The following is a 60,758-nucleotide window of genomic DNA, read 5'->3' as shown; positions in this document are numbered from 1 at the left end:
CAAGCAGTAAATTTAACACCTTCCTTCCACAACCTCTCCCAGTCCTCCATCATAATGTTATGCCCAACATCTTTTGCCCAATCAATCATTACAGACTTAACCAATTCATCTTTCGTATGCCACTCTAGCAACAAATTGTACATCCTGGAAAGGTTTTTAGAGTTCGGTTCAATTAATTCTGTTTCCAGCTTTGACTTTTCTATTTGAAAACCAATCTTTTTATCGGCTCTAAAAGTTTCATAAATTTGACGATACTGCAGCCAGTCGGTGACTTTTTCAATTTTTTCAATTTGCTCGTAACTTTTCAACTTAAATATCTCACCTTCTTGCTGCAGTATATCTATATATCTTGGCCATTTTGCAGGCATATTTGGTCTTTTATACGCCTTGGCCTCTACCGGTGAAATCCATCTAGGAGTCTTCCTCTCTAACAAGTCCTTGTTTCTCGTCCAAACCTGATAAAGAGCTTTTCTTATTATATGATTTTTAAAAGCCTTGTGGGCCTTTACCTTATCGTACCAAAGATAAGCATGCCATCCAAATATGTTATCAAAGCCTTCCAAATCCAACACATCAGTATTCTCTAATTTGAACCAATCCTTCAACCAGCAGAAGGCCGCTGCTTCAAAATAAAGCTTTAAATCTGGCAGGCCGAAGCCTCCTCTCTTTTTAGAGTCTGTAACACATCTCACCCACATAGAAGTATACTTTGCCCCTTCTGTGCCCCCCTCCAATCTGGTCAAAAGATAAGGAAGGAACTTTCTTCTAAGCTACCTGGTGGGCACAGAATACTAAACACAAGTCTCTAGTGGTTTATGCAAAATTTCTAGCTAAACCTGCAAAATCTACATTGCTAAGTCACCATTGCATGTCCTGCCTATAAAGTATCACTGAGCAGCTCCCTACATGAAGGAGTCTCACATGTGTCTTCACTAATTATGTACTTAAGAGGTACATAACAGGCCCATCATGCCATTGGCTGGATTATGGAGCAAATCCTTTATTCCATGCTAATTCTAGTGCTCTGAGAACTCCCTGGCCCCAATAGTGGCCTCTCACCCTCTTGGCACATTGACACCAACCTAGATTCTGTCACCTGTTAGTACCTTCTAAGCAACACTCAAGCCAGCCTGCGCTTATGAAAGGCAGTGGGAAAACATTTGGCATTCACACACAAAATGGGTAACACAACTGCACACTCATTGCAATATAGATTAATTGTCCAGAAAGACCCTTTGCATGTACATAAGCCCAATGACCTTGGATGCTTGAGCTTAATGGACTAAAGTCAGAGAGAACACTAAATAAATTGTTGTTGTTGTTCAGTCGTTCAGTCGTGTCTGACTCTTTGTGACCCCATGGACCAGAACATGCCAGGCATGGCTATCTTTCACTGCCTCCCACAGTTTGGCCAAACTCATGCTAGTCGCTTCAAGAACACTGTCCAATAAAACACTAAATAAATAGACTTTACCAAAAAGGAAAGGAATGGAAAAAAAGTAATAGTAATACTATAAAAGCTGAAATGCAAGGGTGTCATAAACTAGCTGACTTAAGAATCTAAAGAAGTGACAAACAAATCAGGAGTGGTTTCAGACCCCTTTTTCCAAACTCCCTCCAAAATAATACCTTCCATCATCATTGAATTAGGGCATGCATCCAGAAAACCCAGGCACTAAGACTGACTCAATTTCTCACCAATTCAACCTTCTTCAGTTGCACATTATAATCACCTCCCTTTTCTTGCCTCTGAAGGACTGAAAGGATGAAAACAGAACATGGTCCTTGCTTCCTGTCCACCGCTTCTGCATTTTCTAAAGACATGCAGTCCTTGCTGTTTTTATCTGTTCAGTTCAACAATGCAATAAGAAACAACTGCGCTTTATGCAATGTTTATTTTTAGAAGACTGCTTGGTTTGGCTTAAGGCAGGTTTTGCACATGGAGTAGAGGATGGAAGGGTCTGTTTGCATCTTTATGTCTTTTGTTTGAGGGATGATGTTGTTGTTGTTGTTGTTGTTGTTGTTGTTGTTGTTGTTGTTTTATCATTGTTGATTCCTTGGCCCCAGGAACTAACACTCTTTGTAAGTCAGACTCAAAAGCAGTCAGATGCCATCACCTCTCTGGCAGGACCGGTGCTAGGGTTTCTTGCGCCCTAGGCGAGACCACCTTCTGGCGCCCCCCACCACCCGCCCCCGCCAAAGCCTACTTTAGCAAGAGGTGGGGGTGGTGGAGAGGCAAGCAGCAGTTTCTTCGCTGTAGTGGATAAGCTGCTGCTCGCCCGCCCCGCCCCCGCCCCCCGCCAAAGCCTGCTTTAGTGGGAGGTGGGGGGGTGGAGAGGCAAGCAGCAGTTTCTCCGCTGTAGCGGAGAAGCTGCTGCTCGCCCGTTCCGCCCCCCGCCAAAGCCTGCTTTAGTGGGAGGTGGGGGGTGGTGTAGGGGGCAAGCAGCACCTCTCTGCTACAGCGGAGAAGCTGCTGCTAGCCCCCCCCGCCCCGCCCCGCCCCGCCCAAGCCTGGCCAGCGCCCCCTCCATTTTGGCGCCCTAGGCAATTGCCTAGTTCGCCTTAATGGACGCGCCAGCCCTGCTCTCTGGCACCAAGGAGGAAGCAGTACAGTGGACTTCCTCTAAAGATAGATAGATAGAGAGAGTAGGGATGGCTTCACTCCATAATAGATTGCAAAGAGAGGAAGGAAATTTAAAGAGGGTCACTCCATTAGGAGACTCAGAATAGAACAGAACCAGGCCTCCAGTGTGGCCAATCAATAGAATCTGATAGTTTAAAAATATCCTTACTATTTATATTACACTAGCAGCCTCGTACGCAGTACTGCTCAGGAATTCTAAGGAAACTCAGAAATCAGTGCAGTTTTGAAAACAGCAGTTAAAATTAGTGCGGTTTTGAAAGGTTCAGTCTGGCATCTTGTTTCAAAAATGGCATCCAATTTTATACAAAAATAGATGAGAACCTACTCTTTGACCTCAGGAACTGTCATGCAAAATGTGGTTACAATATCTTAAGAAGGGTCCAAATGGGCACAAATAACTTTCCAAACTATATAGTCGAGTTTAAAAGTTATTTTCCATCTTTATTATGTTTCACATCAACTCTGTGAGGCAGACCACAGTTGCTAACATTTTATAGAAGGATAATGAAACAAAGTAAATATCGATGTCCAAGGCCACACAATAAGCCTTGTTGGAGATGGGACTATCACTGCCTATCGCCTTCTGTCTTTTTAAAAAACATTATGTCGTGTTTCGTTACTCCTAGTTTCTTCTGCCAGACTTCAGCTCCTACTGCCAGCAGCTTGAAAACACAACTCATCCACATAAAATTCCAAGAATCCATGAGTCCTTACGCAGCTCAGAATCACCACCCTAGAGTTCACAGAAGATAGACATATCCTGAGAATTTGAATATAAGAGCCCTGCTGGATCTAATGTCTCATGTAGTCCAGCATTGTGCTTTCTACAGAGGGCCCCAGGTTCAGTCCTTGGCATCTTCAGATAGGACTGAAAGAGACTTGCCTGAAACCCCAGAGAGCTGTTGTTGGTCAGTGTAGAGTTGACAATACTGAACTAAATGGGTCAAGAGTCTGACTTAATATATAAGGCCGCTTCCTCTGTTTCCTTATGAAATGAGAGCAATAGCCCTCTCCTGCTTGTAATCCCCAGCAAGTGATATTCAGAAGCATAACTTATTCCAATGCTGGGGGTAGCATACAGCCATAATGATTTGTAGCCATTGATAGCCCCAACCTCCACGAGTTTCTCTAATCCTCTGAAATCTGTCCAAGTTTGTTGCCATCCTCAAATCTTGTAGAAGTGAACTCCATAGTTAAGCTACATACTGTGCGAAGAGATACTCTCTTTTTTTTTGTCTGTCCTGAATCTACTGTAGTTCAGCTTCTTTTAGTGTAAAATGTGGCAACAAAATTGGACAGGCATTCTGGGCAAATTGTGTTTTGAAAGCAGGGATCACAAAACTTATGGGGCAAGTGTATGATCACGCATGGACAATCATATCGCTTTCAGGCCAAGGGAGCTGGTGTTTGTCCACAGACAGCTTTCCAGGTCATGTGACCAGCATGACTAAACCATTTCTGGCACAACGGAACACTGTGATGGAAACCAGAGCGCACGGAAACGGCGTTTACCTTCCTGCAACAGCAGTACCTATTTATCTACTTGCACTGGTATGCTTTCGAACTGCTAGGTTGGCAGAAGCTGGGACAGAGCAACAGGAACTCACCCCATCAGGCCGATTTGAACTGCCGATCTTCCGACCAGCAAGCCCAAGAGGCTCAGTGGTTTAGACCACAGTGCCACCCGCGTCCCTGCTGAGTAACCACAACTAGGAGACACACATTTGTGACTCAGAAAGGTAGCTTCCTAGCCTTAGGGCAGGGCAGGAAATCCTTATAGGCTTGAGCTGTGTATTGCTCCTTTTAGAAATCAATCACATAGTGAAGGCTTATTATTTTCAATAAATATACTGCTGACTGAGCAAGTGGGATTACTTTGACCCACTTTTATGCATTTCTCACTTTCCAATAACAACTGAATTTATGTCCCAAAGCTCAGAAAAACCCAATCTGAGAATCTCCACTGTGGAGAGGAGTGTTTTGTTGTAGCCTAACACAGCCATCTCTCTCTCTCTTTCTCTCCAGTAATCCAATGGAACTGAATGGCGGTAAATACAGATGAATGGGAACCTGAAATACTTCCACACTACATAATTAGCCCTCATGTGGAACACATCTCCAGGACATGTTCTGATGACCACCATGAATTAAAAAACAAAACAAAACAGGATTAGAGAAATTTATGGAACGCAGCTCTCAGTCTCTAAACTGAGCCTCTGTATTCAGGAATAGTATACCGCCCTTGAGCGGAAGCTGGGAGCAAATCACAAGGAGCTGTTATCTCTTCCCTGGTCTGTTTGTGAGTGTGTTGGTGAGAAGGCACGAACTGTGGGTCTTCTAAACATTCCACGGGGAAAGTCACCATCAGTTTGCCCTGCCCCGTGCCTAGCCGCTCAGTGTGGCTTTCTCCCGTCCGTCCAGCGTCCTGCACCTTGCTCTGATGCGCTGCAAATGAGACCTAAGCCTCTGCAGCAGTGGCCGGGAGAGCAGGCGAGCCCCTAGCCCGGCTGGTCCCGCTCTCCTCCCGCATCTCCCTCTGGGCGGTCCCGCTCTCCCCCCCCCCCCAGCAGACCCGACGGCTGGCTGGCGTCCTGCGCACCTTGGGGAGGGGTGGGGAAAGAGAGCGAGCGAGAGGACCCGTGTTATTTGCTGCAGCAGCGGCAAGAGGAAGCAGCGACTCCTCAGCTCCATTCCTCCGGAGCAGCGCGTGGTGGAGACACCGACTGCACCGCCAGCTCTCCCCAGAGTCCTCCCGATCATCCGGGATCGGGGCACGCTTGCCTGAAGCCGCCAGACTAACCGATCAGGACAGCCCTTGTCCTGCAACGCCTCTCCCGGCTGCAGCCTCGCAGGTAGGCGTCTTCCCCAAGCCCTGGCCATGCACAAGCAATGTTGCTGCTGCTGCAGCCTGTCTGCAGGAGGGGTGCTCGGAGGCGCGGGGTGAAAAGCGGGTCAGAGGCAGTGGCTCCGGCCACGCGTCTTCTTGCAGACAAAACAAGGCGATCGTGGGTGGGCGCATTGGGACACCCTCTCGGGGCAATAAAGAATCGCTTCTATCTCGGAGTAGCCTAAGGAACCTCCCGACGCGCTTCAGTCTTATACTGTACTCCCCTTGCAATCCGGGTGAATGGGTGGGTTAAATGGATTTCACTACCGCGCCTTTAATACTGTTTCTGATTGCAACAACGCGGGGCAGGGGAGAGGGTTAATTGGTGTTTGGGGGTTGTGAGGATGGAAACGGGTCCGTCGTCTTTCGCGGTCATTATTCCTGAGTAGAAGGACGGGATATTTCCTCTGTTAGCCTCAGGGAACAGAGAACGAGAAGCTCTTGTTTTTTGCTTTTCGTCGTTGCGTACCAGGCGTCTTGTTTTTAACTCTGCCGAGCTCCGGTTCAACTTGTTTGCATATTGGGTAGCGGGACTGGGGGAAAGAACGGCGTCGCAGAGTCCGCGATTTCCCTTTGTGGTAATTGTAGCCAAGGGTAGGAGGGATGCTCATAGTCCTTCAATAGGAAAACACACAGAAAGAGGTTCGCTAGTATTTGTAACGTGTGAATGCTGTTGTGCAGTAATTTCTATCATTTGGCATATAAAGTAGCCTACTACTAAAGTGGGATCCAACTATTAATTGTATCTGCAGCTTTTAGTGAATTGATTAGCTTAACTGAGTCGACAACACCTCTTGATCAACCAATTAATTGATTTTTTTATAAAAAAACAAAACAAATTTGCTATTGTAAATTGAGGTCTACACCTTTTTAAGCCTAGCTTTGTATTAGCTTCACCCCTCGAAACTCACCTCTATTGCTCTTGTGGAAATACACTGGGGTGGATAAGACAAGATGCTTCTGCAATGATGTGAACTGAGAAGATAGATTGGTGGGGGGGCTGGGGCATGCATGTAAAGTGGTAAAAATGAACTCTTTGGTGACCCGACCCCTCCTTCAACACACTGGGCAACTGCAGTCACTCTGATACCTAGCCACCAGAAGACAGACTCTTGGAATGTGCTCATTATTTGAACCTTTTCATAGAACAACATAATCACAAGATCCTACAGATGGACAGATGTCTTCCTGTTTTTAGTTGCAAAGAACAAGAGTAACAAGGAGAATTCTGCAATCCATATTTGGGCAGTACCTTTATTTGGCCAACCAAAATGCCAGAAAATAGTATGCAAACTTTCAAGTTCTGCAGAATTTCTCATCAGGCTAGATGGTAATCAAAGCAAGTGAAGGGAAGAGGGAGAAGAAATGGCTGATGGTTTAAGCTAGATGCAGATCCATGGCTTCTTCTCCATCAAAACACAAAAAACACAAAAAAACAAAAATTCCTTCCAGTAGCACCTTAGAGACCAACTACGTTTGTTCTTGGTATGCATGCACACTTCTCCATCAGTCATTTTTCTCTTCCCACTGTATTTGCCATCAAGCCTGATTAAGAGTTCTGGAGAACTCAAGAGTTTGCATAATATTCTGCCATACCTTGGTTGACCTAATAAAGGCATTGCCCTAATATAGATTGTGGACTTTTCTTTGTGGAACATCATGCTTTTTGTTAGAATCAGCACAATTTCATTTTATTGGATCAACTTCTGATCGTGTCAGTAGTGTGCAAGCTTTTTCAAGTAGCATTGAGCTCTTAATTCATTCTACATATTCACATATTCTTACAAACAGTTGGTTCACTCACAGGGCAAGCCATTATTTGTCTACACAGAATTGTGTCCCTTTGAGTTATTTTCTATGTACCACACACGAATATTTACCAGTACATATATAGGAACAGAGCTATGGTTTCCTGATGCATTGATACATACAATTTGAAAGGGTATGTACTGCAGTCACATTTTGTATAGTTTATACACATGCGAAGCTGCCTTGAGTGAGAATAAAACATCATACCCTTAAAAAAATACTGGGTTTTATGCTGGGATGAAGGCAGTCTGAAAGCCTGCTCCATAGTCCTAAATATTTATGGAATTATTCTGGTTACCCAATATGCAAGAAAGCCCTTTGTTCCAGGGCTGTATTCTGATACTAAAAATGGGTTCTTTCCAAAGCTGTGGATGGAACTCACTGAGGTCCAGTTTTGTTTTGTTTTGTTTTGTTTTGTTTTGTTTTGTAAAAGGCTAGTGGTAATTTGTTCCCAGGACACACCATAAAGAGAATAAATTTAGACTCATAGGACTGTAGAGTTGGAAGGGACCCTGAGGATCATTCTAGACCAACCTTCTGCAATGCAGGAATATGCAACTGTCCCATATGGGGATTGAATCTGCAACTTTGGCGTTATCAGCACCACCAACTAAGAGTCTCATGCTATTATTCTTGAGATGTGTGTACTGGGTGATTTTACACATAGCAGTTGCATTCTTCTGCTCTACTGACTAGAACTAATTATGGCAGGGAGGGAAAGACAGGAAGCCACCTTCATTGGGGCCTGTCCCTAATCTGCTGGGATTGAGGCCACCAGTATTTTCCAGGCACCTAGCCAGAGAATCACAAGGATAAAACAGAGTGAGGCCATCTGAAAGTCACCGTTCAATGTCAGTCAATTAACACCAGGTGAGACTTTTATGCTGAAGGATTCACTAAGTGTTCAGGAGTCTAATGCAAAATTGGGCTGGGGTTTCTAGAACGAGCTTGAGAAAGGCAGAGGCTTTGGGCCAATGGACACAATGTTGACATAGACCTGAAATAACTACCTTCAAATCGATGACCTGCTAAACAAAATAAACATTGCACATTATAGGTGTTGTTAATTTATATTTTACGGAGCGAGGCTCATCAGGCAGGCTCTGAGCAGGGAGATGAATGGGCACTATAAAATACAATCTGCAAGGAATGAATGACTTGAGCAAAGCTCTCTTTGAAGCTACCAAGTTCATCTGAGGTGGTTCCATACTAAAGCATTTTCTCTGAAATTGACATCACTTATTTTCATAGTTATTATACAGAATACAGATGAGGTTGCTGCCAGACTGTTGCATTCCAGGACTTCCCTGTTCTCCCATCTTCTTTGTGTTATTGCCCACCCCCCGTGCACCCCACTCCTAACAAATTCCAATGCAATTTCGGCTCCAGACTTTCAAATGTGAACCTGCAAGATATTATGGATGAACCTTGTGGAAGCAGCAGTCAACGATGAGACAGCTGGTGAAACCTTCCTATGTTACTTGCCTTGCATACCCAGCAGAACCACCACCATTACTAGTCTTGCCCCCACAGAGCACTTTTGCAAAAGTTAACATTCCACAGTTATCCGCTTGGGAAAGAGAACAGATAATGTGGTTTGCCCTCCTCCCACACACGTCTCCCATCCCTGCCAAACAGCTTATCAGTGGTGTTTTTTTGCTTAAACAGAGATATTAATCGTTTCATATTTTGCAATACAATTTCTTCCTCCCATTCCTTTTCCACAGCTTGCATTTACTTTTTCTTCACTTTTTTTAAAGCATCTTCTTTTGTGCTAAAGTGCAAGTGCACTAATAAAACTTACAACACATTATTGAGAAAATGTTCCCACTTTCTTGTTCAATTTTTCCCTGTTTCCCCCCCCCCCCCCCAATGTTTGGTGCAGTAACACACTGCCCACTTTTGCCTTTGTTGTGGGAATGGGCACTGCAGGATGAGGGGTGATGTGGCACTTGATAATGAGTGCTGTGTGGAACCCTGAGGTGGATCTGCTTCCAGCTGATCCGAAATGCTTTGTTAACGCTAAAGAGCCTTTGTAGTGTAGCACTAAGGAGTATACATAGCTTATTTTATTTTGCACCGCAAAATAACGTTAACTCTGTTCCAAGGAGTTCTGGCTGAACTCTGAGTGAAATATTTTATTATTAGAACTACAGATGAACCTTTCCAGATGAACCAGATTTAAAATTCTGCTTGATTGGCACTTTGTGGGGTTTCTTAGGGCAGGGACGGGGTATGTGTGACCCTCTAATGTTGGACTCTTAATTCCTATCAGTTCCAGCGAGCATGGCCAACAGTCAGGGATGATGGGAGTTGTAGCCCAGCAACATCTGGAGGGCAATGGGTGCCCCATCCCTGCCTTAGGGGCTTGAAGGAATATGTGCAGAGTTTAATACAACACTGTTTTGACTAGTTTTTTTCTGGGAGTATGACCTTTGCATGTCAGGAATTCTCCCCCTTAAAAAAGAAAATGGAAAAATTGCACACGTGCTCCCCACATTTGGACACAGGTGAGACTTCTTCCTACGCTGATGTAGCCACTCTGTTGGGGGAAATGTTGACTGTGTGAACTGGGGCAACGGTTTATCTGTTCTGCAAGCAAGGAGAAGAGAATACACCCTGCAGCCTCCAGCTATTTGGACAGGCCTGTTAGGATAAGAACATAAAATGGGAACATTGACTCACTTGACCGTTTTGTGCAGAAGAAGGTACAAAAAACAACACTTACCTGGGGAATGGGGTTCTGTGTTCATTTTGTTTATTTATTAATATTCCTTATTATTTGTTTTGCATTACTGTGAGTTTTTGAAACTAACTAGCTAAATAAATAAATAAATATAAACATTTTAAAAACAAAAAAGGTTAAGTAAAACTGCAAAGCAAAGCAAAATCAGATGAGTTTGAAGACTATTGGGTGATAACTAAGATTTGATACTGGATTCAGCTTACAAGCCTGAGAGAATAAAGTGAATTTAGTCCTAGAGACCATGTTACATAACGACTGGGCCATTTCTCTTTACCCTTCTATATAAATGTGATTTCCCCACCCCTCAGAAACCTGCAACATGCATGAGGGAAGACTTTACCTGGCCCAGACTAGAGGCATTAAGGAGCATAGCTCCATTGATTGGTCCCAAACTGATTTTGAGAGGAAGGTCTGCTGTTAAATTTCACTTGGCTACCTGCCTCCCTGGACCCAAGGTGACTCCCTTCTCTAGGGACCAGATGATTTAGTCCTGCATCTTGCTTCATATTGTTGCAAATGAGGCCACCTCACTGAAATTAGACACAGCAAAGGAAAAGGAAAGGTTTCACCTTGCCCTGAAAGTACTTTCTATGGTGAGATTTTGCCCTCTGGTACATTTTGCTCAAAGGCACAGCAGTGAAGGCAGCCGTGTGCCTGGATCGAATGTATTTCACTCTCCAGCATTTCCTTCTCTAATAGAAATCCAATATCTTCCCTTGCACTGCCAGGATTCTTTGCACCCACAATTTACAATAAAAAATATGGTCCTCCATTCTTATTGTTTAGAGGGAATTATCTCCCCTTTAGGGGCTGCAATGCTGGGGCTGCAGGAAGCACGAGAAAGATTTGAGGGAGGGGGTCTGGAAGGTTTGTTTCTGAAGCCAAATCTGAAGGACAACAACAACAACTTTTTATTTATACCCTGTCCATCTGGCTTGGTTGCCCCAGCTACTAAACACTTTCTTGCCAGATTACTAAACACACACACACACTATGCAGGGAGCTAAAGCCAGGAATGATGTGCTCATTGTACCAACCATTAAAGCATCTTCCTTTCTATCCCGTCACTTTTTCTTAGTCTGTAATACAGTGTTGCCCCAACCTGGTAACCTCCAGATGTTTGTTTTTTTTTTGGACTCCAACTCCCATAATCCCCAGCCAGCATGGCCAATGGACAGGGATGATGGGGATTGTCGTCCAACATCAACTGGAGGACACCAGATGGGGTAAGGCTGGACTAGTCTATAAAGCAATGTGACCTAGCTTCTATAAGCTTCCATACACTTATCTGCCCACCTACCCTTTGTGTAGATTACTATACTGATTCCAGGCAGCCAGCCAGGCTGGTTCCATAGTGGTGATGTAGGGTAGTCAGTCCTCACTGATGCCCACAATTAGTGCCAAGCTTATTGAGTTACCATAGTTCTTTCCAACCTCTTCTCTCTTTCTCTCTCTCTCTGCTGAGCTGCTAATCACCTTTTTGTTCTTGCTGGTGTAGGAGCATTCAAGCTTCTGAGCTGCTCAGAATCTTTCATGGGAATGGAAAGGTCCAGTGCATTCTGGCGGAGATGGAATAGCCAAAGTGCAAGAGATGTCATGTGAAGAGCTAGGGTTGCCCACTCTCATTCTGAAGAAAAAAGCAGGTGTGGAGCCCTGATCTGGAATGTGCTCTCTGATCCAGATTGGAGTCTCCTGGCGCTTTTCTGCTGAAATGAGTCAAGAGGGCTTGGTTTTCTGTACATGTGCGTGCGCGTACACACACACACACACACACACACATACACACAGAGGGACCTTATCCTGATTGGAATGATATCCTGGATCAGGGCCCCAAGGCTGCTTTTTCTCCAAACTAACAGTATGTTCACATTAGCAGCTTAAAATGCAGCAAGGTCACCCACCCCTGCTGCATTTCCCAGCTGCATTTGCACAGTTCTGCTCACCTCCAAAAGGGGATGGAGATGTCTTAACGGCTTAACCCAACACGCATGGCCTTGTTGGTTTCCCTGCCCCTGTAACTCCACAGGAAACTCCAATTTGTGAAATTCAACTGCACAATTGTGATGTATGTTAGGGTATATTCTCATTACTGCTTACCATTTTCTACTTGGATTAAAGTTCATTTGAGGAAAACGTATCAAACGGCAGTGTTTGTGAAGCAACTACAGCATCGATATGGATTGTGGCTATCGTCATGTAAAAACAGCTTCGGGAAACTAGGGGCAGGAGTCGGTAATGTGAACATACCCTCAATGTGGCCAGGTTAAGCTTGTTTAAGCAGATGACATTCCTGTGAGGCTTGGATCTTAAATGGTGGCTTGGTGTGCAGCAATTAAGTATGGAGATTTGTCATCTATTAATTGCTGCAGACTGAGTCACTGAAAAAGGCTGGCTGAGAACTTTTGACACCCTTATAATACAAATCTTACCTGTCTGCAGGTGCATTCTACCCCCACCTTCGTACTCTTCTTGGTTATAAAAAGGAAGATTGGTATACAGAGTTGCAAATTGTTACATACCGTAATTGACATGGATCAATCGATTCCTCTGTTTCATGGGGGCCGGGTTTCAGCCGGAACTCACTGAAACTCAGTTCCAGCACCTCTCAGGTGGGCACCATTGCATTATAAGAGAACAAAGGAGGCGTTCATGGTGAGTTCTGGCACTGGTTTCATGAATAAAGCCCTAAGTTTAATCAGGGAGTGTAGGAGCTGCTTGTGTTTCCCAGGCTAGAGCTGGCCCTAAACCGAGGTGTTGGAAGAGTTGCCTGCAGCTGGCTTGCCTTGAGTTACCTGTGGTGATGGGGAGATAACAACAGCTGCAGGACGCTTTCCTTTCATTCTGGAGTCAAACAATCAACAAAGGGAAGGGTCCAACTCTACAGTGGATTATCAAAGCAGACAGGGAGGAAAATAAGGACGTTGTTGGAGTGGGACAGAGATGAAAGCATGCTGTACATAGGAACACACTGGGGAAGGGGGAGCTAGGACTAGGTGGGAGTCCATTTTGTGTAACCTAATTGGCATGCTTCAAGGCAGCAGTGAAGCTATGCTATCCAAACTGATTTAGTAATCCTTCCCCTTCCTCTTTTTTCAGGTAGTCATAATGAGCAGTGTTGGTGGCACTGTCTGGATAATGGGTATAGCTTGGGCACTGGTCATGTCATGGGCCAGTGCTACAGGTATGGAGGACCGCTGCTTGCCTGGAGGGAAACACAAAGCCAGCCCAAGCCCAGAAGGACAGCTTGGCATTTGCCAGATCTATGCAGAAAGTGAGTATTGGTTAAGGGCACGGAGGCAGCAGGAGGGAGGCTTGAAGAGCTTTGGGCAAGCAGGAAGTGGAGCTCTGAAGCCAAGGTTCCTCTCAGCATTTCCCCACAGGTTTGAGGAGAGATGAGCAAACCTCCTTATGGTTGATGAAATAAATGAGATGATCAGATGCAAAGTAGACCTGCACCTTTAACAAGAGTTGGCATAGAAGAGTTGTCTAGAAGCTGGTGATACTTATCTCTACTCTATATTCTGGGCGCTAACCTGTATCCCTCCAGATGTTATTGGACTCCAGCTCTCATCAGCCTCTGCCAGCATGGCCAATGGTCAGGGAAGGTGGGAGATGAAATCCAGCAGCATCTAGAGGGCCTGGGCTTCCCCACACCTGACGCAGGGTCACCACTTCCTCTAACAGTAAATGAGTGCCCCCCCCCCCCGGACTAAAGCGAGGTCTAGTTAGCCTTGCCCCATGCCCTATACTAATAGCTGTATCTAAACATGTAATGGGAAAGTTTGACCCATTGATTCAGTGACATTTTATTTCACATGGGATTGTTTTATTTTTCTTTTAAAAAACTCACAATCTCAGACAAGGGAAATTGAGTTAACCTTTATATTGCCCTATAAAGGGTGGTCTTGCTTTAATTTAGTATAGGAATTTACCAGCTTGATATTTTGTCAGAGGAGAGCGCAAAATATGGTCTGAAGCTCAACATAAAAAAACACTAAGATCATGGCCACTGGTCCCATCACCTCCTGGCAAATAGAAGGGGAAGAAATGGAGGCAGTGAGAGATTTTAATTTCTTGGGTTCCATGATCACTGCAGATGGTGACAGCAGTCACGAAATTAAAATATGCCTGCTTCTTGGGAGAAAAGCAATGACAAACCTAGATAGCATCTTAAAAAGCAGAGACATCACCTTGCCGGCAAAGGTCCATATAGTTAAAGCTATGGTTTTCCCAATAGTGATGTATGGAAGTGAGAGTTGGATCATAAAGAAGGCTGATCGCCGAAGAATTGATGCTTTTGAATTATGGTGCTGGAGGAAACTCTTGAGAGTCCCATGGACTGCAAGAAGATCAAACCTATCCATTCTTAAGGAAATCAGCCCTGAGTGCTCACTGGCAGGAGAGATCCTGAAGCTGAGGCTCCAATACTTTGGCCACCTCATGAGAAGAGAAGACTCCCTGGAAAAGACCCTGATGGGAAAGATTGAGGGCACAAGGAGAAGGGGACGACAGAGGACAAGATGGCTGGACAGTGTTTTCGAAGCTACCAACATGAGTCTGACCAAACTGCGGGAGGCAATGGAAGACAGGAGTGCCTGGCATGCTCTGGTCCATGGGGTCACGAAGAGTCAGACATGACTAAACAACTAAACAACAACAAATAAGGTCATATTTTGCATAATATAGTGCTATCGATCAATCACAAAAATACATGCAGAAAGCTGAAATAGCAGCCCCCGGCTAACTATGTTCAAGGAAATCAATGTTGTATGATTATTTTACTATATAACAAAAATGTCCATGCAAACACATTTGATTTGGACCATCAATTTTTTACCTCAGAAATCCTGGGAATGCTGCTACCGGGCAGGACTTACACATAACTCTGCTGAACAAAAGAGCCATATGATGGCCCTTCAACTTCATGTTCCTCAAATCTTTCACTGCAGGGTCCAGGAGTTGGACTTTCTCTTGGTTCAGGACCTTATCTCAGGAGGGCAACGCTCCAAACAAACAGATCAAAAGATTCACTTTTTAAAAGTTAACAGATCTTCCTTGTACATTTTCAGCCTCAGTTGTTTTTCAAGAAGGCTAGTAAGAATAATATGTATTTCATTTTGAGGCTGCAATGATCTCATAGCCTTGGCTGATCAAAATTTAACTGCCTGAAGCGGCTTATTCCAAGGTGTGTGAGTAGCATGTACTGCTATGCACAGAGGAACTCAGCAGAGGTAACCCCTGGTGCCTGGGTGAAACTTCGGAGGGTTTGTACACAGAGGCCACAGAGACTTTAGGGAGCGGGTGGGGAATGGGACATGGGTATAGGAGTATAGGGTTCTTATCATGCCCGGAATACCTGCTAGGGAATTTATGTATGCATTGGCTTGTCATATGGTAACTGGTGGCAATTTGCATACATCCAGCTTGTTAGGCAATACCTGCAGCTGTTGCAATCAGACTGAAACATGCAGGGTTGCCGGAATAACAACTGGTTCATCTCAGCACAAAGGAAAGGGGCTGCTGACAGAAGGAATCTTTCCCCACAGATGCCTGTTGCTCACCGGAGGTCACCCAGGACCTTTCCAAAGCCAATGACATCTACTGGAACCGCTGTGGGAGCCTTAGCAGCAGGTCAGACAGAGAGGCAGCCATGCCTACTCGTCGTGTGTGTGTGTGTGTTTCCTTTCCTACAAGCTGGGCCTACCAATAGGTGGGAGTTCCTGCTAAAACTAGTCTTGGAAGTTACCACACAACTGGGATGGCATGACCTTTCTTCACATTTTTTTATTGACCCCCCCCCCCCGTGGGTAGCCCTTTGCTTGTCGTTTTAGGCCTGCTCTGCCATCTTTATGCCCTGGTGCTTATTTCTCATATGCAGATGTGAGGGCTATCTACAGCAGCTGGAATGTTTTTACCGTTGCTCCCCCATCGCTGCCCAGTGGCCTCATCCTCAGCGCCCCACAGCTGTGCTGGCTGTGCCCCTCTGCCAGAGTTTCTGTGACCAATGGTGAGTGAAGTCTCCTTGTCCCGACTGGGGAGGGAGGGGACCCTGTAGGAGATGAAGAAACAGGGAAAGAGCATCGTCTCCTGGAGATAGCAGAAGAGGAGAATGTCATCACATTGCTGGTGTCCTGTTTAAATGAAATGCCCTTCCATTTTAAGACAGACAAGCAGTGAAAGGCACACCGGGTTGTTGTTGTTGTTGTTGTTGTTTTACACTCAAAAGGCCCTTTATAAGTCATTTCCCCACAGAAATTCAACATGCTCGGGGGCACTATATCTATGACACCTGCATCTCGCTTTTGGCACCCCCAGTTCAATTTTGGAATAAATCAACTGGATGTAAGGAAGCTGAGTCAAGTGCAGGAGCTGACCTGGATATTGAGGGAAATCCACAAGCTTTTTAAAGGGCATCTTCACCTAACACAAGCATACTTCCATTTTTTGGGCCTCAGGCATTGGACTGGTGGAAATAACTGTATGCAATTCTATTGGCAAAAAGACTGAGAAAATGTTGATTTGGGTAAAGGGGGAAAGGAGGAAGTGCTTAGTGAGTATCGACCGTCCATTGTGACTGAAATAGATAAACTTGGGTTCATATCTCCATAAAACTTAGTCATAAAACTAACAGAGTGATTTTGAGCTGGGGATTGTTATTCAGCCTAATATACCTCACAGGGTTGTCGTAAGGATCAAAATGGTATATGGACCTTGTACACCAACCTGAGCTCCTTGGAGGTCTGATATAACAATAATAAAAGGTCTGGTCTGATGTAATAAAAATGGTCTGATATAATAGCAATTCAAGTTCAACTGCTTTCCTTGTTGCCACACCTTCTTGTCACCTCAGGTATGACGCTTGCAAGGAAGACCTGACGTGTGCTCGTAACTGGCTCACTGACTGGCATTGGGGGCCTGAGGGAAACAACTGCAGCCAGGACTGCCTGTCGTATGGCCAGGTGAGGACACTAAAAGCCCTGAGATGGATGCAGCCCTCAGCCCCAGAAATCACATGAGTCATGAAGAGATGTCTGTACTGAGTCATGTTTGGGAAAAGCAACTGTTGGAGGAGAAAGAGGAATTACATCATTCTTGGGAGGCCTCAGCTTTAGCACAAACCAAGCCAAGTGTTTCAGTATTCACATAAATTATGTGAAAGGGCTTTGTCAACAACTTAAGGTCTTTATCTCAACTTGTGATGCCTTTTTAGAATAAGGTTCCCACTCTTCAAAGGGGGAAAGCTAAAAAGCGAACATGCCTCCAACTTTAGGTGGAGGTTGTTGGGGTTTGTATTCTTCTTCTCTTAAAACAAATAGACCTAGTTTATGTGACTACTCACTCATGATTCATCTTTTCACGGAGCACTGTTCCACAGAGGAATGGTATCCTGAATTGATGTTAGGCTGGGACATTTTCAGAACTATTGTAGGAGCCATGAGTAAAAAATGCTGACATAATGATATGCTCTTTGGCATTTTTTAAAACTGTTGTGCCACCAGCATTCTGTGTCAGAAACTGCAAGTCAAAGACAAAGAAAATGCCTGAAGAGATCAGTGGTTCTAATATTTCTTTGTAGCTACCTCTGTATTGACAGTTACACAACAAGGAATTGTTTCCCACAAGCTTAGCGAATAGGCAAGGGGTGACAGACATCAAGAGAGCACACTGCTTCCCAAATACCCAACTTTATCTCTCATCATGAGGACTAAAAGCCTAATTGTTGGAGGAGGATATTGTTCATACTCTCAATGTTAGTGTCACGGTCTGGTCTACGGGTGAACGAAGTCCCAGCAGAGGATGTCAGGACCCGGGGCAAGATGGTGAGGTGGGAGCAGGACTGGGAGTCCAGAAGCCAGGAGTTAGGAAGCCAAGGGTCCGAGGGTCAGAGAGCCGGGAGTCAAGAAGCCAAGGGTCAGGGGTCAGGAACCAGGAGTCAAGGGTCTGAGGATCAGAAAGCAAGGAGTCAAGAAGCCAAATGCAGCAAGGCAGGGAGCGTGTTGCTGTGGCAAAAAGGGAAATGCTGACCTTATATCCCTTCCCAGCTCTTGCCACCAGGTGCAGTGAGTTACCAAGCAGCCTCACCTGTGTGGCCGTGCCTTGCCTCTCTAGAACAAACTTAGGAAGGTCCCAGTCCTGAGAAGCCCTGCTGGTCACAGGGCCTGGCTCCTGCACGCACTCCTGACATTTAGCAAGAGGCCAGAGACTTCAAAGGTCTTAAGGTCAATCCAATAGTAAATGCTCCAACATCTCCAAGGTTTAACAAAACAGAAACATCCCCAAGGTTTTCCTTGGATGTACAGGGCACCCAAGGGGAGATCTTGGTCAATGAAGCCTCTTCTGTGTCTTGCTTTAAAAAACCACACACACACACACACACACACAAAATCCTAGTTGTATGGGCCTATGGCCGTAAATAAAATTCTATTCTATTCTATTCTATTCAAAATCCTAGCTGCAGTTCAAAAGGCAGGTGCTACACTACCCCAAAGGTCAGCAGAAATGGAAACCCCTCATATTATCTAACTCTACATGACATGTTTCAGCCTTTCCACTGGAGGCGAAGCTAATTACTGCTGACTGTTGGTTGTCTTGCACTGAGACAGTCAGTTGAACCTTCGGGCAGCTAGCAGAGTTTGTGTCCAGTGACAGGCAGGCAGGCAGGCAGAGAGCAACAGCTTGGCAGGATGCCTGTCAGAAGAAATGGGCAGTATATGACTGACAGCGTGACAACGTCAGCACCATACAGCTTGCCCCTTCTTCCCCTGCAGTGTTTGCCCACCAAGGATGACAGACAGGATTGCTAGTAATGTGTGGTGGCTGCTGTCCTTTTGAATTGGTAGAGCTGTCATTTGCGACCCACACTCTCCCCAAACTGAGTTGTTTTTGTTTTTTTTTTAACTATTTTAGAAAGCAAAATAATGCATCTAATCATGCGCAGAATGCAATGGTACCCCCGCAGAAAAATATCAACCATTATCTCAAAGCATCAAAGGATAGGGGGAATGGTGTGCAACACCCTGAGCATGATATCCTGACGAAGTTCTTGTTTAGAAATCAAGCCACATCAAGTGGCATAAGCAAGCAGCAGGCCCACTTAGTCTGCCTTTCTGCCATGTGGTAGCTATTGTGCTGGTCTTTTGGGAGAGGCAGGAGCTAACAGGCAGCTGGAATTATATGAAGCAAGCCCCTCTCACCTCATGCGGGAAGGGCTGTGCTGGTGACACAGCTCAAGTCATCAAGGAACTCACTCTTCTGCAGGCCCCTCAAAATGTTGTCTCTGGGATGAAGGGCCCTTAAGCTTCATTGGTTTCCTAGTAGATCCGCCCCTGCCCTCACCCCAGATTGGTTTACTCTACCCTTCTGCTCATAAAGACACAGCCACTCCTGCTGAAAGTCTCTCAATATCTCTATCCCTCTGCCTCGGCCCAGTATACCTGAAGGAGCATCTCCATCCCCATCGTCCGGCCCAGACACTGAGGTCCAGCTCCAAGGGCCTTATGACAGTTCCCTCACTGCAAGAAGTGAGGTTACAGGGAACCAGGCAGAGGGCCTTCTCGGTAGTGGTGCCCGCCCTGTGAAATGCCCTCCCTTCAGATGTCAAGGAAATACAGTGGTATCTCGGGTTAAAAACGCTTCGGTTTACAAACACTTCAGGTTACAAACTCCGCTAAACTAGAAGTAGTTACCACGGGTTGTAAACTTTGCCCCAGGATGAGAACGGAAATCGTGCGCCCGCGGCAGCGGGAGACCCCATTAGCAAAAGCGCACCTCAGGTTAAGAATGGTTTCGGGTTAAGAATGGAACTCCGGAACGAATTAAGTTCATAACCCGAGGTACCACTGTACAGTAAAAAACTATCTGACTTTTAGAAGACATCTGAAGGCAGCCCTGTTTAGGGAAGTTTTTAATGTTTGATGATGTTGCTTTTTATTGTTGTTATTGGTGTTCTGTTGGGAGCTTCCCAGAGTGGCTGGAGAATCCCAGCCAGATGGGCAGGGTATAAATAATAAATTATTACTATGATGATGATGATGATGATGGAGTGTTGTTCAGACCTGAATTTCTGCACTGAGGCTGCGCAGAGCAAGAGCGCTTCACATTCACAGCTCCCCACCTCTCTCTTCCCCTCAGATGTACAAGGATGGCAAAGAGCTCTGCGAAACCATCTGGGATGATTCCTTCGTAGCCAGCACCGATCCTTGCGAGTGCCTGACGCTGACCGCCTCCGACTCAGCCCTCTCTGCCTCTGATTTGCATCTTGAAGACAGCGACAGCATCGAGGAGTCAGACACCACCAAGGAAGGCATTGAAAGAGGTCGTGCCAGCCCTGGAGGGCCCTGCCCAGGCAACCCCCTGCTCCGCCGCCTGCGGAAGAACATGCAGAAGCGCTCAGTCTTCATGGAAGATGTGGAGGGTAGTGGGAGCGGGTTCTGATTGGAGACAGCCAGCCTCCCAGGGGAAAATAACCCCCTCCCCTGTGATTTTCTGAGGCTTTGGGGGGATCGCTTGTGATCTATGCAAATCCTTCACGTCCCATGTTACCAGCTTCTTGCCATCTTGTATAGCTCTGTGCAACCTGGGTGTGGCCGTGGCAGAGGAAGCAGGTGTGGCAATTTAGCCGAGCACTCTGATTCCCCATGCCCTAGAAGCAGAGTTTACCCCACCGGAGCACCACCTTCTACCCCCAGTATGCCTGCCTGTGCCCGCTGCTTCCCCTACACACGTCTTGTACATCAAATCATAGAATTGTAGTGTTGGAAGGGACCACGAGGGCCATCTAGTCCAACCCCCTGCAATCATTTTGGGAATCATTTTGCCCAACGTGGGGCTTGAACCTACAACCATCTAGAACAGCAGGGTTGGAGAGCAGTCAATGGTGGTTTCTTCACTCTCAACACCCTGCCTTCCCTTCCAATGACTAAAACACCCATTCCCACCCCACCCCCCAGTGGTCCTCAGTCTGAGTCTCCTCTAGCACTATGGGGGAAGGAGCGATGTCTGTCTTTCAAAGGCCCTGGCCTGAGAGAGTGAGAGGTTGCATAGACTAAGAATAAATAAGTTAATGAGATCATTCTGCACTGACTATTAACCCCAGCTACTAATAATAAGGCTTTAGGTATGCTTGCCTGTAGAACTGAGCCAAAATGAAATAGCCTTCGCTGTTTGCGCTTGACACAGGCAGCAGAAAAAATCACTACCTAGGAAGTAGGATCTGAGAGTTAAAAGGCTGGTTACAGTTCTGAAGCAAGGAAACTGCAGAGCTTTGTAAACTAATAGCTGTTGCAGTATTAAAATGGCCAGTGCTTCATAGTTAGCTTTAATTTGTACACAACCAAACACAGAAGGGGGAGGAGAAAGAGATTGTGCCACTGATGTGGCTAGATTTAGATTGGTTATCATTTTAATAATTCAGTGTGTGTATCATGGAAAAGTTTAAAACATCTGTTTTAAAAAATATACAGAGCCTCCAGTGTGAACTGGTCAGTGCCATGTACCGATAGTTTGTCCTAGGCAGAAAAGTAGTTTGTGAACCAAAAAAAGAAAAAGGATGAGTGGACAGAATAGTAAGATCCCTGGAGTTAGAATCATAGAATTCAGTGCAGGAATCCAGCCCTCAGCCGTCTCTGGGTGGGCTCATACCACCAACCTTCTGGTTAACAGCTGGTTCTTACCCGTGTCCTCCACTATCTTAAGTAGCACTCCTTGAATTTCACATCAAGCCCTGTATTACCATGTGCAAACTTCCTTTATAATATTGTCTACCTTCTGTCCAAAACAGATCTCGTGTCACAAACATGCACTGCTTTATCAGCTGCCTTTTCACGCTCTTGCTTGTTCACCCGTGTCCATGTTTGTTGCAAATTGCACACTATGTATTGGTTCAAACCTATTACTTGTGGAGAAATTAAACAACAAAAACAACTTGCGTGGGTTGGTATTTGTGGAAAGAATCTGGGGGGGGGGCGGGAACCCCCAATAGTCATCTATGCAAAGAACAGTCCCTTTCTTAGCTTTTGACACGTCAGGCTGAATGGCAAAATGAACCTGGATGAAAAGGGAGAGAGCCCACTTAGACAGAAATTTTCTGTTAATGGCTCAAGCTGCCTGATTTACTTGTTTGGTTTGTGTTTAGAGTATTATGTATATGGTATTATGGGGGTTAGTTGCCAAATCGCAAGACAATACTTGTGATCAGTGAGGACCGCTAGCTTGCTTTCTCCAAAACAAGATCTCTCTTTAGGCACTGTTCCATTTGAACCCTTCCTTGGTTCAGGATTGTATTATAAAAGTACCCATTAGCCTTACTGAGTGCTGCTTACCAAAAAACCATCTAACACTGTTAAACAGTGCTGAAGCAAAAGTGAACTGGCCCAAACAACAGGCAGGGGGAAGCACAGGTGTGGTGGGGAGTCTGCTAGGTGAGGATGGGATAGTGGAAAAGCAGGTAAGGTAATACTGAGCTGGTTCAGGAGAGGGATTGGTTCAGGAGAGGCATTTCTTGAGGTAGCTCTTGAAGGAAAAGGAAACTGGCTTGATAGAGGCTCTTCTTAAGAGAGCAAGCTACATTAGGCAGGAAGATGGGAGAGAGAGATGGATGGAGTTGGAGCCGACTATAAAGAAGCATGAGGGGCATGAGAGCTAGAGGAGGGGCACAGCTGAGAGAAAGAGAGCGCTAACTTTGTAAAAGGATTTGCTAAAAGAAATACCCTCTCTCCTCCACAGAGGCGGCTTCATCCCTCTGTCAAGCAACAGCAACTGCAAAGTTTTACATTTATTATGATGCTTTTGATTATTCCAAATGTCTCACACATATTCTCTCAGTAATCTTTGCATCAATGCAGAAAGCAGGTAGATACAATTCCCGCACTATAGGTAAAGGACTGGCTGAGAGGCCAACTGAAAAGTTAATGACTGAAGAGAGATTTCAGTCAGGGATTTTCCAGGACCCTCACTCTCTCAGCCGCTACATTTGTGCACTAGATTGCTTTTTAACCATCTGGTCCTGCCCTAAAGGCGAGGAAATTCTCCCACCCCCACCCCCATTTCTTCCCGACACATGAGAAACACTTGCAGCTAAAAGTGGAACACTGGGCAGAATGGACTGAAGTGAATGGAAACAACAGAAAATCCTGATGTGAGGATGCATTACTGACAGCAGGTTTAATTGCACCTTAATGAAACCTCCAGTCCAGTCTGAATTGTGCAGACACACACGTGGACAGGACTACAGCCTATTCCATGGCAACAGCACAGAACTACTTCCTTGCCTGGCTTGATTTCTCCAGCTACTGAAATTCACTAGGATTGCCACACTGGAGTAGATAAGAAGTTCTCTGGCTCAGCCAGGAGCTCAGGTTGGTGTGGGGGAGATTTTGCCTGGCTCCGTGTGGTCCCATTCATTACTCAAGCTGCCAACTCACTAAAAAAATGTAACCCTTCACTTGCACACACTATCCCCTTTTGGTCTGCTTTTATGATGCCCCATCATTCACTTCACACACCACAGAATTGTTGGTTGTTGTTTTAAATTTATTAGAAAAAAAGGAATATACAAAGGCTTCCAGAAAGAGAGGCACTTGATCAGACCCTTTCTCTTGACAGATCCTGCACCTGCTTCTGCTCCAATGTTCCCATTGCAGCTGGGACTCAAAAGGATTTACGACCTCAGTCTAAAAAACAAGCTTGACAAAACTAGAAGAGTTTCTTGTGTAGATAAAGCAAGATAATCCCAACGAGAAGGGAATAATCTGCTGCCCCCTACAGGCTGGTCACGGTCTTAAGCTTTCGTTCATGAAAGAAACGGTGGGGAGGGCGCTTGCTGGAAGTTTCCTTCTTGGCAAAGTAGCTCAGCAAGGACTGGGCATTTTTCTGGGCTGCGTCGTCTTCAGTGTCATCCCTGTAGAGAGGAAGGTAAAAGATAGGGGGAAATGAGGGATCTGGGTACAGCATTGTTCCTCAGCTGGCAAGCTATGCTCGACTTCTACTCCTCCTTGAGAGTTGCGCCCACTTATCTTGGATTCAGACTTCTTCCACCAGCTACAACCACTGACCTTCGCTGCCTTCCAAGAGCTGAGATAGAAAACAGGTGCCCTGGCAGGCAGCCCTTCTTTCCTCAACAGAGACAGTACCGGATTCCTGCCCCATCTATCCAGGGGAAGGTTAACTGGCTGCCCCTCAAGCTCCTCCTGCGGCATTTGGCATGACTGCCAAGGTCAGCCTGAGATGGGAGGCAGCGGAGAAGCTGCCAACTCCCTGGACTCAAGCGGAGGAGCTGCTCCCTGGATTGAGCTGGGTTACAGAAAGCTGCGGATACCAGGGAAGGCAGTCAAAAGCATCTTTGGGCATCAGCAATTTAGCAACTCTGTGCAGTACTCTGCACGGCCCACATAAGCACAGAGCAAGGCACAGGAGTTAGCAAAGCAAGCCAGCCACAAAAGGGGGGACTCTCCTTGCTCACAGCTGATAAATGAATTTAAGGGAAAGGGTCCCACAAACATCCAGCAGGCCCATTCAGCTCCAACAGTTGCCCTTCCCGGGGCCACTATTTAAAAAGCATCCTGGACTGCCAATCCACTGTCTTCCTATATAATATTTGTGTAGGGAAGTCATCATGCTGCATCGTATGTGCAAAAGCATCAGAAGGAATATCTCACATGCCCTTATCTGCAGCAGCAGCAGCTGCTTCCTCCTATGCTCCACAGTTTCCTCAATCTCCCTTCTGAAGGTACATCTACCAGTCCAAGATCCATCCAACAGTTCTTCCGTCCCCACTTACCAGCAAACGGGCACAGCTTTGCTCTCCAAGATGACCTGAGCTGTACTCCAGCTGAACCGTACAAACTGTGGGTAGCCAAAGACAGGGTCCAGATTTTGGGTGAGCCACTCTTTAGTCTTGGGATCTGGGCCGGGGAAGGGGTAGAGAGATTAGAGGATGGATGGCCAAGCATCCTGACATATTAGTGCTCAGTGTTATCCTTACTTCAAAGACTGAGCTGTAGCTTGGAGAACAGTGGGTGGGAAACATGATGCAATAGGGGTTTGCAAACCTCCAAAGTACTGTCTTCACCCACTCTGCTGCTTTCTCAGTGCGTAATATCTTAGAGGTCATTTTACACATATACACACACACAGAGAAACCACCCTTTCATTTCAACATAATGCAAGGACATGGCATTCTGTCCTAGAGATCAACCCAAGGACAAGAGCCAAGAAGGTCCTACTCATCCAAAAGAGGGGAGATGGGAGGTATAGACTCTATACTATAGAGGATCTAGGACAGCTAATGGCATCTAGTGAGGGCCGGGAAAAGCCCACATTGTTGCCAAGTAAACTAAATGTGTAATTCAAATATGAGAGTGGGGAAGAACATTCACAAATAATAAATGTGGGTCTTAGTCACTGCCAAAGTAATGACTTGGCTTATTTATTCATGTGAATGAAGCACTGCACTCTTTGTGTGCCTCCAAAGAAATGCAAGAGCCAAAGGTCCATCTTGCCTACCCTTTTGTTTCCCACATTAAGGCAACAACCCTCTTCCAGTGTTATCCTCAGCAGCTGACATACTGCCTTACAACCTGGAGTCTGCCTATTTCCATTGTATGTGATAATAGTTAAGACAGCATCAAGGTGCGACACCTTATTCAGAAAAACAGCACCATCCATGTGCAAGAAATAATGGAAGGCGGCTTGGGGGCACCCCCAAGTACAAACAATATCGGGGGGGGGGAAGAAACCTAACTGGGGGTGAGGGGAACCAGAAACAGATCCGTGAGAACTGAAAATGATCAATGGACACAAAATGCTGACTGTTGTGGGAGGAGGGGGACAGAAAACCAGGGAGGAAAAAGGGCAAATGGGAGTATCCTGCCAAAGGGCCTGGCAGGCTGGTACCCTTGACATTTTGTTGCAGGTCCCTCTGATTTTGACTACCCTCTCATCCATGTGTTCATCTTCTTTTAAATCCACCTAAGCTAGAGGCCACCACATCTTGTGGTGGCAAATTCATGTGGCTGGTTCCGTGCCCAAGCTGAGGAGAAATACTGGGATTACCGTTAGGATAGCCAGAGCCATAATCCAAGTCCACATCTTCCAGATCCTCCAAGAACTTCCAGTTCTTTACCACCCGGTCCCTCGCCACCTACGGAAAATGTGAGATAACCAACATCGAAATTGCCTTCCTGCATCATTCCCATCTATGTCCTGATCCATCTAGCCTAGTAAGAAGAGGAGTTTGGATTTGATATCCCACTTTATCACTACCCGAAGGAGTCTCAAAGCGGCTAACATTCTCCTTTCCCTTCCTCCCCCACAACAAACACTCTGTGAGGTGAGTGGGGCTGAGAGACTTCAAAGAAGTGTGACTGGTCCAAGGTCACCCAGCAACTGCATGTGGAGGAGCGGAGACGCGAACCTGGTTCCCTAGATTAAGAGTCTACCACTCTTAACCACTACACCACACTGGTGTCTAATAGTAGCCAGCCCCTGTCCTAATGAATTATGGCAATAGTCACTCCCTATTGTTTGGCCCCAGCATCCAGTATTCTGTTCCAGCACATGAAAGCTTATTTAGCTGTCTCACGGTGGAAGCGGTTAGAGCTTCACAGTTTAATCGTACATCTCTCCAGATACCAGAGAGCATAGTGAGCCAGGAAACAAAGAGATCCTATGTATCGCATTCACCTTGGCACAGATGCTGGCTGCACTGACAACAGGGAAGAGGGAGTCTGCTTTTGGTTTCACTGTAACCTCCAGGTCTGGGAAGTGCTGCTTGAGTTTTTCCTGGTACTTCTCTGCTGGTCCCACAGTATCCACAAAGACCTGAAGGAGGGAGGAACCACAAAGCACTGAAGAGGTGGGATTTCTTGCCACTTCCTACAGGTGTGGGATGCTGAGCTGCTGGCTCACCTTTGCAACCTGCACTCCAGAGTCCAGCGCCCTCTGGATTAATCCAATGGCCGTATCATGCGAAAGCGCGTTCAGGTTGTACTTAGCTCTGCAAGGGAAAGGAAGCTATGTTGTTCACTCACAAACAAAACCTTGGCTCTGAGGCCCAAACGTCAGGAAAGGGCTGGTTGGAAAAGGTGTTGCGGAGACCGCACCCTGGACCAGCTTATGTCACTACCAGCCAGAACAGAAAGATATCTCCCCCAGTACATTACCAATAGAACAGCTGCCCTGTCCACACAGCAAATAGGAGCTCAAATCTCACATAGTGTTAAAAGTGCAGTGGGCTGTTTTGTGCCACAGCCAGTTAACACAGCAAACAAAGTCACAGCAGTAAGCTTGGTTCTCAAGGATGAGCTGGCATGAAGGATGAAAGCAGCTCGGGGGGGGGGGGGGAGACACGGCCTCCCTTCTCTGAAAGAGGTCTGTCCAACTTTTCTGATAAACTCCAAGGTGAGAGGCCCCCCTTCCCCTTGCTCTGTCCTCTTTAGCCTGCAGCCACTACACAACACACCCAGTGTCAGCAGCACTTTTTCATTTGTCAGGTTGAAGTGATTTTATTGAAAACTGTGATTTTTATGCCATGTCAGTCTCTGTTACGATTTTATTGCCGCAGTTGTGTTTGGCTATTGTGTCTTTAATGATAGTTGGCCACCTTTGGAAACACGTATGCATTAGAAAAGCAGGGTATTAATCTTTATAACAAGTACACAAATAAACAAAACACAACAATTCCAGGCAGAGAAGCGATCTTGGGAGAAAAACCGCCACCGGTTCAAAGCTGTGGTTCTAGTGCAGGGGTGGAGAACCTGCAGCTTTCCAGGCGTGGCTAAACTACAAATCCCACCACCCCTGCTGAGACTGATGGAAGCTGGAGCCCAGCAACATCTGGGGGGGGGGAGAGGTTCCCCAACCCTGTTGTTGCAGCGGCTTCTTCATCTAATATTGTCCCCAATCTGCTTACCGTCTCTGCATGCTGGTGGAGATGAAATTGGGTGAGAGGATGTGCAGGACCCACCCAACAAAATCCTTTGCTGCACCCAGTTTCTCAAAGAGCTGTTCCCGCTGGGCCTCTGTCAGAGTCTTGGAATCTGTGAAGGGAAAGCAAGCAGGGAGGGGAGGACACAAACTCAAAAAAAGACATGACTTAGGATGAATACAAACTGAGCAGTGCTTTGGCAGCTGTTAGGGGAAACGCTCCAAGAGGCACTGCATTGCCCCCTTTAGTCCAGATTCCTGCCACACCAGCATTACATCACAGTTCCAGTTAGGCACGCTTTTCTTTTCTTTTTTACCTGCTACCTTCAGGGACTCTAGGTCTCCCTGCCGATCCACAGGACAGTAACAGATTCCATAAACCATGGGACCTGGAAGGAAAGCAAAAGCCAATGCAAGCTACTCTTTCAAGATTCAGAGCTCCATCTACAGATGCAATACTGCAGGTGTTTTTATAACAACATTGTCATGTGAAAAATGCTCTGAACTAGCAACATTAAGTATAGTTGTAATTACAGCCCCAGGACAAAATTGGTCCTGCAATAAGGTATCCTCCACAAAAGACTCCCCTCCAGCCACCATCACAGGACATTATTCTATTTGAAGGGTGGGGAAGTTCTGCTCGACAGCAGGGGTGGGGGGGGGGAGTAAAAAGCAGTTGTGGGACTGAACAAACCTACTGCCACAGAACTGGAACAAGGTTATTTGCAAATCAGGACTGGATTAATTGTCAATTCTACAAGAGAGTCATTGTGGTGTAGTGTCTGACTAGGGCCTGGAATAGAGATGTGAAGGCCCAGAAAAAAACAGGGTTTTTTCCGGGTTTATTCCTGAAGCCTTTTTTGTTTTCTTCCAAAAAATTGAAAAAGTAAAAAATAGATTATGTAATTTTAAAATGATGAATAAAATATTTTAAGATAAGGGATTCAAATATTTTATAAATCATTTCTAAAAAATATGTTTGGTATCAGATTATTCTAATTTCTGTGAGGACAAGCAAGTCCTAGGTTACAAACTGAACTCTCCAATGCAAGAACAAGATACATTTCTTCCTTTAGGAGGTGCTGTTGTCACCAGAAAAGAAAAAGGTTTTAGTTTTGTTTTTGCATGCATGTGGTATGTATTGGTTCTGTTCCTCTTCACTAGGCCTCAAAGCACTGGAAGAAAATATAGAGCAACAAAAAGGGCCTGAAAGTATATACTTAATTACAGCTCAGAAAATGATTCTAATTAAATTTCATGCCCATTCATTGAAACTTAGTCCCACTTCCTTCTGCAGTTCTCTTTATGAGAATGTTTTTTTAAAAAAATACTGTGGATAAGAAATATGAATAATTGTCACATCTGGATTTTTAAAAATTGTTTTGTGGAGGTTTTTTTTGCTCCACATAAACTAGTAAACAGTTCAGGAGATTGTTGCTCCATTTGTTACAAATACAAATAAATATTATTTTAAAAGTAAATTCTGTTTGTAATTATTGTTTGGATACAGTATAATTTTAATATGCTAGTTGTGATAATTTTATGCCCATTAAAATTGTCCATAGTTATATTTTATGTTTCTAAAGTAACAGAATGACTTTCAATCTGGAAAAGAAAAAAGAAGTGCTAATGTAGCATTTTTTCAATTTTCCTGAAAATTTACGTCCCCCCCCCCCAAAAAAAAACCCGGTTGTTTTTTTCCCAAGCTTCAAAATTTCTGGAAATTTTACATCTCTAGCCTGGAAGACCAAAGTTGAAATGCCCACTCAGTCACTATCTCTTAGCCTATCCTACCTCACAGGGTTGTTGTGAGGATAAATTGGGAAGAGGATCATGTACACCACTTTGAGCTCCTTAGAGGAAAGGTGGCATACAAATGAAATACTACTACTGTACTACAAAAATGCTCTATATCCTCACAATTTTATCCTCATAATCACCCCTCCTGGCGTTATTAAGGTAGGTTTTAGCTACCAGTATTGAGCTTGGCAGATAGCAATAGGAATCCTCTGGAGTCTAGGCCACCTGGCAAGTCCACACATCACCCCAAGGCACGCGAATAAAACGATCAGCCCGTGATTCGGCCGTCCCCTTCTGATGCTTTTAGGCAGTGCTTTTTTCTGGGGGGATGCAGGGGTACGCATACCCCCCTAAACATTTTGTGAATCTAAGTTTGACCTCATTGAGGGACAGTATTTCAATATGAGTAAGAAAATGAGAGCACCCCTAAACATTTTTTAAGAAAAAAAAGCACTGCTTTTAGAACTCGATTCCGAGCTGGAGCAAAAAGCACCCCAAGGATTCCTCGCTCCCGCCGGTATCACCCTCAGGCACGTACCCAGCACCGGACCCCGGCCTGCTTCATCGATGCCCAGGCTGCAAGGTTTGCTCCGGCAAGAGGCTGGCACCGCGGAGTCCAGCAAACAATTCACGGAGTTGTCCCGCTCATAAGCGCTCAGGTCCATTTTCGCGCGTCCCCGGCAAGCGCCATAAATACTCGGCACAGGAAACGAAAGGGAAAGGAAGCCCAGAGTGCGCGGCTTGCTGGGTATTGTAGTTCGCAAAACAGATCAGACTTGCTCACCAACTTCTCTAACAGCATCGTGGGGGATCCTATCTGGTTGTAAATCAGGACAGTAAAAGTAGCAGGGAGGAATAGTCAAGACTCCTGGTTTCTGTCCTATGTTTCGAAAGGGCTTCACTGCACTTTAGGCACAACATCTGTCCCTGTAGGATCATGTCTGATAAATGCATGGGACTGCTAAACAGAGCCAGGTATTACTATGCTCTGGCTAGCTAGCACCCAGCAGATGCTACAGTGTTCCCTGAGATCCTTATAGAACTTGGGATCTTCTTCATACTCTATATACTGTATGTTACACACTAACAGCATAAAGCTATGGGTGGATTGCATGTAACGCTGCCCTCACCCCCCCCCCCGGCAAAGCTCCTGCGCATTTAACATATGTGCAAAAGGCAGGCGATTCACCAGCTGGATGCCTACCTGTGTCTTGCAGCTGATAAACGGGAGTGTGTTTTCTTTTCCACGAGCAGTGTGTGTACGCAGCAACTGTGAATGAAGACCGCGAGTGGGCTTGCCATCTTTTACCTCTGGCAGGAGTCGGGACGTGACGGACAAATATCCAGCAAGGGGTGCTAAAAAGATTGACCTGTTGAACGTTTGCCTGCCGTGCAGTTGTTTAAAAACACAGGAGCAGGGAAAGAAAGCCAGCAAGCGTTCTTTGGTGGAGTTTTTCGCCGCATTACAATCAGAATCGCATTTTGGAGCGAAATGTCTTTGGTTCCCAATTCAATTCCCTCCTTCTGACTCCAAAGGGAGAAAAATGGGGGAGGGGTAGCCGGGGGAGAGGGGGACCCGCGCGCGCGCGCACATGGTACCATTGTGAGTTTAATCTGGATTACGCCGCCCCCTCCTGCACTTTTGCCCCGCCCTCTCCCAGCACGCTGCACATAAAACCCGGCATCCGCTGCGGCTGGTTCTGCTGGTGTCACGCCTCCTCCTCGCTTCGAGAAGCGCTCGGTTTAGCTTTGGGACGACAGCGCGCGGACCAGGAGGTAGGGAGGGAGCGAGAGGAAGGCGCCCCGCGGATATTTCTGGAGCTTTTGCAGCGCTTTTGCGTGGAGGCAAATGCGGGCGCGTTGCTCGGGGTTTGCAATTGGAGTCTGGCGAGGCCTGCTATGGGGTGGGGGGCTGCAGGGCTTTCTCTCCCCTCCAGCCTAGCCAGATTCGAAGGGGGGTCATTTTCTGGGGTCTATATTTGGAGGCGAAGGGCTTCTGGAAGGTTTCGAGTTTTGCAATCCGTGCATCTCCTCGTGTCTTCCAAAGGCGTAATATTGGGGAGGGGGGCACCTGCATTGGAATAAAGTGGGCTGGAAGCTGCGCTGCTCCTCGGTTCTCTTCTAGTCCTCTTTCCCCCAAAGTGGAGAGGAGGCGGTGTGAATGCTGCCCATTGTGTCCTCGGCAATCGAGTCATAGGGATCTCCTTTGTGTTCTGAGCGGTACAGGGAGGGGGCTGGAAGCAGTGCGGGTTGCCTTGCATTGTCACTGGAATTCAACTCCAGGGGTCGATCTTGGCTTCCTCTTAACTCTCCTCCTCCTTCTTCCCCCGGAAAGCGGTGAGGCTTTCCAGTCTCTTCTCAGCTTGCATAGCGCTCCTAGCCTTGCCCGGGGTCTACTCGAGTGAAAATTCGTGAAATGGAGCCAGTGACTAAGTGCTCTTGCTTTAAAAATTGGGTCATGGAAACTGCTTTTTGAACAGTCCTTTTGTATGGATAGAGGTGACGACAGTGCAATAAATTTAAGCTCTAATTCTTACTGGAGGGGGGAACTAGACGAATGGAGTAAGATCTTTGCGCTTTTGTTTCGAGTAGTGTATATAGCAGCGGGAAGATGTATTGTTTGCAGAACTTGCACAGAAGTAAATCCACAACGTAGTGCTTCTAGGATGTTCTCACCTGTGCCGAGGTAACAATGCCTCTAAATTTCAGTTAGTTACCATTTTAAGCTTTCATTATGTAAACAAAAGAATGTCCAGGTTAATAAAGTCCCTCCTAAAATGTATTGGGCTTTTTATTTGGTTCCTCAAAACGATAAGCTGTCCACATCATCAAATATATATGAAAATTGCAGTTAAAACACTGGAAGATGAGCAACAGACAATTTTAAAAATGGTTTTGTAAAGGTTTGGATTTAAAAAAAAGTTTTAAGCATGATTATGTAATAATAGATTGTTGGAGCATGCCTTACCTAAAGTATAATGAATGCCACCATTTTTGCCATTGTGGGGGTTGTTCTATAATCAAATATATGGTAATATAAGTCCCACATAACTTTTAGCCGCTTTCTTCAGTTTTTGCTTGAACTGTAATCTTCTCCTGTCACATGTCTTTCAGACATTCCATCATCCCAAGCTACTTTGGAAGTCAGCCTGGCGTAGGAAACTATCCCAACTGCCTGCACCAGTAGCAACAGATCCTTATTAAGCAAACAATGGCTTGGCATTATCCTTGTACACAACTCCACTCATTCTAAGCCAGAGACACTAATCGCCAAATTCAAGGCTGGGTACCCATACTGTAACATCTCATGCTTGGCCCAGGAAACTCTGATAAAGCCTTTTAGCTTCTGCCAAAAACTCTTGTCTTGCCACCACATGCTGGACCTCTGGAGTTGGAGTAAGACGAGACTGTAGCAGAGGTCACATTTCTAGGGCTCAAACTTGCCTGGGTAGTGTAACTTTTTTCATATGTGGTGTGGACATGTAAAAAAGTTAATATTGGAAAATGATTTATAATAAGTTGAAAATATTGTTTCAAACATTCCCAAAAAGACCAGAGGCGTTTCTGTCAGGATTAGTTCAGACTGAAAGTTCCTGGCTGTCAGAAAAAATGATTTATGTATGCAACAACGGCGGCTTGAGTTTTGTTAGCTCAAAGATGGAAAGTGTGGGAGGTCCCAAGTAAGGAGAATGGGCAACTTAAGTTGATAGAATTTGCAGAACTAGCAGGTTTAACATACAGAATAAGAAAGCAAGAAGAGCATCTATTTAAAGAGTAGAAAATATTTTACAGTGGTACCTCAGTTTAAGAACAGCCCTGTTTATGAACTATTCAGTTTATGAACTCCGCAAAACCAGAAGTAGTGTCCCGGTTTGTGAACTTTACCTCGGTCTAAGAATGGAAGTGGAATGGTGGAAGGGCACCGGCAGCAGGAGGCCTCATTAAGGAAAGCACGCCTTGGTTTAAGAACGGTTTCGGTTTAAGAATGGACCTCTGGAACGTATTAAGTTCGTAAACCGAGGTACCACTGTATTTGGAAAATAACTGTACAGCTGAAGACACTGGCAGCATTAAGATAAATTCAGCAGTGTGATTAATATTTTAATGATGTAAATTGGAGAACTGACTAAAATGGTTACAGTCAAATATGCAGGAATGATAGACAAGTAAAATGAATTTGGGTGGTGGAAGGAGAAGGAGGGAAGTCATTGGATATATGGTACTATGTAAAATGCTTATTTTGAGACGTATAACTTGAAAACTTAATAAAAACTATTCAAAACAAACTTGCCTGGTAGTGAAGGCAGAGGGCCTTCTCAGTAGTGGCTCCCACCCTGTGGAATGCCCTTCCATCAGATGTCAAGGAAATAAATATCTGACTTTTACGAGACATCTCAAGGGAGCCCTGTGTAGGGAAGTTTTTAATGTTTAATGTCTTACTGTGTTTTAAAATATTTTGTTGGGAGCCACCCAGAGTGGTTGGGACAACCCAGTCAGATGGGTGGCATATAAATAATAAAATTATTATTATTAAGGGCTTGGTGGATCACTAAAGTTGGCGCTGTCAGTATTGGGGTTGATGGAGGAAGGTATTTAGTTATTGATTTGGCTTGCCCAAGCAGGCTTGCTTGTTCCCTTCTGGTTCATTATAAGCGGTGTGCATCTCAAAGCCTTCACTGCAGTAACAACCCATGAGAGACCTTTCCTTTCTCCTCTGTCACATACCACCAGAACAATGGCAAATGTATGTACTAGTTCAAAATGCACTGTATTCTGCTGGCTTCACTCCAGAAACTAGCAAGCAGTGTATGTGATGTCAGGGGCAGCAGACCATCATCACATAGTTAATTCACTGTCGTTAACCATAGCCTGCTCATGTTTGCCAAAGCATATTGTAATAGGGCTATCTTCCTGAACGTGGAGCTTACTGGTTAGTGTCCCACCCAACAGCTACCGGCTCCTTATCAGGAAGGTATTACGTTGCCCAGTTTGTGTTTGGGACACACTTCTGGAAGGGAAGTATTTGTCAGCTAGAGCTGCCATAGGGCCCATCGGCTACCAAGTGGAACATGGTGGATGAGAGTCATGGGCTAACGTAGCAGATGCATCTCTTCCCCACCCCATATCTCCAGCAGCAGATAGCGCCATCTTTTCTGTGCTCGGCCAGGGCTAGGGAACTTGTGACTCTCTCCAGTGTCTCCCCATCATCCCCTGAGTATTGTTTCTGTTGGGTGAAGTTTATCTTTCTGAAGTCAGAATACCAATTGTGGCCTTTTTGAAGATTCAGCAGTTGGCTTATTAAATTGTGCAGAAGGAGTCAGTAACCAGGCAGGCTCTGGCAGGAACAATATGAAGATGGAATAGTAAGATGCAAACACCCCATCTCCTCTGCCATGCATTCAGCATAATAAAAGGGCACTTGTCTTCTGATGAATTTGAATTGTAAACTACTTTGGGAGCCAGTCTTGGCTTGCAAGTGGCATATAAGTATGTTCAGCTGCAGCTTCTATTGGTGGCAGAGGCGGCACCAAGAATATATTGAGCTGACCCAAATTAGTGCTAGGAGAATGAGCTATTTATCTGCTCCTGAAGCCTTTGCCATTTCTTTTTCTGCTAGAGCTCGTTTTAGATAGTTTTCCACAGCGGTGGCAGCTTGCTTCTACCTGAGCCAGAGAAAACTACTTAATTAAGTACTACTTAATTAATAGATTATTGCCTGTCCTTATCTGTCACCATTGTAGTTATGAATGGTAGAGACTTAATCTCCTGGTTATGTTGTCAAATTATCTGTTGCATTTGCTTCCAGATTTGGCCTTTCATAACCTAGTATTAAACTTCATGTTCATACATGCAGCTTCTTGAAAGGAACTCCGGTTTGATTCTATACATGCTGCATCTAAATCCCAGGGTTGTTTTTTTATGCCGAAAAGCAGCTGGAGCTTTGAAGTAGTTATGAAATATTGAGGCTTTGCTTATGCAAAAAGGGGCCAAACCCAAACTGGCAAGGTTTAACATGAAGGGGTGTAATCGGGCAAATTCTTTATAAAGAGAGCCTCTTATAGGATGGGGGTGGAGACAGGGCTGGCCCCACACAGGAGGCAAGGTGAAGCAGCCATTTTGGGTGGTGGAAGCCCCTGAGGGGGTGGCTCGGTGGGTGCCCCACTGGCCGAGAATCAGCTGATTTTCAGCAGGATTTTTGCCAGAACCTGCTGCTGCTTCATGCTGCCACCATGCAGCCTAGGGATGCTTTGGCGGCAGCGGCAGGGTGGGGAAGCACTTCCCACTTAGCCTCAAGCAGCACAATGGGATGCGCTGCCCCTGGTTGGAGAGGAGGAGGCACATCAGACCTCAGTCTACACCAAATCACCTAAAATGAGGTATATATTTTCCTACAACTGCAAGAGCCAAGCAACAAGAAGCAGTGTTCAAAAGTACTGTACACAGCGTACCACCACCTCGTGTCTTTATGTAATGGATTAGTGAAACTGCTTGTCGAGCTCCAAGGTGATAGTGCACATGGTAACTGAAATGCATTGAAGGTGGTAAAATTTCAATTTGCCAGAAAGTTGTCTGGGAGCACTTGCTCATGCCTAGCTAAAATGGAATGAGGCTAATAAAATATCCTGCTGAACCAAGAGGCCACTGACTCAAACCCCCTGCAGTCTTCCTCAAAGGAATGAGGGTGCAAGCCTCCATGATCTTGCATTCCTCAGGGATTGCCTTGAGTCACTCTCCACAGTTGTAATCCTTTACAGCTCACGTGACTGGGGCTCTGTATAGCACTGTGCAGAACTGGAAGAATGGTATTGTTTCCTCTGAAGTGCATCTTAATTGTTTGGGCACTACAAAAGTTGGGTTTGACGTTGGGGAAGTGTTGTAAGCAACAACAGAGCTGCCTTGTTTAAAATCCTTCAGAAGGCAAGAAAATGCCTGTCCTGGGATATGTACTCAGTAGCAGACCTCTTGGTTCAAAGAGGCTCAATTTGGTTGCCTACCTAAGCCTTTACACTGTTTTATATTTCAGAAAGAAATGGCTTCCGGTAAAGCTCATATTGGTAAGCCAGTTCCAGACTTCCAGGCCACAGCAGTGGTGGATGGAGCTATTAAGGAAATAAAGTTGTCGGACTACAAAGGTAAGAGATAGTACCACTTTCAGTTGTTTTAAACAACATTTTCAGTGAGTCTTAATGTCGTAAGGTTCCTTGAGCTCATGAATATGCAGGACATAAATACCCCAATTAAAGTTTCCCAGACCCACCTTGATAGGAGAGGCTGGGTATGGATCACTTAATAACTGTTTTCCTGCTATGCAGCAGTGGAATACATAAGCGACAAGAAAGAGGATCTTGCATTCTCCGTCTGTTTATCAAGAGGTAATCACAGCCCCCAGGCACTGAATCAGATTGCTTTGGGGATCATGGTGTGTAGTGCAAATACTATATTTTGTTAGCAGGTGCAGATAATGGACCATGGGTTTGCCATATCCCAAAGGAAGGGTGAAGGTTATTGTGGTCAAGGCATGGCATATGTTTTGAGTACATTGTGCTGATGCCTACAGGTGTTGTCTCCTTCCCTAAACTTCAGATAGTGGCCAGGCAAGGTTTCTGGCTCAAAGTATTCTGCTGCTTATGGGCTTTCCCCCTCTCTACACAGGCAAATATGTGGTTCTTTTCTTCTACCCCCTGGATTTCACCTTCGTCTGTCCCACAGAGATCATAGCTTTCAGTGATCGAGTTGAGGAGTTCCGCAAGATCAACTGTGAGGTTATTGCTGCCTCTGTTGACTCTCAGTTCACCCATTTGGCCTGGTGAGTCTCCTGGTGTTCAAGATCTAGCACAAGGTCTCTGTCCATGCTAGTAAGCAAGTACTGTGAAGGCTTATGGTTGTGTTGTTGTTTCTTAAGGCCGGCTTAGCTGTAGGAAACTGAGTGACAGGAATAACAGCACATCCCTATTTTGTGTGTTGCTTGGGAAGAGGGTTAGAATTGACACATCATTAAGAATGTTCTAGGGATATGACACTGGGAGGGAGCCAAGTAGAAGTTAACTGACAGAAGGGTGTGGAGGTTCCCCACCAGCCTTATCTAGCCAGACCTGGCTGCTGTTAGTTTTATCAGCCACTTCAGTAGACTAACTGCAGTTGTGTTCAGAATTGATTTGAGCTCCTAAATGGGTGTAAAGAACATTTCACTCTTCTGTGGGTTAGAGAATCCGACTATATCTAATTGGAGAATATCTCCAGTTTGCCTTCAGAATTAGGTTTCTGGTGAGGAAGAAGATGCTTGCCCAGTTTTTAGACCCAGCTTTGGTCTGGGAGCCCCATGTCAAGTTTGGAACAAAAAGCTAGGGGCAAACTATGCCATGTGAAATACTTGGTTCAACTATTTCTAAATAGTAAATGGCTAGAGTAGTAGTTTGCAGATGTTCAAGATGGAAGGGTGAGAGATATGAGGCCCTCCAGTTGTTGGACTCCCAACTCCCATCAGCCGTTGCCCAACATAGCCAATGATTAGGGTTGAGGTGGGCATTGGTTCACAGGTTCTCTACCTCTGCTCTAAATGATATTGCAGATGTTAATGGCCATTTCCCTGCAGGATCAATACAGCAAGAAAGGAAGGGGGCTTGGGATCTGCAAATATTCCACTTGTGGCAGACATCAACCACAATATTTGCAAGGACTATGGAGTGCTCAAGGAGGAGGATGGCATTGCATACAGGTATGGAGATCATGAGGTCTAACCTTAATTCAAGATGACAGTTCAAAGGGCCTGTGGCTGGTGACATCTTGGCCAATGCCAGTCCTCTTGCGTTCACTAGCAATGCCTCAACATGGCTGACTCAAGTACCACTTAGCTCCTCTCTCCAGTGCTGGAACACAGGGGTAGCTAACCTGGGAGTCTCCAGCTGTTACTGAACAAGAGCTGCCATCAGCGTGGCCAATGGCCAAGAATGATGGAAGCTGCAAAATTCAGCATTTGGAGAACAACACTTTAGTCCCACCTGCTCTTAAGTCCTGTGACCTGTTGAAGAGGTTAGTCGTCCCTGATGCTGCTGGACTGGTCAATCCTTTGTTCATCAGCTTGGTCCTACCCATCAAGTCCATGTAATCCAAATGGTAATAACCTGGCTGGAATATTAAAAAAGCTATTAACACTAGCTAGGTCCTAGAACCCTGGTCCTTGGATGTATGGACTTGGACTTCAGAGAATTAGTAGCTGTAGCTGGAACTTAATTAAGTCTGTCTCTGCTTTTGCCCCAACCTTTTAGGTGATCTCTCAGTAAGGTTTCTGCATAGGCATAGATTCAGAATTCCCCCACTCTTAACTTTGAGCCTAGTACTGCTGATGAAGGCAGTAAAAGCGCCATGTAGATTCCAGAAGGTTCCAATACTGGGTAGAATTCCCCTTGTCTGCTCTTGTCCTGTCTCTCTACTAAGGCTGCATACACACCATACCTTTTAAAGCGCCTTCTCCAAAGAACCCTGGCAAATGTAGCTTGCCCCTCATCGAACTACAGTTCCTTGTACCATTAAACTATAGTTCCCAGAATTCTTTGGGGGGAAGGCATATGCTTTAAATGCATCTTAGGCTTCATATATATTGTAAATGGTTCCCATTCTCTTTTAAAGTCTTTGTTGTCCTTTTCATGTAGTTTATCTGTTAGTTTTGCCAGTTCTGCATATTCCATAAGTTTCCCTTGCCATTGTTCTTTCAGTGGTATTTCTTCCGTCTTCCAAGCTTGTGCTAATATAATTCTTGCCGCTGTTGTTGCGTACATAAAGAATTTAATAAAAACTTTTTTTTAAAAAAAAATGGGAGTATGAGGGAAGTCCACAGGAGGGGGTAGGAAAATATGGAAAACTGTAAGAGAAATATTGTTAGAGGATGTATATATGGAAAAACCAATAAAAATATTTTTAAAAATAAATGCATCTTAGGCTGTGTATACACCATACAAGCTTGAATCCTCTCATATATATGTGTGTGTTTGTGTGCATGTGCTCTTAATTGCCCTTCTTCCCCCCTCCTCACAACTACCCAGAGGCCTGTTCATAATTGATGACAAAGGCATCCTGCGTCAGATCACAGTGAATGACCTACCTGTGGGGCGTTCTGTGGATGAGACACTTCGCCTGGTACAGGCTTTCCAGTTCACAGACCAGCATGGTGAAGGTAAGGGGTGGGGATTGGGATAATACAGCTAACACAGAAGGGTGATTTCAGTATTGCTTTAGCCATTGTGGCTGTTACCTCTTCATGGGGCAGGTAAGGGCCTATCTCTGCCCATGGACAGTGCATAACAGCTTCCAAAACACCTTTGTAGCAAATGGTCTCATATATGAAGTTGGAATGATGTACTGCTAGCAACATTTCTTAGAGCCTTCCATAGCGCAGTTCATGCCATATCCTGTCTTGACCACAATCTTCAGCATCACAGAAGTGTGGCGTAGTACGAAGTAGACCCAAGACAACCTTATGCAACTCTTTAATAACGCAAGAGCCCTGCTGGTTCAGTCCATTCGCCCTTCTAATCCGGCATCCTGTTCCCACAGTGGCCAACCAGATGCGCATGGGAAGCCTGCAAGCATTCTCTTCACTTGTGAGTCCCAGAAAGTGGTACTTGGAGATATGCTGCCTCCACCATAGCCATTGTAGCTATTAGCCAGTGACAGCTGTCCTCCTGAACATATGCCAACACACTAGTCTCCTGTTATGGACCATGAAACCCCAAAAGGCGCATACTGGGATGGGAGAGGCATTTTGCCCCTCTCCGGTGCTTTTTCTTTTTTTAAAAAAAGAAAAAAGGTGTGGGTATTCACTATGTTGTTACAGTAAGTGCCACACTTAACATTTGGAAGAAAATGTGCTGGTACTGCATATCCTTGAGTATCCCCGGGGGGGGGGGGAAGCACTGCTCTAATCTAGATTGTGCTTGTTGATGGAGTAAGTTCTGACTTCTTAATATGCGATGTCTCCAAAGCTTCCTTCTACTGCTTCTGGGGGTATCTTGTTGCCCTAAGCTTGCTCCATGTGGACCTGTGTGCTTTGAGTGCTGTTAGACATATTCTAACCCCACACTTCTGTACATTTTGCTACAGTGTGCCCAGCTGGCTGGCAACCTGGCGGTGACACCATCAAGCCCACAGTGAAGGACAGCAAGGCCTTCTTCGCCAAGCAGCAGTAGAGGTGTCTTGCTGAACAAATCTGGTCTAATGTGAAGGGATTATTCATACTGAATCTTTCCCGTTGAGATCTCTAGAAGAAACTCTTTGGGGAGAGCTGGGCTACAAAAGCCTCTCCCATGAGTAGTAGTTCATAGAAGTAGCTTGAATGTAATTTTTTTGAGTAGGGCATCTTTATGTTCATGCTTCAATAAAAGTGGAGATTAAAAGAAGCTTGGTGGTGATTTCTGGTGCTGCTGAAGGCAATTCGGAACGAGCAAATGACAAGGAGGATCAAAAATGGAGAACGTGAGCCTGGACTTGCACCTTAGTTGCAAAGAGGAGAGTTCTTTCCTCCCTTTGGAAGGATACACTTTTACTAAATGGGTTTGCATTGGGGTTTGATTACTATGCCCACCCTTCAGTTTTATATGCAAAATAAGAACCCCCAAGTCCCTGTAGAGGTAACGTTCCACAGACACCTTGAAGTTAAGAGATGTAGACATGGTGTTATAAATGGCTTGTCCAAGAAATCAGGAAAGCAAGCATGCAGTTCTAGTATGTCCATGCTGTCATAAGAGCCTGAGATAAAGCACTTTTCAAACTTATTTTCTTGGCTGGGACCTTTTCCCCAAGACAAGGTGAGATTTGTTACAGCTGTCGCATGGGTGGTTTATAACAATGACTGCTGCCATCTGAAGTAGGAAGGGGTGGGTGCTCAGAATCCTGGCTGACAGTGGACTTTATTGCTTTCGAGGAAATTAACAAGTTCAGTCAACTGGATTCTAACAGTCCTGTAAATACAATAATAATAATAATTTATTATTTATACCCCGCTCATCTGGCTGGGTCTCCCCGGCCACTCTGGGCGGCTTCCAACAAATATTAAAATACAATACAAAGTCACAGATTAAAAACTTCCCTAAACAGGGCTGCCATCGGGTATTTTCTAAATGACAGGTAATTGTTTATCTCTCTGACCCCTGATGGGAGGGTGTTCCACAGGGCGGGTGCCATTACCGAGGCGGCCCTCTGTCTGGTTCCCTGTAGCTTTGCTTCTCGCAGTGAGGGAACAGCCAGAAGGCCCTCGGTGCTGGATCTCAGTGGCCAGGCTGAACGGTGGGGGTGGAGACGCTCCTTCAGGTATACAGGATCAAGGCCTTTTAGGGCTTTAAAGGTCAGCACCAACACTTTGAATTGTGCTCGGAAACATACTGTGAGCCAATGCAGATCTCTCAGGACCGGTGTTATGTGGTCCCGGCAGCCACTCCCAGTCACCAGTCTAGCTGCCGCATTCTGGATTAATTGCAGTTTCCAGGTCACCTTCAAGGGTAGCCCCATGTAGAGCACATTGCAATACTCCAAGCGGGTGATACAACAAAAGTTTACTTTTGTGCAATAGTGTTCCTGCCTCTCCTGCCCTCTGCAGTCCCATAAAAATCTGTTCCTTTGGTTGTAGGACTCTTTGAATAATCCTGTATGTTATTTTTTTGGTAGCAGAAATCAGCCTTGCCTATGAACAGAGGAACAAAGTAATTATCTTAAGGTTCTGAGGATGACATTCAAAGTGAGAAGCATTAGCTTGCTGTAGGCTTTCCGTAGCTGGAATGAAAAAAGCAGGGAGTATCAAAGGCGTGGTGTGAGCTGGAATTATGTAGGCTTTAGATAGCTAGAAACAGAATCTCCTAGGTATTAGCTGAGACCTTTTGCAAGGAACGCAGTGGCCTTCCTAAGAAGCTGAACAAACCTCTGGCATAACAAAATAGCTTCAAGTAGCTACCTGGATCGGCACTTGGTTCCTGAATCATTACCCAGATTCAAGATTATGGATTTACTCTGATGACACGTTAAATGGATAAAATCTTGCTGCAGAAGAAAAAGGACTGATTATAATCAGTATCATTATCTTCCTGTATTGTAGCAATATTGAGGCCTCCACACTGCTAATTTTGTGCCTAGTCCTAAAGCACAAAATGCAATGGTGCATGAGTGACACTAGTCTCAAGAAATACTATTCATTCACATATTTACAGCTGAATTTAGATTGAGGGCGTCCCAATCTTACAGCATAGTCATCTCAGGTGGGGCTTGTTCCCCACAGCAGTGCAGCACTGGAGTCCAAGGCATCTCCAGCAGTTGCCCGCCAGCTAGCCAAAATGGTTCTGCTTCTTTCTCATTCCAAGCCACCTCCAAAGGCCACAAACTTCCTGTGCCATCACACTCAGTTACCCTGGTAGCCTTCCTCACAATGGATGTCATTTAGGTGAATAGGTAGAGGAATTAAAACAGACCTGGCTGTTGGGTGCAATGGACACTGCTAGTTCTCAATCACTCTGAGATCTTAATTTCTCTTAAAGCCCATAATGGGAAGTTTTATCGCCAAACAATTTTGCAACAGAAGATGTTGCAAAGGTGTTTGTCGAAAATGTTTACACGCTGCTTTGGAATAGTGATGGTTGTTGGGTTAACTAAACCAGATGGTTGCTCCAGACTGCCTGTTCATAATTTTCCATCTATTGTCCTCCAAATGTTGCTACCCCCCCCCCATCCCACATCAAGCCTAACTACCAGTAATTCTGGCTGGGGTAATGGTATTGGGAGTCCAACAACATTTAAACAGCCCCAAGTTTCTTATCCCTCATATAAGATGCTGCCTGCACTTTAAGGGTTATATGGAAATTGTCGTTCTTGTATCAGAGGCATAGCTCTCTGTGTAGGCACTGGTAAGTGTTAGATTTCAGATGACGGTTTCCAGGCTTAATTCATAGGACAGCGTTTGTTTCTAATACTGAACTGCCATACATCTGCCAGTAGAGGATGCTGTAACTTCATGGAACGCTCTGATTCCAAACATGCGAGTGCCCAAGGCTTGAATACAACATTGGAAGGCATGGCATCTGACTGCTGAACCATATTCCACCATCGTTATCCAATTCTATGTTTTCTGCTAGACTTCATATGAAAAGGGGCCTCTAAACAGTGCTTTGTAATCTGTCTTCCCATGTCGTGAGTATTAAGCACAGAAAGCAATCTCATAATACCACAGAAAGGGCTCTTTTGCACGGCAAGGTATAATTTATACCTTATAAGTATACCTCCGACTTCTGTCCAACTTCCTGCTACTCTTAACTAGGTGGGTATGCTGTTTGCTGTTGAACTAGTGCTCTCCACTTTGTAATATTGAAACTGGCACCAAGAATAACTTAATCTTCATGCTGTTGAAGCTGTTTCACCCTTGGCAGAGCATAAACCACGGGAATATTCATGTTTTAAATGCCTGTTTTGAGATTAGGGTAGAAAAGATGCATCAGATACATGACGATACAACCATTTGATGTGCTAAAATGTATTTGTTACCCAGCCCTGATGTAATTTTGGGACCTTGGGTTAGGAAAAATGTCACTTAGAGCATGACTGTAGCATAATCTGGACAGGAGTGTGTGAAATGGAGGAGTGCACATCAGGAGAAATGATGAGCTACAATCCTCTGTGCAAACATGGTCTCTCTGTGGATTTTCTCCCCTCGAATGTGATGATGGTAGAACACAGAAATATGAATATCAGACCCACAATATGGGGGACTCTTGCTGGCTGCTATATTTCTTAACCCTGCAACTCTTCCTTACCGTGAGTACTTTCCAAAGTGTTGGGTGCCTTCCATCTAGTCTCAACTATACTTCCAACTTACCTGTGCTCCAGTTTATCACACAAGATGGCACCTCTTGGTGATATAATAGGTCAGAATGTTGAGGTCCATCTAGATCAGTATTATCTAAAATCAAAGAATCATAATATTGTAGAGTTGGAAGGAACTCCAAGTATAATCTAGTCCAGTGCACTAGTAATGGCTCTCTAAGGGGAGGGGAGGGGGGACCCCTTTTCACCCATCCCTCAAGGGTAATCTTCCAGAGCCTGCATACCAGTGGTGACGAGCATGGCTAGATACAAAAGTGGGCAATGGATGCTACTCTGTACAGTGGGTTATATTCCAGCCACACAAAAATGAGAGGTTTCTACACACACCTCTCTCCATTATTCTTCCAGTAAAGCAGGAGCAATTAATAATCATTTTATTATTTATACCCCGCCCATATGACTGGGTTTTCCCAGCCACTCTGGGTGGCTTACAGAATATATAAAATATAATAAAGGATCAAACATAAAGAAACTTGTTAATTATCAGTTGAAGGACACATTCAAGCCAGGGAAAAACACTTGGGAAGAGGGTCAGGGGCCAAACAGAATAGCCTGGAGGGCTGCATTGGGTCCCCCAACTTGAGTGGCTTCTTTGCTGCTCTAGGATTTCTGGAGTCCTTCTCAGCCTTAACTGAAGATGCCAGGGGTTAAGCTAGGGATTTTCAGAATGCAAAGCAGATGTGCTAAAACTGAGCCCATCCCTAAAATACTTGCATAGTCAGCATTGACAGTGGTACCTCGGGTTACATATGCTTCAGGTTACATACTCCGCTAACCCAGAAATAACTTTGCTTCAGGATAACAGAAATTGTGCCCTGGCGGCGCAGCAGCGGCGGGAGGTCCCATTAGCTAAAGTGGTGCTTCAGGTTAAGAACAGTTTCAGGTTAAGAACGGACCTCCAGAACGAATTAAGTCTTAAGATTTAGTGTCAGGAGTATAACGTATTCCTGGACACCGCAGAGTTAGACGCAGACTTTTCTGGAAGCTTCTGGCTGTTGTGTAATTAACTGGACAACACAACGCAGGAACTCAGCAACTCACTGGATAACTATATACAGCATTTATTGAAGCAACTAGTATCCATAAGTTACTATTTACAGACTTTACAAAATAAAAGAAACAAAACATAAAATCTTTCCTCTCTGTCTCTCTCTCTCTCTACACTGACCACTTTCTCCACACCAACACCTGCACCACACACTAACCACAACAAGCTCACACAGAGCTCAGTCTTTAGGAACTCATTGACCAATCACAGGTCGTTGCTAAGGGTCTGAGAGAGAGCAGATCTGGGCTTTCTACCAACTACTAATTGCTTGGAGATAGACAGATGAATTTCTGCATGTAGGCAACTCTGAAATCTCTAACATTAAGTACATAACCAGAGGTACCACTGTAAGAGGTATTGACTTGCTGTACTTGTGGGTTTTACTCTGTGCGGATATGGTTACCTGGTTTTGATCCACGAAGGAGAACAAACTGGTAGACTCTTGGGTGCGGAAGAATGAATATGACTGCAGTGGTGTGGTTATGGTGTTGGACCTACCTAGGAGTGAGGAGAGAGTTCAACTCCCAACTCAGTCATACTGTCGGAGGCAGTTGCTGGCAGTTGCAGATGGGGAGAGTACTATTGCACTCAGGTCCTGCTTTCAGGCATCTGGTTGGCCTATGTGAGAAAAAGATGCTGGATTAGGTGGGCCAATGGCTGGATCCAGCAGGTGGTTCTTATGTTTATGATGTTTGCTGGGTGGCCAGCCAGCCTCTCAGTCTAACCTAGCTCACATGGTGGCTATAAGATTTAAATGAAGACCTGGAGACTTGTGTATATCACCTTAAGCAACTTGCAGGAAAGGTGGGATATAAATAAATCTGACAGAGGCAGATCACTATGAAGGATGTTGCCATAGTGAAGGCAAAAGTAGGCTAATGGTTGCGCCAGCAGAGAGCGCCACTGGGCACCTCAGGAGCACCGAGGCTGTTTTAAACAGAAAGACGTAACAGCTCAGATATTTGCACTGCAGGATAAGGCTGAACAGCTCCCCTGGGTGAACCTGACACAGCTCTGCAAATTCTCAGACAGTCTTGGCACATACAGTACTAGGTTCACCCAGGAGAGGGTTTGGTTTGCATACATCACTTCATTTGTATTATTGTGGTGTAACTTTTCTTCGGATGATCGCTGAAGAATTGATGCTTTTGAATTATGGTGCTGGAGGAGACTCTTGAGAGTCTCATGGACTGCAAGAAGATCAAACCTATCAATTCTTAAGGAAATCAGGCCTGAGTGCTCACTGGAAGGACAGATCGTGAAGCTGAGGCTCCAATACTTTGGCCACCTCATGAGAAAAGAAGACTCCCTGGAAAAGACCCTGATGTTGGGAAAGATGGAGGGCACAAGGAGAAGGGGAAGACAGAGGACAAGATGGTTGGACAGTGTTCTCGAAGCTACCAACATAAGTCTGACCAAACTGCGGGAGGCAGTGGAAGACAGGAGTGCCTGGCGTGCTCTGGTCCATGGGGTCACGAAGAGTTGGACACAACCAAACGACTAAACCAGTGTTTTTCAACCTTTTTTGGGCAAAGGCACACTTGTTTCATGAAAAAAATCACGAGGCACACCACCATTAGAAAATGTTAAAAAAATTAACTCTGTGCCTATATTGACTATATATAAAGTAATTCTCTTGAATAGGAATCAAATAAACAAATTTTTCCCACGGCACACCAGGCAACATCTCGCGGCACACTAGTGTGCCGCGGAACAGTGGTTGAAAAACACTGGACTAAACAACAACAACAACTTTTCTTGGGGTCCGAAAAACAGCTCTCTCTCTCGTCCAAAACCTATGCATTGTACTCATCCTGGTTGGAACAGTTTTCTGCTTCACACATCCCACTGCTTAGGCTTTACAAGATAGCATGAATGTGCCCCTGCTGAAGCTAGAACTCTTTCCTTCTCACACCCACCTACACAACATGAAAGACTCTGAAACTTAGAGTGGGCCAGATAGATGGTTTAGTGAAATTGCTACCCTCTAAGCAGGCTACCCTACCCCTAAGAAAATGCCCAACAGTTATCTGTCTAAAATACTTATCGGAAGCCCTTAGAGGAGGAAAGTTCATCATCTTTCTATGCAACTTTTAAACTTTCATTATTGAATAGCTTTCACTTTTGAATACCTCCCCCCAACAAAACACAATGTTTATTATGCACGTACTTGTGGTTTAAACCCATTGGTCACCTTATCTAATCCTTGGAGCACAGAGTGAGTAATTGTCCACATGTATAACAGTTGAGATTTCTCCTTGCTGAATTTAATCTGCCTGCCTGATTTGTCAATTATTGGGTGGTTTGTTTTTAAAATGTTTTAGCTTATCCTTTGAATGCTATGTATTTCCTGCCAATTCTTTTATCATCTGCAAATTTGGCAAGCGTAACTGACCGCGCACTCATCCAAATAATTAATGAATATATTAAATGCTGGCTTCCAACCAAGCAACTGCTGATTTTACATTATTCAGTCCTTATTTCAAAAGCCTTCTTAGGGGTATATAATGTTAAATAGCAGATTTGGCGAAAAGCCTTAGAAGTCCCTATTACCAATTGAGTTTTCAATACTAAACTGGAGCTGTAGTTGTCTTCTACAAAGGCAAGCTGATTGTGAAGTTTTCTCTCTAATCTTGTAAATGAATGGTTTTGTTTGTTCCAATATTTCCCCATGTAAATAAGTCAAATTCTATGCATCCGTGGACCTTCCTCCAAAACGTGTAAGGCTATCATGTTGTGATAGCTGTGCTGGCTTTCAGTTGCTGTCTGGATACAGTTCAAGGAAGCTGTTGGCCCTATAAAGCCCTTAATGCAGAGGTGGGAAAACATTTTCAGCTCAAGGATCACAAATCTTTTGGGTGGAGCAAAATATGTGGCTCTTTTCTTTGTACAGTACAGTCCCACAGCCAGGTCTCTACACTTGCATCTCTCTAGCCCAAGCAGGCAAGAGACATTATCACAGTTGAACGACATTCCAACCAGCAAAAGAGATGATGGTGTGGAGTGTGACTGGGGGAGAATGTTAAGGGCCAGTTAGAGAGATCTAGAGGGCCACATTTGCCCCCCAAACATAAGACTTCCTACCCCTACCTTAATGCCTTAGCCCAAGGGTAGTCAATGTAATGTTCTCCAGATCATAGAATCAGAGTTGGCGGGGACCCAGGGGTGGAGGAATCTGCTTTGCCACCCGGGCCGGCAAACCCGGGGGCCGAGTCACTCCGTAGTGCGCATGCGCAACGTCGCTACGTACAACGCATACGTCATTACGTTCGACACAGGCGTAGCGATGCTATGCATGCCGCTACGGAGCGGAGGTGAGCCAGGGAGGGGCATCAGTGGCCCAAGAGAAGCCCGAGCATGGGTTTTTACCAGGCATCCGCGGGGCAGGCTTGGGTATCGTGCTGGGGGGGGGGCGCCCAGAGTGTCACCCCCTCCAGGGTGGAACCCGGGGTGCCCCGCCCCCTTCGCCTCCCTTCAATACGCCACTGAAGGGACCCCCCAAGGGACATCTAATCCAACCCCCCTGCAATGCAGGAATCTCAACTAAAGCATCCATGGCAGATGTTGCTGTACTGCAGGTCCCATAATCTCTGTTGGTCCTACTGGCTGGGGCTGATGGAACTTGGAGCCCACCAACTTCTGGAGGTCACCTTGTTGGCTACCCCTGGCTTAGATGCTACATATATCAGAGGCTTCTTTCTCGTGAGTTTTGCCATGAAAGAGCACTTTCTTACATTGGGCATGAACAGGAAAGGAACACAGAGGCATTCACAGTGGAATTCCTGTCCGGTAGAAGTCTGTTCCAGGAGGCTTTGCAAAAGAGTGGTCAAAACCTTCCTCTTTGAGCTGGACTGGCATTCAACAGCCAGGGGTCAAGCAGGCATGGGTATTTATAACTAGCTGGGTTTTGTAAAAAAAAAAATTATTGTTTTTCACTGTTGTTACCTGCACTTAGCCCTTCCTGGAAAAGGGCAGGATAAATAATGCTACAATAAATAATTTTTTTGTGACTATGCCAGTTTTCAGTAATTAGGACAGAGGTTTGCCCCACTAGCTCCTTCCGTAAATGCCACCAACATCAATTCAGATTGCCCAAGTGAACTGTTTTCCTACCCTTCAGCCTTTCCCCATCCTTGTTTTTGTCAGCACTGAATGTCTCATCGCTATTTCCTTCTTGGTGAAGCAGAAATACACATTGAGCAATTCTGCCTTAAAAGCACAAACAACCAACGCTCCACCTTTCTTGTTTGGAGTTGAGCCACAAATCCACTGTACCTCCCTCTGTTGCTTTGGCTACTAGTATCGATCCACGCTTCTCCCCGACCCCATAACTATAGCTTGGTCTGTGACCCTCCTTTTCTGATTTTGCCCCATTATTTTTACGCTACACGGGTCCTGGCTAACCTGTTTTCCCTTCTGCTACAATTTCATCTTGCGATGTTAGACTGCTAAAACATATCCTTAGCACATTAATTTACCTTCACATTCCATTTCAACAAGCTGGATGTGAACCGGAAGGTGGCACAGCACCCTTCCACCCCTCCACCCCTTTTGCCCAGAGGGATGACATGAGGCCAGGGTGCCTCTTGCTTCTTACACATGCCCTTCTGGGAGGCCTTCAGCTCTGGCATGCATTGTGGCCACATTCCATTCCGCGTCAGTTTCTCGTGCTTCCGGGGACATCAGGCTGTTGTTGATGATAACCCCAGGCTGGTTCTGCAAGGTACTTGCCCCACCCCCTGGATGACAGCAACAAGTCGTGTCATTCTCACTAAGCCCATGAGAAGGCAACGGGTACAAAGAGGATGATATAGAATACAATGAGTGTGGTAGTAGCTCTCTGGTTCCCAACTTTCCCTTTAATGCCATGCCACACACACACACAGTCGGACTGCAATCCCCTCCCATGTCTGGAAATAGAACCCAGGAAGCTTGAATGCTGCTCCCCATCACCCAGCTAGACGTCTCAGCTCCCTGACTCACAGAACCATTTAGAGCTCCTTCCACCTGCTGTTTTCCTGGCTCCCTGTCCCTATCATCACTGGGCTCTGCCTTGGCTTCCTGATATGGGATGGGAGCTTATTGCCTGTATCCCAGTCTCATTCATCTCCAACTAAGCAAAAGTTGGACTATGAAATGAAAAAGTCTTTTTCTCCCAGTCCCTGACTATTCACCTGTCTTAAAATACACCTGTCCCATTCCCGCAATGGTCCCGCATCTGCAATGATACAGGGCAATTTATCACCACTTCTTTTTTTAGGAACATGAGAAGTATAAAACTAAAACTGACCTTTTAATATTTTAAATGAAAGTATTTGAGAAGCAACAAATGAAATGGACAGGGCAAATATTTCTTCACATCTTAATCCTTAATGCGGGGATCAGCAAACTTTTTCAGCAGGGGGCCGGTCCACTGTCCCTCACACCTTGTGGGAGGCCAGACTATATTTTGAAAAAAATATATATGAACGAATTCCTCTGCCCCACAAATAACCCAGAGATGCATTTTAAATAAAAGCACACATTCTGCTCATGTAAAAACACAAGGCAGTCCCCAGAAATAACCCAGAGATGCATTTTAAATAAAAGGACACATTCTACTCATGTAAAAACACGCTGATTCCTGGACCATCCACGAGCCAGTTTTAGAAGGTGATTGGGCCACATCCGGCCCCCGGGCCTTAGTTTGGGGACCCCTGCCTCCTGCCTTAATGCATGCAGCCATACGCCACAGCACCTGGCCTTTTTATTTTGCCAATGCATTTTACTAGTTTGCATAAAGAACTTGATTTCCCCACTTTAAGTGTCTTTTTCACTGATACGCCTTTGAAGAAGCTACATGCAAAAATCAAGAATGCTAGCCAGCAATTCTACTTTCTTCACCAGACCCTTGATGATAAGAGAAAAAAATCCCCCCTGTTCAAAACCCTTTTTTCCTGTGCCATATTGCTGATACTACATCTCAGTCGACAGGGCTGATGCAGAGATTGTGTTGGCCATTTGAGTTCAATTGTGACCATTTGCACATGGTCCCATTCTAACCCAAACACTCCCTTTCTTCCTTATAATCAACTCATACTGACCAGGGCAGGGAAGAAGGACTCTCTAAGGTCCCACCTCCCATTTACTTTCTTCTGAGTCACCTTGACCTTTTCAACTGCGGCTGAACGGTTGAGGGCCAGCATTCTTCGGAGAAAAAGTTGAATCCCACATCCTGCTCCCATGAGCTCCCTTGTTTTGGCTTGCCTACAGTTTTACTCTCATTATGTCCAGTCTGAGGCATCCACTGGAACCCCAGCAAGGCCAGAACCCACATACAGAATGCTTGGAGTTTCACAGCCCACATAATGACGGCTGTATTGTGAGCAGCTGGCAACAGTGGCAATGTTCAGGGGTCTGCGCCGTTCTACTGGCTCTTGCTTGGTAAGTCATCCTATTTTCTCCCTTATTCACACTCCTGTATGCCATATCAGCTTGATGCCCCCAGGAGAAAAAGTCAAAACAAACACACAAGCTAACAAAATCGTTTTTTTCTATATCTCAGATCTGGGGCAGCAAAAGATGTCAACAGACTCTTAATTTAACTTCTCAACAGCTCCCTGGGACTGCAGAGCTCATGGGAGGCAAACTATGGCTTCTGCTAAGAGATCCAGGGCGAACTGCACCCTTGCCTCCCACGAAGAACATCATGGCGAGGAGACCAGCCTGGCCCCATCCACTGGCCTGCAAAGGAACAGCTGCTCCGCTGCTTGTGTTCCTCTTCCCTTCCCATTCCTTTTGCATCATGACATTGTGAGTCTACAGGCAGGGAGTGTAATATTCTTATAGACACACAAGTACATACATACGCATAGTGCTTAGAAAAATCTTAAGCACCCTGGTTTAATTATTCTGAACAACTAAACCAAGTGAGCAAGAATTTTCCACATTTTTAGTGTCCCTAATCTGTAAGCGGCTACTATTTTGGTATTTAAATGCAAGCAACAGAGCAGAGGGATAAAGAAATGACAGCAGCACTATGATTTGTTGGCTATGGGAGGTTATTGCTTGTAACTCACACAGCTTTCTCCCTTCAATTTCCCCACAAATTAACATATATGCAAAGGGCAAAAAACCCTCTTAAAAACTCCCGAAAGAAAATTTTTTCATCCACACCAATTTTTATATCTGTCAGTATCGCCATAATGACCTCAAATCTATGTTCTCTCAAGAATTGTGCAATTCATTGAGCATCCTCCTGTTGCAGAAGCTGCATGCGGGACTAATTCAGTTTCTGTTGAGGAAGGTTAATAGAGATTTGTTGTTTTTTATCTAACAGCTTTCTTCATCTCCCCCCTTTACACTTGTTTCTAGTGGGAAATCCCTTTTCTCAAATTAGGGCGGGGGACTTGGGGCTTTCCAGATGTTGTTTGACACTAACTCCCATCAGCTATAGACAGTGTGGCCAGTGGCCACAAATGATGATACTGTAGTTGCAGTCCAGCAACAGTGCCGAAGTGACTTGCATTGGCATTGAGAAAGGGAAGCCTAAGTTGGTCCCCTATTCAGCTATGGGGCTCACTTGGAGGCCACGGACAAAGCACTATTGCTCAGCTGCTTCAAACATTTCACAGGACTGTTGTCCTGTGAAAGGAAAGGAAAAATAAGTTGTATAGCAGCAGCCTAAGGAAGCTTATCCATCCTTTGTACAAAACTCTGTAACAAAAGGAACCTTTGAAATACAGGATAATAAATTATCCTTTCACCACCAGACAACGGGAACATGGAGAGGTGTTGAGGTTGGAAAACAAGCCAAAAAATAGTTTAATTGCGACTGGCAGAGCTCCGTCTGCAATAGTTTCAGTTACCGGCAGCGATAACCGTTATGGGAAAGTTAACTTTTTAAAACTTTTTTAAAAAAAAACCAAACCTCAGAGTCCTGTAACATGTGTCTCACATTCCCCCGCAGGACATGTGAGCCAACCATGTGGGTTGCTCTCACGGGCCAACCCCGTCCCGCTGGGTTTTGCGGATCTGCTGCACCCTGGGACATTCCCAGCCCCAAAGCATCACCCCCTTCCTTCTTTGGCTGGAAATCGACACCGTCCAAGGCCCTTTGCCTGGTAACGTGGGCGGGGGTTCCCGGAATGGAGCCCTACCAGAAACGCGTCACTAGGCAGAAACTGACCATATATGGCCATCTTCCTCTGCGTCAGCACGAAAAGCCCCCTCCTTTTTACCCCGGAGGCTCCACCCACTGGAGCTGAAGTCAGAACTTGTGAGATCAAGGAAATGAAGCTCGGCGTGTGGGAGGCCGCCCCTCGGGGCTTTTGCGCGCACGCCCTCCCCTTCCCGTCCCTCGCTATAGGGAAAGGGAAAGAAGTTCAAGCTGGTTTTCTGAGCACCAGCGCTTTCGCATCAAGGCTCCCGAGTTTGACATCAAAGGAAAGTGGGGCGCGGTGCGGGAGGGGAGGGAGAACAGTCCCCCAAACCCGGGAAATGACGTGAAGCGGAGAGGGGAACAAGGCACAACAGTATCGCAGCACATTCAAAAGGCCTAGATCCGATTGGTTAGGGAAAACATCGGAGGGGGAAGAGGGAGGGAGGGAGGGAGGGAGGATGGGGGATCGCAGTTAGAGACAACAGAGATGACGTGCCTAAATTATCGTAGCTTTACAGGGAAATAACCCAGTAAGGAGTTAAAGACACGCGCAGGGAAGGCGAAGGGCCAGCTACCGGTAAGAGGGCTGTTAGGTTTGGTTACATCTTGGCAACAACTTTTCTCTCTCCCATCCCTCTAAACTTTAGCTTCAAGAAAAGAAGAGCAAGCGACTTAAAACTGCCCCTAAGGAAACTGAAAGGCTGTTAAAAAAAAACAACAGCTACAAAATAAAAGTCTCATTTTTCCGATATAACCCCCCCACACACACACACAATTTGTAAGATAATCTCTAGGAGAGGAGACAGCAGATTAAAAGAGGCACACAACAGAAAGTAGTTAGAACATGTTTACTTAAATAGCTTCAATAAAAAGTCAAAAACACAAATACAATCTTTTGAAGGAAAAAAAAACTGAATTTGAGGACTCAAAAGAAATTAAGAGCACAAGTAGTAAACAATCCTCTCCCTCCCCTTTCCCCCAGTGACCCCTTTTGTCCGTACAGTGGCATCCTGGGAGGAAGAGAGGTGCTGAGGTTTCATCCCTTCCCTGCCATCCTCTGTTCTGGTCCCTTTTGTTTCAATTATAAATTAAGCGATCATCTCCTTTTTCTACTGGCACAAGGAAGAGATCAGAAGGCCAGTTTCTGGCTCTGTCCAGAGTACCTCCAGTTCCACTGCACCAGCCAGCGACGCAGCAGAAGGGGTGGAAAAATAGGCTTTTGTTTTTTGTTTTAAATACACTCACGCACAAAATCACTCTCACATACAGATATTTTTTAAAAAAGCTCTTACACACACTCGGCACAGACCGGAGTTCTGGATCCACCAGACTGAGAGTCACAGACATAACAACTTGGAAAACAGGACTTCAGGAACAGAAGAGTTGGGAACTGGGCTCGTCAGTCCGGTTCCGTGTAAACTTTTGCATTACAAGTCCACTTTCTCTTCTCCCCACCCCACCCCCCAAAAAGGTCTTTGAGACGGCAGGGATCGGCTTGGTCATCCCCTACCCCTGCCGCCCATCAGAAGGACTGTTGCATCTTCGCCGTCAAGAGGAGCTGGCAGCCGTTGTTCACGTGGTTCATGACTTTCTGCTTGAGCTGCGCTACCTGGTCCCGCAGCGCGCTGGCCGTGTTGGACAGTCCCGCGTTCTCGCTCTTCAAGGTCTTCACCTTGTCCTCCAGCCGAGCGATGCGCTCCAGCTTCCTCTTCCTGCACTTGGTGGCGGCCAGGCGGTTGCGCAGCCGCTTCCGCTCCACCTTGATGCGCTCCTGATCTTCCATGTTGATGGGAGACACTGGCGGGCTCTGCATATCCGGCACCGTCTGGGGCTCCTCTTTGAAGCCTCGCGAAGGGTGCGGCAAGGCCAGGCCGTGCGGCTGCGGCATGTAGCTGAGGTTGGCGCTGGGGTAGCTGGACGTGGTGCTCAGCGTGGCCGAGGGGTTGTAGCTGGTCAGGTTGGTGTAGACGGGAGGCGGCTCCTGCGGGAGGGAGGCCGCGTAGCCGCTGCTGGCCGACGAGGCCGCCGCCGCCGCCGCCGCTGCTGCCGCCGCCACCGCTCCGATGGAGACATTGGGCGGCGGCATGTGGTTCATCTTGTGCAGGTCGTCCAGCGCCTTGACGAAGCCGTCGGCGAAGCCTTCCTGCTCCTCGGTGGCCCCGCGCGGGTAGTAGTACTGGCCCGGCGGCGTCGGGGTGGTGGTGATCACCCCGTTGCTGTTCTGGACGATCAGGCGCTCCAACTCCGGGGCGGCTAGTTTGAGCGACGAGCTCCCGGTGTCTGCCTGTTGCTGCGCCAGAGAGCCCGGGAAGTACCCGGCGGGGCCGTCCTCTTGGGCGCGGAGGTGATGCGGGAGCTGGGACTTCAGGCCGCGGAAGGGCTCTGCGGACAGGTTCAGAGCCATGCCCGACTTCAACGTCTTGTAGTCCTGCCCGTAGCCGGAGAGAAAGGAGTCAGGGTAGAAAGGCTGCTCCATCTTCGTGCACATCAGCCGCGCGCTGGGAAGGGGTTGCGAGCCTTCTCCCTAGCTGCCTCTGCCTAGGGGGCGCGGGTCGAGTCTCTTGCTCCCCGAAACGAGGGCAGCAGGGCGCTTCCTTCCGCCTCCCTCCCTGAGCTTCACTTCCAGATTTCGGAGAGACACAAGAAAGGAAGAGAGCTCGTCTTTCCGGCGGCTTCTCCAACCACCCGCCCTGACTAAGCTCTGCTAGCGGGGATGATTCACGCGTTGTCTGTCCCCCACCAGAAGGCGCGCCGGCTTCGAGCCCTCCCCGAGAAGCAAAAAGGAGCAGGTACCGTACCGGCGAAGGGAGAGAGAGCCTCTGGCGCGCGTTGGCGATTGCAGGTTGCGAGTTATCTCAGCTGCAGCGTGCGCTTCCCGGAGCCTTTTATTGCGGCCGCGCGCTCGGCGGCGGCGGAAGCGAGCCGCCATTGGCTGCGGAGCCCAGAGCGCCTCCGCCCACCGCGGCGCACGCGAAGGGGGAACTGAGCTCATTGCTCGGCAGCTCGTGCTCCAGTAAACAGCCCCGGGGAGGGGGGAGTTGTAAAGGCACCCGCGTCAGAGTCGCGGGCTGGGCGGGAGGGAGCCCGGGAGCGAGAGAGAGAAACGGACGCACGCGGGCCCTGGGGGAAGAGAGGGGGGGGAGAGCGCGCCACGCATCAAGCCCTCGAGTGCCACAGCCCCCCCCCCACAGGGTCAAGGTTAACATTCAGCCACCGCCACCGGAAAGGTGGTAAAACAGACCATGGACATATAGAAGAGCGGTTTTTGACAGCTGGAAAGGTTGGAGGCGGAAGATGCAGCTCCAGATTCCCTCTCACAGGTTAAACTCGCTGGGCGGTCTTTGTCCCAGGGTTGTTGTGAGGCGGTGACATTCACATAAAGCCCCAGAAGTTAAGCACAGCTCCCTGGAAGATATGTATCAGATAAATAAGGTAGGCCACGTTCAGTTGGGATGTCAGCTTCATCTTCCAGGTGAGAGATGCCCCATCTGATTGCGAAGCAATAGGAGGGCTTTCTTCATTACCAAATCACAGGGAAGGGCATTTCTTTGGAAGAATTTGTATTATGTTGTATGTATGGCAGTCACACACATGTAGAAAGGTAATTCTTTGAAACACCTTCCATGCAAAAGTTTTTAAACCCATAACAGCAGCGTCTGACTAGACGTATGTACAATAATACACAACCTCTGGACACAGAGTGCTCTTTCTTATAAGGTCTAACTGCACACATAACATTCACTCAATGTCAGTAACTAAATAAATGCAGCCTGAGATGGATTCGTGCATACTCTCTGTATTGTGGAATCTCTGTATACCAACACCCCACACAACGATGGTTTACAAGCTATAAGGAACACCATTTCAGATAAAACCACAGCGGACTTGCTACCAAACTCTGTCATTTTGTCCTTACCCACAACAACTTCAAATTTGGTGATGATCTGTTCCTTCATATCAGCGGCACAGCAATGGGCACCTGCATGGCCCCACAGTATGCCAACATCTTCATGGCAGATTTAGAACAACATTTCCTAAACTCTTACCCACTCCTACCTCTCTTGTACCTGCGATACATTGACGATATTTTTATGATCTGGACACATGGTCAACAGACCCTGGACACTTTCCACCAGAAATTCCATGACTTTCACCCCACCATCAACCTAACAATGAACCAATCTATGCAAGAAATACCGGTACATTTTCTGGACACTACTATAAAAATACAGGATGGACACATAGACACCACCTTATACCGTAAACCAACTGACCGACAAACATATCTACATGCTTCTAGCTACCATCCCAAACATACCAAACAATCCATTGTATATAGCCAGCCCCTACGTTATAGCCGCATCTGTTCCAACTCTACAGACAGAGACTCTCACCTAAGAGATCTACAGCAAACCTTTTTAGAACTAAAATATCCGCCTGATGAAGTTAAACAACAGATCAACAGAGCCAGACTGATACCCAGAGAGAACTTGCTGCAAGACAGACCCAAAAAATAAAAAAACAGAACACCACTAGTAATCACATACAGCTCACAAGTTAAAACAGTACAACGCATCATCACAGATCTACAACCTCTCCTAGACAATGACAGTTCTCTTTCTCAAGCTCTGGGAGGAAGACCTTTCATCGCCTACAGACAGCCACCCAATCTTAAACAACTCCTCACCCACAATAATACAACAACAGGACTCAACATGGACACTGGTACCAGAGCCTGCAATAAACCCAGATGCCAAATTTGCTGCCACATAAACCCGGACAACACCATTACTGGCCCCAACAACATCAAACATACCATCTCAGGACTATTTAATTGCTCATCTTCTAACATTATGTATGCAATCAAATGCCAACAGTGCCCTTCAGCTCTCTATACTGGACAAACAGGCCAAGCCCTACGCCAAAGGATAAATGGACATAAATCTGATATCAGGAATCACAAGACAGAGAAACCAGTAGAACTCTTCAATCTCCCAGGACATTCTATACAAGATCTCAAAGTAGCTGTCTTAATACAAAGGAATTTCAGAAATAGACTGGAAAGAGAAGTTGCTGAATTGCAACTCATTACCAAACTCAAAACCATGGAGAGACCTGGTCTGAACAAAGACATTGGATTCTTATCTCATTATACATGACAAAGCTATCTTTAGCCATCTCACTCCTTGCCAATCACCCATTCCCACCACCCTTCTGAGTAATACCCCTCCTCACTCTCTCACTATATATAAGGGTCTGGTGACTTCTGTTTCAGTGTATCTGAAGAAGTGTGCATGCACACGAAAGCTCATACCAAGAGCAAACTTAGTTGGTCTCTAAGGTGCTACTGGAAGGATTTTTTGATTTTATATTTTGTTTTGACAAATACTATAGAAATATGTACAGAGGAATCTCATTTCAAATGCAGAAGCTGTATTCACAAACTGCAAACACTTAAATGCCACATTAAGACTTAAACTGCACCCTGCCATCTTCAAAATAAACATACGTACATACAACCTTAAAGAGACTTGTATACCACATTCAAATTCCAGAGGAGAAAAACACTAAAGGCCCAATGTAGACCCAAAGTTCAGAACTGTAAAATTACTCTTATATAAAATAATTAATTACAAGACAACACATCACTTATGTTCATGGCACTTAGCAGAGTTTCAGAAACACCGTTTCCTGCCCCCAATAATCTTCCAGTCTAAATTTTGACAGTGTGGAAGAAAAGAAGATAGGGGAAGAAAAGCAGGAGGGAGAGGCACCCGTAGCCAAAGGTATATGTAAGCAAATGAAGTTACACCTGGTTACAGTTGTTGGGCATGAGAATTAAGGGGTTAAAGACTTAATGGAAAAGGTGAGTTCTGAGGAGGGGCCCCACAAATGCATACACCCAAAGGCTCTGATTTGCACAGGTATACCAATCCTGACCCAACCCATTCACCCACAGTTAGAAGTACAAGGTGCAAAGTGATAATCAAGCCCAGTGGCCATGCTTTGGGTGGGTCTCACTTCTTCTACAAACATGAGTATGTATTACATACAGTTCTCTAGCTTCATCTCCTTGCACGTATACACAGTCACCCAGACATCTGGGAGAAGATTCACCACATTCTTCTCCCAGGGTTTAATATATTTAACAAATGATCCACCTCCCTGCAAATATCAGGTATTAGCTTTAGCTGATCTTTATACATTTTCAAGGGGATGCGAACTGTAAAGAGAGAGAGAGGTTTATAAATACGTTATGAGCTGTTCCAGTAATCATATGTGTGTAAGTGGAGGGGAGGGGAGAGAACTTCAGGCATGGGGGCCAAATGCAGCTATCTAGGCCTCCCTATCTGGCCCTCAGGACTCTCTGCAGACCATGCACCCTTCACATCCACATATCTTCTCCTCAGACAATTCTCTCACTGGCACTGCTTCACACCCTTCTGGAGCATTTTTGCTTGGCTGCCTCTGGTCATTATTGTCATGTGCCCCAATAACATTGCCCAGAAGGGATTGTGGCCCTTGGTGACTGCAACTTGACATTCTAGACCTAATACATTTCATTTTTTGGACAGTTGCCTTCAATGGAATTTACTTTCAAATAAGGATGTAGAAGATTGCACTTCCACTCAGTAATAGTAATGGAAGAGGGCTAATCATTTTGTCTGATAATTAAACAGCTGTTTCCAATAAATGAAACCTCCCTTCCTCCCCCCATATATAGAGTAAGGAATACAACATTACACTGGCAATTGTTTCGCCAGCACAAACATTTGAGCTTGCTAGACGGAATGATCTCCCCTCTTCTCCCCATGCACACTATTCAGGGTGGGGAGAGACCTGATCCACTAGCAGACATCCTTGCATGGGCTTCTGCTAATGGGACTCATTAGTTGAATCCCACCC

At 45.8% G+C, this 60,758-nt stretch overlaps 4 protein-coding genes across 4 annotated transcripts; 2 read left to right on the top strand and 2 right to left on the bottom strand.

Moving 5' to 3' along the window:
- The first annotated feature begins 5,115 nt into the window (after nucleotides 1-5,115).
- RTBDN (retbindin) lies at nucleotides 5,116-22,006 on the top strand. The gene is made up of 6 exons (XM_033139792.1): nucleotides 5,116-5,496; nucleotides 13,183-13,357; nucleotides 15,633-15,717; nucleotides 15,965-16,093; nucleotides 16,937-17,045; nucleotides 20,218-22,006. The coding sequence occupies exons 2-6, from the start codon at nucleotides 13,192-13,194 to the stop codon at nucleotides 20,518-20,520; spliced, it is 792 nt and encodes a 263-aa protein (XP_032995683.1). The 5' UTR covers nucleotides 5,116-5,496; nucleotides 13,183-13,191; the 3' UTR covers nucleotides 20,521-22,006.
- Nucleotides 22,007-23,605: 1,599 nt separating this feature from the next.
- On the bottom strand, nucleotides 23,606-30,495 carry RNASEH2A (ribonuclease H2 subunit A). The gene is made up of 8 exons (XM_033139791.1): nucleotides 30,347-30,495; nucleotides 28,326-28,397; nucleotides 27,995-28,121; nucleotides 26,992-27,079; nucleotides 26,767-26,904; nucleotides 26,137-26,224; nucleotides 24,863-24,986; nucleotides 23,606-23,983 (listed from the first exon to the last, which is right to left on the bottom strand). Exons 1-8 carry the CDS (start codon nucleotides 30,471-30,473, stop codon nucleotides 23,845-23,847), a joined length of 903 nt encoding a protein of 300 aa, XP_032995682.1. The 5' UTR covers nucleotides 30,474-30,495; the 3' UTR covers nucleotides 23,606-23,844.
- A 963-nt stretch (nucleotides 30,496-31,458) lies between these two features.
- On the top strand, nucleotides 31,459-41,157 carry PRDX2 (peroxiredoxin 2). Its single transcript, XM_033139790.1, has 6 exons — nucleotides 31,459-31,584; nucleotides 36,833-36,941; nucleotides 37,462-37,615; nucleotides 38,402-38,524; nucleotides 39,849-39,979; nucleotides 40,906-41,157. Exons 2-6 carry the CDS (start codon nucleotides 36,839-36,841, stop codon nucleotides 40,989-40,991), a joined length of 597 nt encoding a protein of 198 aa, XP_032995681.1. The 5' UTR covers nucleotides 31,459-31,584; nucleotides 36,833-36,838; the 3' UTR covers nucleotides 40,992-41,157.
- A 13,529-nt stretch (nucleotides 41,158-54,686) lies between these two features.
- Nucleotides 54,687-56,724, bottom strand: JUNB (JunB proto-oncogene, AP-1 transcription factor subunit). The gene has a single exon (XM_033139788.1). It carries the CDS (start codon nucleotides 56,338-56,340, stop codon nucleotides 55,375-55,377), a length of 966 nt encoding a protein of 321 aa, XP_032995679.1. The 5' UTR covers nucleotides 56,341-56,724; the 3' UTR covers nucleotides 54,687-55,374.
- Nucleotides 56,725-60,758: the final 4,034 nt, after the last annotated feature.

Source organism: Lacerta agilis, chromosome 2 (genome assembly GCF_009819535.1).
Source record: "Lacerta agilis isolate rLacAgi1 chromosome 2, rLacAgi1.pri, whole genome shotgun sequence".
In the NCBI taxonomy this organism is placed as follows: Eukaryota; Metazoa; Chordata; class Lepidosauria; order Squamata; family Lacertidae; genus Lacerta; species Lacerta agilis.
The sequence above is the reverse complement of the archived record's forward strand: the minus strand, read 5'-3'. Positions and strand labels throughout refer to the sequence as shown.

What these genes read in the sequence shown, in the direction of transcription:
- RTBDN (XM_033139792.1), top strand. Translation starts at nt 13,192, where the DNA reads ATGAGCAGTGTTGGTGGCACTGTCTGGATAATGGGTATAGCTTGGGCA. An exon ending in TGTGGGAGCCTTAGCAGCAG is followed by an intron (nt 15,718 to 15,964) that starts GTCAGACAGAGA and finishes TCTCATATGCAG; the next exon opens with ATGTGAGGGCTATCTACAGC. An exon ending in CAGAGTTTCTGTGACCAATG is followed by an intron (nt 16,094 to 16,936) that starts GTGAGTGAAGTC and finishes TTGTCACCTCAG; the next exon opens with GTATGACGCTTGCAAGGAAG.
- RNASEH2A (XM_033139791.1), bottom strand. Translation starts at nt 30,473, where the DNA reads ATGGACCTGAGCGCTTATGAGCGGGACAACTCCGTGAATTGTTTGCTG. An exon ending in TCCACCAGCATGCAGAGACG is followed by an intron (nt 27,080 to 27,994) that starts GTAAGCAGATTG and finishes TTTCCCTTGCAG; the next exon opens with AGCTAAGTACAACCTGAACG. An exon ending in TGGCTCTGGCTATCCTAACG is followed by an intron (nt 24,987 to 26,136) that starts GTAATCCCAGTA and finishes TCCCCGGCCCAG; the next exon opens with ATCCCAAGACTAAAGAGTGG.
- PRDX2 (XM_033139790.1), top strand. Translation starts at nt 36,839, where the DNA reads ATGGCTTCCGGTAAAGCTCATATTGGTAAGCCAGTTCCAGACTTCCAG. An exon ending in CAGTTCACCCATTTGGCCTG is followed by an intron (nt 37,616 to 38,401) that starts GTGAGTCTCCTG and finishes ATTTCCCTGCAG; the next exon opens with GATCAATACAGCAAGAAAGG. An exon ending in GAGGATGGCATTGCATACAG is followed by an intron (nt 38,525 to 39,848) that starts GTATGGAGATCA and finishes ACAACTACCCAG; the next exon opens with AGGCCTGTTCATAATTGATG.
- JUNB (XM_033139788.1), bottom strand. Translation starts at nt 56,340, where the DNA reads ATGTGCACGAAGATGGAGCAGCCTTTCTACCCTGACTCCTTTCTCTCC.